At 37.0% G+C, this 64,360-nt stretch overlaps 1 protein-coding gene across 4 annotated transcripts; it reads left to right on the forward strand.

The window, feature by feature from the left end:
* Positions 1-13,929: 13,929 nt before the first annotated feature.
* On the forward strand, positions 13,930-60,328 carry LNPK (lunapark, ER junction formation factor). Of its 4 annotated transcripts, none has more exons than XR_013774803.1 (14): positions 13,930-14,041; positions 17,612-17,693; positions 18,924-18,968; positions 20,115-20,302; positions 23,521-23,579; positions 26,784-26,824; positions 32,925-33,005; positions 33,091-33,142; positions 40,105-40,323; positions 45,201-45,306; positions 46,016-46,086; positions 47,361-47,531; positions 53,676-53,935; positions 59,700-60,328. XR_013774803.1 is itself a non-coding variant. In XM_079310380.1 (13 exons), exons 2-13 carry the CDS (start codon positions 17,667-17,669, stop codon positions 53,870-53,872), a joined length of 1,257 nt encoding a protein of 418 aa, XP_079166506.1. In that variant the 5' UTR covers positions 13,930-14,041; positions 17,612-17,666; the 3' UTR covers positions 53,873-54,633. The 4 variants fall into 4 exon arrangements, 2 of the variants coding, with proteins under 2 accessions (XP_079166506.1, XP_079166507.1); XR_013774804.1 differs by having other exon boundaries at positions 18,927-18,968; XM_079310380.1 differs by lacking the exon at positions 59,700-60,328 and having other exon boundaries at positions 53,676-54,633.
* Positions 60,329-64,360: the final 4,032 nt, after the last annotated feature.

Consider the following 64,360-nt stretch of genomic DNA (forward strand, 5'->3'; position numbering starts at 1 on the left):
TTACATTTTGCTTTGTAATATTTGCTTTATAAGACTAACTGATTATTACTATTTGATTCAGAGTTCTTGAACAATTAATGTATATTAGAAAATTTTGTGGTATCTGCATATAGAACTTGATCCTCACACATATAATGTCTGCAGGTATTTTGCAATATTTGGTCAAAATTCCTTGTTTTGCAAATATTTATAGTAGAACAGGCAAGAGAGAAGCTGGAAGAAAGGATTCAAATGCTGCTGAGGAGAATTTGTCCAAACACTAGAACATCTGAAAGAGACAACCAGATGGCAGTACTTTGTACTGCAGGAAATTTAGGAGTGTTTGATAAAGTTAAAACATTAATTTATTCTCATGTTCAGGGCTCAGTGTTCATTTTCTAATTTCCTCTGGAGAGACAACCATGTCACCAGCTCCATTGGTCTATGGCAAAAGCTATAGCCTAAAATGGTCCTGAAGGTGAATCTTGATTGCAGAAGAGGAAAAACCAATGAAAAAGTGAAAATTACTTAATGACTCCAGGAAAATACCTAAATTTATGCAGTTACAGCCATCAAACTCTCTGCATATGAGTTTTAGTCTTCATTTTGGTACTGCAAATAGTACTTCATAGAGCTAATGTTTCCCACATTTCCTAGAAGATCACACTGTCCCTGATACTCAGACTTACACTGTTCACACCCAGTCACCCTCTATCAGCCTTTGACCAGTGCTTGAAAATTTTAACACCAAAATTTAAGTCCTTGCATTAGTAAAAAATATGTTGTTTTCTCTAAAGTAGAAAAATAAACCCCAATCTTAGAGCCTTTTGTCAGACAAACAAGACTAGCAGAGTCGTCCTCAAATTAGGTATGTGCTTTTTTCCAATTTGACCAATAAACATGCCTCTTATTTCCCACATCCTGAGTGGCAATGGGCAAGGGTTTGGTAAATAATTTCTCTGGAGATCTGTGTGCAGTGAGCACAGTCCACCTCCACATGGCAGAGCTGCTTGCTGCATGCACTGATAGGGTTTTAGAGGTGCTTTGAGTGAACCTTGCCCTTTCACTGCAATTGCTTGTGGCTGTAACTGTGAATCATGTGGATTGGGACTTGGGACTGAGACCTGAGACACTTGAATTTCCAAGCTCCCAGGTTTTGTGCACACAGTATGGGACAGGAAGGATCAGGGTACAGGAATGCCTGTGGAGGACTTTCTGTATGAGTAGACAAGATTGAATGTTATGCCAAGAAATTGCCTTAAAAAAAAAATCTGAAATCTTCATGTCTTCTCTCAAATGGTATCCTGGTAACCTATTCAAATTACAATGCTCAGTTTTTGCCCTTTACTGTTTTCTTTGCCATCTATATCAGATATTCCAAATATAGTCAGAGCAACACTATTGCACATAGCAATCCCTCCTGACTGCATTTCTATGTGTATTCTATTTTTGCTTTATTTTATTGGACTTGAAATGCTTTTAACCTTTTTTAAACCCTCACAAAAAGGATAACCTTTTTATCACTCTTTTACTTGATGAACAAAATCCCTTATATTACTGGTATAATGGAGAAACATCATCAACTTAAAATCTTTTGATGTTATAGGAGAAACAATACAAACCATGTGACCATTCATTTTTTTAATAAATCCCCTTTACATAGTTTCCCAATTCTACAGGAAGCTGCACTCCCTCTAATTCCCCAAGCAAGCAGATTGTATGTTGCAATATCACCTTTTTTTTCAGTGTGTAGCTTCCTTTTCCAGCGTATAATTTCTGTTTTACTTGGCCTAGATACAAAAATGTTCTGATTTGATCTTCTTTCTTTTAATCATTACAGTCCCTACTGTATTGATAAACTGGTCAACTCCTATGAACACTGTAACAGTTTTCAGGCATTTCTAATGCTAGGAAATATTTTCCAGAGTCTGAGGGACACTGAGAAACTTACACCTTCCTTGGTTCCATTTGTGCAATTATCTATCTCTGTCATCACATTTTTCCCTTGCAGTTTAGGCACCATTGGCACAAATACTTTTTCTCTACCTTTTCCTGCATCAAATCCATTACAAGATTTTCCTCATTTAATAGACTTTGTAGTTTCTCATAACTCTTGGTTCTCAGGTTTTGTAAAAAGGAGGAAGAATGCTGAAAGTTGACAATGAATTTAGGGCTGACTTCTAATATGTCTTCCATTATTATTACTTTTAATTGAAGATATTTTCCTCTTCTTAACATCTTATTATATTATGTACATAGAGTGGCCATGAAAAAAAAAAAAGTAATAGACTAAAATTTGCCTGGAAACTTGAAAAGCAATAGACTATACAAGAGAGAGATGTATTATGTAGTGAAAAGTACAAGATTTAATACTAGTAGTATAAAAGAAGCTGCACATAAAGTTGTCTCCTTTCTTATAGAAATATGAGTCTACAAGCAGCTTGTGTGACACCTTAGCAGTAGCAGTTGAAGCAAATGTACAAAGCAGAAAGGCTAAAAACACTTCCAGAAAGACCATGGTTTTCCCAGAGGACATTTTTTGTTGCACTAATGGCTGGCACTTAAAATTAAGGACAGTTTAAGAAATATGTATAAAAACCCGGATTATTTATTTCATTAGGAATATTTGTTTTGTAAACATTGAAAACATACCTGTGATTTTTCCTAGATAACACACACTGAAACTAATAGCTAAGCCTTGATGTGGTATTTTTTCATAGAATAAGAAAAAAAAAAATTTGGCTTAATTTGAGTGGGTATTTCAAAAAGTGTGAGTATTTGCAAATTCAGAAAAAAAAGACCTTTTCATTAATCCATCCTTTTGGAAACAGTCACACTAACCCACAACCACATACAAATACAAAAATCCTAATGGGACTATTTTCTTACTAAGCCTGTAATAGTTTACATTCACCTAATGGCCTGGGGTTATAAGCAAACTACTCAATTAGAGAATTTAGGCTTGTTGCCCACATATTTTAGAGCAAATTATCCCTTCTCAAATGCAGAACCCCCTATATAAAACGCCTAAACAGTATTTCCTGTTAAAAAAAGCAAAAATACTATTCCCTGAATTCCCACCTTGAGTCTACTAAGTATTTCTCTTTATGCTAGTGTAGCCATTTTATGGAGAAATATTTGTTTTTGCCTCACATACCTCAATCTAGACCCTTTAGTTGGAATGTTTTAAAGCTATCAAGCAGCAAAAAAATGCTAATGCAACTTGATTTTTTTTCTTCTCAGATTAAAATTTTAAAGAGCAGCTTCCCACTCTGCTTATTGGTGATACTGGAACACAGAGGTCTTCTGAATGCCTGGCATGATGAAGCTTCCAGGATAAAATCTCCCTCTTCTAAGGGCATTTTGAATTTGAATTATCTTTTAGAAATTACTATTTATTCTACTTCTTTTTTAATTTAAAAGAGACGCTTTTAACCTATAAACACCCACTAAAATTTCTCACCCTATTATGTCAAACTGCTGCTCTTAATTGTATGCAGGTGGGTGGATCACTGAATTCTCATGTCAAAGATTTAAAAAGCACAATTAATTAGATATCAGCTCCTCAAAACATTTCTGACATGTAGATAAGTGGTTTCCCCAGTGTGCTGGGAATTAAAGTCTCCCTTGTAGTGTTTGACCACAGCAGGGCAAGACCAGCTCAGGCCCAAAGTGGGGGACCAGTGTCATGAGTCTGGTTTTGGCACCAGTCTGGGTTTGAGGCTGTGGATGAAGAGTTTCCAACCTCTGTTAATCCTGTTCTTCTGTGTGTTCTCATAGTTAACCAAAATGACTTTCTGGGAGATGTAATATGAGCTGAAGGAACTGTTGGTTGGTGGACGTGTAAGTAGATGAGACACAGATCTTTCTGGAAATGAGAATATTTTATGTACGTGCCATGAGAGCTGCCACAGTTATGAGCACCAGGGAAGTGCCCTTTCTCTTGTTTGAGATCTGGGGTAAAGAATGAGGGTGGCAGCTCTCACTCTAGGATCTCTCTGAAACTTAGAAAGGCTTGTTCTGTGATTTCTGTCAAGAGGGAAGCCTTGTGCTCTACCACAGAGACTGTACATAACCTTGTACAAAATTCTGCTGAAGTCAAAGAGCAGTCTTCAGCTCATCTTAAGACAAAATTTAGTTCAAAATGTAAAAATGTATGCAATGTGATGTAAGTTAATAACTAAAAATATCTTTCAATAAAGCAAGGAGATAGTGAGGGAAGTTATGAATGTACAAAGATGATATTAGTGCAGAGGAGTCTTCAATTTTTGACATGTTTAACATTTTCAGTTCTAAGTGCCTCCATTTAATGCTTCATGTAGTCTACTCCTAAAAGCCAGAATCTCTGGAATTTCTTCATTATGACATCCAGCACAAGCTATTGCTTTGGAAGTCTCAGGTGTTGCAAAATTAGATGGATGGGACAATCTTCTAGACCAATGCAGAGTTCAGATAATGCAGCAGCACAGATAAAAGCATATTCCATCCTTCAACTCTGCTGGTATTCAAACATGCAAGGGACAAGAGTTGAAAGAATCAATTAAAATTGTCAATAATTACAAAGATGCGTGTCACAGAATGAGCAGATCTCAGTCCTGCCTTAGGGATGGATCCCTACCACTGTGTAGAACCCTAACAAGTTCTGGAGAAGTATGCAGATAAAATATCCCACCATGACTGATGAAAGATTAGGGTATAATTTCATGCAACACTCAAAAAAAAAGAGAAAACATAATTCCTGAATTGAGGAAAGCACATGTTAAAGAACAAAAGATGAAGCCAGTGTAATAAAAGCACTTAGGTACAATGTGAAAAAGAAAAGAATTTATAGCTATATCCAAATTATTATGTAGTGTCAATATTATAGATATAAACAAATTAATTAATTAATTAATGCATATAATTTTTCTGCTAAAGAAATGTCTTCAGGAGAGTTTTAAAATCAGTAAGCTGCAGGTGGCTATTCCATGAGCAGGCTGCTCCTTTTCTTAGGGAAACCAACAACAGCTATACCAGTAGGGATTCACACACTCAAGAAAGCTCTTAATATCACCAGAAAAACTATAGGCAAATATACTTAATTTTCTCTAATGGGCTAATTAATTTCTTAAGCAGAATTTATTTATTAAAATAGAATTTTCTTACTAAGAATATGGTAAATTATTTACAAAGCTAAGATTATTATCAAAAGAATATGCAAGTATTTCAGGACTCATGATCAGGCCAGAAATTCTGGAGCAAACTGGGTAAAACCAAAAGGCCCAATCTATTCTTGTGACAGAATTTGATTAAATTTTATGGGCTTTTTACTACAATTTCCAATTTGACAGGCCCTACTAAAGCTAAAATTGAACTTCATATACAAAGCTTATGTGGTTATGTTTGTTATTAGCATTGTCTTCCCTGGAGATATTTGGATTTTGTTTAACTGAAAAATAAACAAGTTAAATGCTGAATTGCCTGGCTAAGACAGTTATATGATGTGGTCTTTTCCTTTCATTATAAAGATTGTGAGTTTTGGGATTCATGTTTAGGAGTTTGTGGTTACTTTACTTTAAATCTAATACCATGGACATATAACTTTTTTGTTCAATGTTCTGCTTTTTTCATATAAAGCTCTGTGTCCTGGCCAATTTATGGCCAGACTTATCCAATAAACAACTTTGTAGGAATGCATTTATAGATTGTTAGAAATATGTGTGGTGCCTGCACTTTTCTCAGCAATAATGTAATGATTTATTTTGGCTGTTAATTTTAAGCTATATTATAACCAAAAAGGAAAATAATTTACATACCTCGGAAGTTATTTTCCTAAAAATTGGGAAAAAATAGGAAGACACATAGGCTGAGTTTAAAAAAATACTTAGCAAGTATGAATGGACTCCTCTGCTCTTTACATTTAAATCCCCTTGACTTTCAAATATTTGTCAAGATAGACAATCAGCACTTGCTGAAAATCAGATCCCTTGCAGCATCCCACCTGAAGCTTTTCTGAAAGTTTTCTTGGTAGATCAAAGAGTAAACAAACAATTCAAATAGAAAAGCCTATTATTTGTTAATGCATATATCAGAGAGGTATCATTTACTATATCATATAATAGGAGAGGGATAATTGTGCTATGGAAGCTCCCAGGAATCCTAGGATCTAATTTGCTAGCCATAAGTCACTCAAGCATAAAACAGAGACAGCACCAAACTGTATATATATCTTATATCTAGGGAAAGAAACAAAAAGCATCAATCAAGAAGACATCAATAAGACAAATCTACTTAATTATCAATGTGTCAAATATAGTTATTTTTCACAGGTCTTCTCAGTGTAGTATGGTGTTAGAACTCCTGTGAAAATGAAGGGAGCTAGTGATGATTTGAAGAACAAGTTGCTAAGACAGGCAGCTACCAATGAGAATAACTAAGTTTTTATTGTACTTTAGGGCTAATAGGTTTGAGATTAGCACCTATCTGTCTTAAAGGGAGGATATAGAAATGTATACTGAATGTGTAAAACTACCATTCTTCATTATGAATTTAGGTCATTGAAAAACCTGAAATATATCACAGCAATTTTTTACTGATTTTCTGGCATAAAATAACTGATCTAGTATTGATAAATGAATATCACTTAATAAAAAAAACACAGGTCGAACAAAAAAATATATTTTGTCCTAAAACAGAAGTCCCAGACTTCATGCTACTTGTATTTTCTAGTAACTCCCTTTATTCTCAATAGGACTCAAATTAATGTGTTGCTTCTGCTGGAAAATCAGCCTTTTCTAATGAATTTTATTCCAGTTTACTTTGCCTAAACCCCTAAAGTTGTATTCCAAATTCTTCTCTTTCCCCACATCTCATCTGCATTTTACCTTTCACTCATTACACCTTTATCATTGGCCTTGTTTTTCACTGGTTGTCAATTTACAACTAGAATGTGGAGAGTACCCTGAAAATCTGCAATGAAACCCCAACATACTGCTCCAAAATGCCAGTTCCCAAGTGTGTTTTTAAAATTCAAGACACATTAATTTTATCTAAGCACCTGCATGTACCTGAAAGAGGCTTGAAATGATTTTGAATACTATAATTTGAAGTTATTTGAGTGATTACAGTAGAGGTTCTGCTTTTTGTCCAACATCTAAATGCATTTAATGAAATAAATTCCATTTATTTTGAGAAAGGGAATATTTTGGACATCCTTCTAATGTAATTAATTCAAGCTCTGTTTCAGATATTTATTAGTATGACATACCATGAGAAAATAATTTTGCTTGGGAGTTTTGCACATGATGGGACTGTAATTTCAGATCTTAAACTATCTAAACTTGAAGCAGTCATAGCTGTAGTAAAGGATACTCAGTAGCTGCAATATGTTCTAAAATTCTGAACACTTGAAAAATCTCACATTCTTTCAAAAGTAATTTGAAAATCACACATGAAAAGACTAGGAGAATTTTTACCATTAAATATGAACACAAAGCAACCGTTCATTGTCCTTCAGCTTTCCAGATATGTATTTGCTTTCAAGGGGAGCCCTAATATTTGTCATCTTTAACTGAATAAAATCACAGATACTTTTACATGTGGATTTTATTATAAGAATTGGTTTATAAGCCTGCTATTTAACATGATTATATGAATTACGAACTGTGATTTTATTTCTTTTATAATCTCTGTAGAGTTTGCCATTACTTTTACATGTCTGTGTCTGGCATTATGCACCTTTGAAATTGTGCCAAAAATATTTATTGTCCTATTTCTGGCATTCTGGGACTCTTGGTTCCGTTTGGTTTCCAACCAGAACGAGGCTTATTAGCAGATCCAGCTCTTCATTCTTTACTGAAAACAATTTTATATGCAAATTTAATACTTCATTAAAGTAAGCTCTTGTAACAATCAAGAGTATGTACGAAATGCATTCAATGTAGGTAATGTTCTATCTACCATTTGAACAGTTATCAAAAGCAAAATATATGTACTAATTAGAACTTTCCTTCTCATTGCCTGTCTCCTCCAGCTTGACTAATAAGAAAGCATTAAAATGCAGTCAGGTTGAGCAGAAATGGGACACTCTTCCTGCACTTGCCTGTGCTCTGCACACACATGCAGAGCCCTGGAAGGAAGGCTTGATGTGGTAACAACACATTCTCACTCAGCCTTGAATCACATTTACTTGGTTCCAATTTCCATTATTCTTAATCAAGTAAAAATCCTTTTAAGGTCAACAGAAGTTTCACTCAAATTGCTTCATAATTTGGCCTGCATTTTGTTGGGGTGGTTTCAACTTTGCCCAGTAGGCAAAACCATATTAAAAAGGCTTTTGCAAAGTATTCTTTATTTTATTTAGCTTCAAGGAAATAGATGTTAATAAAATTTAAGGATGTACTTACATGTTTATTATATAGGAGGAATCTTGTTCAATCAGAACTCTAATATGTTTAAAGAGCAAATTTCTCCAGGAAGGAAAGATGTAACTAACTTAAGTATTGGTACAGCTCAAATACTTCTAGTGAGAATCATGCTTTCATTTGGAAGCTAGGTAAAATTGATTTAGTATATATATATATATTTTCTTTACAGAACATTAAATTGTTGTTTATACAGTAATTTTATAACTATAGACAGAAATTACTCATTGTAGCCATCAAAGGGTCAGAAGCTTGAAGTCATGCCCATCACGGGAGGTACCTACATGTATAAAATAACTGCCTCTAAAATTTCATACATGATCTGAAGCATGACTTAAACAGAGGCAAAACCATCTTTCTCCTTCTTGTGTGACAATTTCACACTTTTTCTTCTCTTTGTATATGAGATCTTAATGGCAGAATATATTAACTTTAGTACTTTATAAGAAATCACTTGCCTAATTCATTGTTCCACAAAAATAATCCAAAGTTTAACCATGTTCCTAAACATGTTGTCAGAGATGTAGAGTACTCTGAATTAAGAAGAGCCTCTCATTTCTACTTTAAGCTTGACTGGCTTCCAAGTATATAAAAGGGTATCAACCAAGAGGTTTAAAACACAATGCATATGTTTAATTAATTAACTAAACCCTTTAAAATGTCTACATTTGTGACAGAACAATAATCAGTAAAATAACCATAGAAATAATAATAGTAACAATTGTAATAATAACTAACCACAGTTATTGTTATGTAACAATACCAAGAGTAAGAGCAACAGTAACAGTTGCCATGGCAATAACAAAAGTAAGTAGTAGTAATAATAATATTATTAACCAAAAGCAAAGATCTTAATCACAACAAGAATACTTTATGGAGTGGAAAAGTTGATCTTGGCTTTTTCAGATGACTGTATGCAACTGCTAAGAGATTTTTATATGAGCCTTTCACTTGATATTACACCTTTTGACCTCATGGATTATATATTTCTTTTTGAGGTAATAATTTTCTGGCAAGAGTTAGATGCAAAGGACTTAATGAAAGTGATGGAGCATTCAAATGCCTTACATGATAAAATACCAAAAGGCTCAAGGAACTGGAGGCAACGGTAAGAATACAGACATCTGAATGCAACAAATAGTGCAGCTGGATCAGAACATCAAAAGAAGCATATACTATTACATATGAAAAATTCAATCACAACTAGGACATCTTTCCCAGTGCTCCTGTTGTAGAACACATTTTTAAAGCACATCTTGTCAAAATATGTCACTGAAGTAACTCCAGCTTAGGAGTTCCACCTTTTTTGTGTGCTCTGAAACTATTTGAATGTCAAAAATTAAGCCAATGTATTTGGTTAATTCAGTTGTAAGCTTTCTTGCAGCTACCAATTTATATCTACCTTGAGGCCTCAACTACTTTCAGCTCAGCAATTCCCTCTACTAGAGTTGTATCTGTCCCTTGTAATACAAACAACTTTATCCTGCTCTTTTCACAGTCCCAGTCCTAACTGAAACTTGCAACAAAACAAGACAAGAAAATATTTTGAAGTCATCATCAGCCATATCAGTTAAGAGCTAAGTAGAGGCTTTTTTTTAGCTACAGATATGCCCCCAAAAAAGTAATGAATTGCATATATATATTTCCTTGCATTGGTGAAAAAGAATTATTTCCTTTATTGCTTTTCCAAATATATTATAAATAAAATATGCATAAACATAATTATATTTTTCCCAAAGCTGAATTACATAGGACATTCAAAAATGTGTTTCAGTTACCGGGTGTGTGTCATTTATGAAATACCAGTAAACACTCCTCTGTTCAAGACACAGAGAAAACAGATTCCAGGCCTTGAGATATGAGGTCCGTTGTTGAACAGATTAAATTTTGGTGTCCACTAACACCACTGGCTGTGGTAATTTTCACTGAGGATGGGATGTCAGGATGCTGCAGCCCCTCAAACCTGGCACCACCTTTATTGCATCAGTGGTGATGGAGTGGCTCTGCAGGTGGAGAGCAGAGCTGAGGAGAGCCTGGATTGTGTCCCTAACAGCTTGGGCTTGCTTTAATCACTGGGGTGCCCACAGGGCACAAGGAAGGAGCCTGGAGTGAAGCTGTGCTCTTGTGGTGTACAGCAATGAGCACAGAAGGGCCAAGGCAGACAGAGTGCCTGGGGCACAGTACCCCAGTTTCAGCCTGAGCAATGCAATGCAATGCAGCACCTAATTCCCATTAACTGGGAAATTGTGAAAAAAAAAGGTGAGATGGCACAGAGTATAGTCCTAGTGGTATGGGTAGTGAAGCTCCTGATCTTTAGGCTATATACATATCTTCGTTTGCTGCAATCACATCTCCATTTCCAGTGTAAACAAAAGTTCTGTTTCCCCATCCAAAATTCCCCAGCATTCATGTGGCCTCACCAGCCAGAGAAGTCCAAAAGGGTCCGTTTTAAATAAAAACCTCAAATAAACACAATTTGGAAACACTAAGTTTCTCTTAACCAGACAGTATTTTCCAAATGATGTACAGATCCATATACTTATTTAGAAAAATAAATTGGACTACTAGGCTACATATATTGATAAAATATGACAATGCTACCAATGTTACCATGGATTTTTTTTTTCTCAATAGCAGTCTTAGGGTGCAAGACCAAAACATTTTAAAAGAAGCTTATTGTCCAACTTTTAAAATAAGTTGCTTGTTCAGTGTTCTGCATATAGGAAGTGCTAAATGCTGCCTGTGATGCTGGGGAAAATTCTGAAGATGTGCTCTACTGCTAGAGTGGTTATGCAAAGTCAGGTTAAACACCAATCCCACTGATAATGAAGGATTTTGAAGGGAATCTATTTAAGAGTTTTAAATACTCTGTAGGGGGCAGTTTTGAACCAGATTAATGAAAATTTTAAGCTGGCTCGTTCAAAGTTATGTTTTTATACTCAGTTTTCTTGTCCTCAGCAGTTACAAGGGCATAATTTCTTTTTTTTTAGGTAGACCTTGGTGTCTAAGCAAACAGGGAGCTGCATGCTATTGTATAACATCACCCAGCTGAGAGGCTCATCTGCATGTAAGGTTCAGTAATGGTAGTTAACAATACTTTTTTTAAAGTATCAGTTATAGGGATCCATAACTGAACAGCAATGATTAGAACTTCATGGCAGTGGCCTGCATAAAAACCACTTCTGCAAAAGACCCCAACGACAGAAGATGAGTTTGGAATCTCCTTCACAATTCTGAAGCCTGAACCAGGAATCAATGTTGCTGTGACTTGAAAGTACTTATGACATTTCTGGAAAAAAGAAAAAATCGAAAAAATGCAGCAGATTCTTGGAGACACTGCAGGAGTATTGCCTGTAGGATTTTCAAATGCCTTTAAATATGGTATCTTCATTATTTGCATTTATCTAAAATGTATATGATGCTAGACTATGGAATGTGTGTCAGCACACTTCAATGTGTTAGCTTGAAAATAAAGATTTAAATAAGCTTCTGTCCAGCAACACACCACTTGGAAGTGTCAAAGTCAGAAGTGGACTATTGATCTGAAATAAAAAAAGATATCCTCTCAGCAAATTGATAATGATTGTTACAAGGATTTCAGTAGAAGTGGCTCTAAAGTGCAACCTGAAGAGTGGGAGAGGCTCAGTCACTGAGTCTTTTTTCCACTGGGAAAGGAAGGAACAGGCCTCAATGAGAAAAATGAAGCTGTCTATGTAAGTGACCTCTGTGCTCAATAGCAGAGTATCTCCAGCAGCCAGTGGCTCTCCACTGACCACCATTATTTTGATATGAATGAAGTGTCTTGGAGACAGTTCTAAACCATGATTCTCAGCTAAAATTATTAGTTATCTGATAATGTAATCATGTAGAGCAGCAAGATTCACACTGAACACTGGCAGGAACTAAAAGGATCAACTTCCCAATGTCCAGACCACAAATGAATGCTTGCAGATGATCAGACTCAGCAGCTCTACTACTTAAAGCTTGAAGGTGATTGTCTTGTCTGGACAGGTGGTGGGATATTTTTTGTCCTCTCCTGGCCTAAAAGCTTTGCCTATTCTATTTGAGTTCATGTACAGGGTCTGGCTGGGATGAAATAATTTTCTTCACAGCAGCCCATACTCTGCTGTGTTTTGTATTCTGTGATTAGAGCAGCTGCTTTGGCCACTGCTCAAGAGGACTTGCACAGCATTGAGGCTTTACCTTTTCTCATGCTCTGGTCCCTTAGAAAAAAGGCTGGGGGCAAACAAGAATTTTGGGAGGAGAAACAGCCAGGACAGCACAGCCAAACTGGCCAACGGGATATTCCACACCACATAATGTCATGCTCAGCAATAAAACTGGGATTGCAGAGTAAGAAGGTGGAAGGTGGGGGTTGTCTTCCAGAATCATCAATTGCTGGGTGACTTGCTGAGCATCAGTGTGTCTGTGGGAGGTGGTTAGTATTTCCCAAGCATCACTATTTTTACCTTTCATTCACTTATCAAAGTTTCCTTTAACCCAACCCATGAGCTCTCTAATTTCCCCTACTACCTCCCCCACCTTCCTGAGGGGGAAGGAGTGGGAGGTTGTGCGTTTACCTCCTGACCAGGGCCAGCCCATCACAATTGGAAAAAACCCAACATTTGTAGGCTGTATTATGATGCACTATAAGATACAACAATTTCAACAATGCAGGGCCAGCTGAAGATGTGCAGCTTTTGTATAGGGATTTTATTGAAGATGCGCAGCTTTTGTATAAGGATTTTTACTACAAGGCACTTTGTTCCACATCTATGCACATGCACTTGTGTTACTGTAGCGGTAAAACTTCTGAACACGTCAGAAAGAGTGCAAACAGCAAGTACTGATTATTGACTCTCTATTCCTGTGTCCTCTCGGCATGAGGCAAGGGATGGATGTCAGCAATGCAAGAAAGCTGATGGAAATACAGCACCAAGGGAGAGGACATTGTTATTACGGTATTTAAAGAAATTCAGAGTTCTGCTTCTCTCCAAAGACATTCAACACATGCCGACTGGAACGGAGGGGACAGTGAGAGCAGCCCTTTGCTGTGCCCCCAGGGGACAAAGCGCCCGCAGAACGCTCACCCTGCGGCGCCTGTGGCAGCACCGCTTCACGGGCTGAACACGAGTGTCAGGAGGCCCGCAAACCTCCACACGACAGTTCGACCTTCACGTTTAATGCGTGTTTTAGCATTAAAACACCTTTATTTGCTGTAACAGGGATCAGCGAGCCGCAGGAAGACGGGCTTTGTGCTCCCGGCCCCGCTGGCGGCGAGCGCCTTCCGACACCCGCCCGCTCCGACTCGGCTGGGCAGAGGCGCCCGGGACACCGCCCGCGCCGGACGGCGGGGTGCGGCGGGAGCGGGGCACGGGCGCGTCACGGCACGAGGGGCACGATCCGGTAGAGCACGGTAGGGCCCGGTCCGGCACCGCTCAGCGCCCAGCGCCCAGCGCTCCCCGCCCCGCCCAACGCCGCCTCAGCCGCCGCCCGCCCGCAGCGCGCCCGGCCCCGCCCCGCTCCAGCGCGCCCCGCGGCAGCGAGCGCTGATTGGCGGCCGCGCCCGCGCGGGGCCTGGTGGGAGCAGCGCCCGCGCGCCGCGCTCCTCCTGCGGCGGCGTTGGCGGCGGGCGGGATGCGCGGCCCGGCCCGCGGCAGGTACGTGATGGCGCGGGATGCGCGGCCCGGCCCCGAGCCCCCCGCGCTGGGAGAGCGCGCCCGGCGCTCCCCATAACAGCGCTCAGATACCGGCCCCGGGGCACGGAACGCAGCGGGGCGGCAGGTGCCCCCTCCTCTCGCGCCTGGCCGCGGTGCGGCCTTGCAGGAGCAGCCCCGCGCTGCGGGAAGCGCGGCGGGCGCCGTGCGGCGGCGGGCGGGCCCGGCTGCGGGGCTGCGCTGAGCTCTGCCAGCGCCCTCCGTGCCGCCGGGCCCCGGCGCTGCCGCCCCGCCGGGGCTGGGTTTCAAAAATGAGCGCCTGACGGAGCACTGCTCGCTCCGTCGCTGTGCAGTCCGTGTGGGAGCCAATTTGCCTTCTTATTTAAGGCTCTACATAGCGTAGGACCTCTGTGGCATGGTTCCAGACGGAAACAGCCGCAAATGAAGTTTAGATGGAGAAAAGTTCAGTGTTTTGTTGTAGCTGAGGCCAGCAGTAGGTGCTGGGTGATGCTCCTGGTTTCGCTTGTTTCTTTGTCCTCGGCACTCAGCTGGAGAAACTTTTCATGTCCCAGTGGAAGTTTGTGAGGTCATTAAATTGTGAGCAGAACTGGAGATTCAAATTGAAAGGTAGAATTTGTGTTCTTTGTAATGGTGCATATCTAAAAATACTTCCATAAAGTGGAATCACTAAGTTTGCAGAAAAGACTTATTTCAAAAGCGTTGCCCGTTCCTGTAGTGGAGAGGTCTGTATGCACGGCCTTGGTTACAAGTTTCTAACTTCCTTTTTCTTGTAGCGTCTTCTCTTGATGTTATTCAGTCTTGAATTTCTGCATGTCAGTTATTAAAATTTACATGGGAGACTGAGTTTTTGGAGAACTTGTAATCTTTAAAACATTAACAAGCCTGAAGAAATTTGAGACTGACTTGATAAAAGTGTAATGAGATCATGAAGCTATTTTCTCCATGTAGGTGGATGGGTGTGGGTGACTTCGTGGATTTATGCCCCTTTCAAAAGAGAAGCTTTTTCTGCTCTGGTCTCTTAGTCTGGCACTTCTGCCTTTTATTAAATAACTTAAATGTTTTGGGAGTAGAGGAGCTGCTATGAATATTTTTTGAGAGAGTCAAGTAATAAAATTGGTAGTAGTGTTTTTCTTAAGCTTCTCTGCTCAGTGTTTTTAATGTTTCTTTTGTCTGATTTAAGCCTAGGACACATTGCAGCTATCTTACTTGTGTATTACATCAGTGATAATGTGTGTGGAAAGGAGTCCAACTGCACTACTGCTTAGTCAGTGAAATGCACAGCTCTGTGCTAGAGTGCAGCCTTCAGAAGGGAAAAGTCCTGTGCAGTAATTTTTTTTTGTTAGAGCATGGGAAGGAAGCAATTTGTGGACTGTCTCTTGCCGTGAATAGCAGGATATTAGTGGTAGGTATGTGGAGTGGCAGGTAAGGAGGAGGGAGGAGAATTAGAAGCAGCTGAAGACAATTTGTGTTGTCATGTCAAGAAGAAGATGGGAGGAAGGAAAACATCTGAGGCATTCCATAGTAATCATAAAAAATTTTCTATCTCCTCACTGAGGATTCAGTGACTAAACCGTAAGTGTGAATCTAGTGGCCTTAATCACTTAATACCTCTTTGGGGAAGAGTTTTAGTAGTATTACAGACTTGCAGAGCAGCATCTGTAATACCTGTCATCATCCTAGCTCCTGTAAAGTCACATGCATAGTGGCACTTGTTGAACCTGTTTCTCCTCCAAGCATTTGCCAGATGTTTAAAAAAATCTTCTGTAGCAATAGCAGTGTGAATGTATTACTGGAGTAAGTTAGTCACAGATAGCTCATGGATAATTTGCTCTCAAATGATCCTCTAATGTTTCTAGAGGTTCTCAAACTATGGTTTGAAGGAAAATGGCACACACAAAGGCCATGTGAGCATGTCTGGGCATCTCTATGTCCACAGCTGAGAGCTGCCATTGCTCCTAATGGCAGTGGCAATGCTAGGGAAACGTTGGGAGTCTTGTACTGCCTTTACAGACTTCTCAATTGGTTATTTGACACAGTATCTTTATTGCAAAACAATATAAAAGCTATACTCTGTCTGTAGAAATATCTGGGAAGAAAATGTAGGCTCAGATCTTCTGCATTACCCATCATGCAAAATCTCTCCTGTATCTGCAAAGTCCCAGTTGTGTAAAATTCTTGGTCTTAGATTGTGTGTTTAAAAAAAAAAAGCTGCTGTTTTACTGAGGCGAGTTGCTGCAGTAGTGATTATTGTGAGAATTTGTTCGAGTCCAAGGGGTAATTGCTTTTTCTATATCTCACCCCTTTGTGCTACTAATTTGGCAGCAGTGGAGCTAATTTGCCCATCTGTTCCAGCTTCATTTTCGTGGCATTTCTGATATGGATTTCCTTATCTTTAAGGATTGGTTTCTGAAACCAGTAGGGCCTATAGTTCTGAAGTCCTTGGCTTTCTTAAAAGGTGTGGAGCTTACCAGACTAAGTAGTGTTTGTACCAGTGAGCTGTGCATATATTATACATCTTAAATTGTTCTAACAGCCTGAGACAATTTGAAACAAATTTGGATTGAAATATATCTATCAGTGTTTGGCCAAAGGAAACTTAATAAGATAATGATCACTTCCATTTCTGTTCAGCTAGGTCAGTTAGTGTTTCATTCCAGAATGAAAAAGGTTTAAGCCTTGGTTGGGACTGAGCATTAGTTTACTGCAAGGGTTGTTTTGAAATGGTTACATTTTTGTTCAATAGGAAAAAAACTTTTATATTAAATGACCAGAGAGAGAATCTGCCATCCTGAGGTTCTGTTGATTCATCTATCTTCTAATGGAGGGTTGCTACAATTTTGGTTCAGGAGCTTAGACCCAGATCATCAAATTAATGTTGTTCATGGGTTCCAGGTTTGTGTGGGGTGAGCTGAGCTGCTCTTGACCCTTTGGAATTTTTTTAGTCATTTGATGTGCTGGTGACTGGGCTGTACATTGTGGGGAAGGTGTACAGGAAAGACCTGCCAATGTGGTGCTTTTGTACAGCAAATGAGATCTTTGAAACTGGTTGCTTGGACTCAAAACTGAGCACACAGCATATTCTTGTTGATGAGAGCATTAAAAGGAAATAGATTTATTTGAGAAATTTTCTCATGAACAGAAGGATGTTAATGCTGAATGCCTAGAGTGACAGCTGGAAAGGAATACTGACTTATGCTTAGGGACAGCAGAATAAAGAACTGGAAATCAGTATCTTAAATAATCCTGCCCAATACTAAGTTTTTAAAATTGTTTTTCTGCTGGAGTATTTTGATGGCTCTTTTTGCTGTTCATTTGTGCCTGTGTTTTTCAGAACTCCCCTCTGGTTAAATATTTCCAAAATAAAAATAACTTTGGCCACATCTGTCTTACAGGATGGCCTATGAATCAGAAAACTGTATTTAAAAATAACAGGTAGATAGCTAGACAATGGCTTTATACAATATTTTGATTTTTTTAAGATGCTGGAATGAATTTGAGAATCTTTGATTATGTTGTTGGATTTCTGCTAAGTGCTTAATGCTTTATTTCCAGCTGTGAATTGTTGTAGAAGATTGATAGCTCTGCCAACATTTGTCCACAGTAGAAGATGGGTGCATTAATTTCACGATGGAGGGTAAGTAACATTGTGTAACAATGTGGTAACCTTTAGTCTAGAAGATGGGAGTACCTAGGACATGTTTACTATTAATACTGGCTGAATGATGGGGCTAAAATTTTCCTGTGAGTATAGGACTTAGTCCAGTAGTGGAATATCATGACCAAAAGCATTCTTTGCTAAATCACTAAGCTGTGAAACTCTGCTGTTGTCCTTCATTTCCTTTCCAGTACTAGCCTGGTACTGGCTTGGTTAACTTAAAAATATGCAGTTTCAACTCTTTTTGTGAATCTAAATTCTTTTGTGATGCATCATTGGGATAGAAATTGCAGCATCTGTGACTAGAATGGCTGGTGACTTAGGCAGAAATTGGTATATGCAGGATACATTTGTATGTTTAAACAATAGTTTGGTAGCTACTTCTGTACAAGTCTGTCTTCCTATCTGCTTTTATTGGTTGTTGAGTGGTGTACTGAATTTGAGGAAGAAAGTGGATGAGGTTTTTGTCTACTTTCCTGGTGGGTGAGAGTTGTTTTGAGTCTGAGTTTGCCTTTGCATATTAGCAATTGACTTCAGAGCCTTCCATACGAAACTCCATTAAAGGTGAATCTTTAGGTGGAATGTCAGTTTTGTATCATTAAATCTCACTTTCAGGGTGATGAAGTATGAGCTGTGGTTTTTTGAATTTGTGGTGTGAAGGGTGGGGAAAGATTGTGGCTTGACAATTCTCAGAAATCAGGAAAGATTCCTAGGAGGTGGATTTCCAGTTGCTCCTATGGGGAATTTTACTGGCTATGACAGCCCTTACTTGCAGTTGCTTATGATTTATTTACACAATGTGTCCTTATACTGGATGAATAGTAATAAAAAGCTGGAGTACTCAGGTTAGGAATTCCTCTCTATGTCCTCTGTATTTTGCCTATTTCTGCCACTCATCAATTCTATTCTTGTTTTACTTTCCACCCACACATTCATTATTGCTGTAGATGCATTATAGGTTTTCATTTTTTGTGATGTAGGAGAGGAGTCTTCAGTTAAGAGTAATGCCAGCTGTAAAATAGTGATTCATTAGAGTCTGTTCTACTTGTCATGCTAAAGTAGGAAAACTTCCTATCTTTATGTAAAATAGATACTTTATTAATCTATTATGAATATATCTTTTTGTTAGGAAACTGTTAATGTGCAGTAATCCTCGTAATACTGAGTTTTTAAAAGTGAGATTAATATCTTTGTTCTTTCCCTTGTAAGCAGGCAAAGCCTTCCACTGTAGAAGTATTAGAAAAATTAGATAAGGTATGTGTTTGCTTTTTGGTGTTTTGTTTGATTTATTGTTTAAAAATATCCTCCTTTTTGCTGGCCATGTATTTCTCTCATATTAGGTAAAATACTCTTGTGAAATTTTAAATTATTTTGGTAATTATTCCAGTAGTAGAGATTCTGCATATCAGAGCAATTATCTTTTTTCCCCTTACTGTTTAGTCATTTAAAAAATACCAATACTGTATAATATATAGTAAGAAACTACAGGGCAAATATTTTGAGAGCCTGAATATGGAGCTGCCTTGATTATACAATTTAGTTATAACTAGTGGTTAAAGTCCCATGTAATGGCAAATGTCACTAATGCAAAGCTCCATTCATCAGGTTGATTAGAAAAGCTTCAATGTATAGTTTTGTATTTACAAGTTGTAACTGTAGTGGAAGTAAGGAAGGTCGGGGCAGAATAACTGGTTAGTTTGTTCAGTAATCAATTGTGATTTTTCACCAGCATTTGTGTCAGATGTCTGTACTCTGGGGAAATTAACTGTTTTGAAATATGCTGTTGATATTTTGTTTTCCTTTTAATGAAAGTGTGAATACTTCTGTTGCCACATGAAATACAGTCAAAATGGTTAATATAGCAGAGCATTGCTAGATCACTTATTAACAGACCAGAAGCAACGTATGTTCAGGATTTCACTCTCAATGTGAGGAAAGTACTGAAAGGAAAACAAGTGAAATGATGGAGAGGATCCAGCAATTTGCCATGTTAGTAGAAAAGTGTTAGAGGCATTTAAAGTTCCACAAGTACCTGATGAAAGCTTTAGAGTGCCAAGTATGGTTAGTAGTGACTTATGTGATAGTAAAGACTGCCATTTGTAAGATACTGGTATTTTTCACTTGTTCCAAATATGCTAATGCATTACAAGTGGGAGAAAGTGCTAATTTTTCACCAATTGCTAATAAGGTGCAAGTGGCCCATAATATAACCTTATTAGTGTGGAGTATTTATATGCTATGAAAATTATCTTTGGGCAAATATTGTAATTTATCAAAAAGCTACTTGACTTTCCTAATCAAGTATCAAACTGATAGGGATGATTTTAGCAAACATTTAAAGGCAGCTTTGTAGAACTACTTACTAATTGCACTAATAAGGCTGAACCTGTTTATTTGCAGGAAATACAGACATTAGAAGAATTTAGAGAAAAAAATCAGAGGCTACAGAAACTATGGGTTGGAAGGCTTCTTCTCTACTCCTCAGTTGTTTATCTTATTACTTGCTTAATTGTATATTTGTGGTGTCTTCCTGACGAATGGACAGCAAGGCTGACAATGACACTTCCATTTTTTGCATTTCCATTGATGTAAGTAAATATGCCTTTTTTATTTTCTAACTGCTGTCTTTTTTGATAAAAGGAGATGGAAAATACGTCTCAGCAGGGGTTTGGGTTTGCCTTGACAATCCTTGAGATGTCATAACTTGCTGAATTTTTTCTTCTAAAATAAATTCAAGTAGTTAAGCAGACACTTTCTTTGAGGGGAATGTCTCTCATGGGTCTGGGTTTAGTATAGAACTAAGTCTTATCATCAAAAGATAATAGCATCTAAAGTTACTTGGCTTATCAAAATTGTACTGGGGCTAGAGAGCTGTGTCTGAGCAGCTGTAAGGTAATGTAGTATAAGCATAAGAGCATTATCTTGGGTTTTATTTTTACTGCAGTTTATAAAGTCATATTATTATGTGGGAGTAACCAAAGGTAAAATGTAAAATAGAGTGTATAAACCTGGGAGAAATACAAGAATGAATGGAGAAACTTACTTTCATGTGTTAGGTGGCTATTAGCACAGAATTGACTTGAAAGGTCACCCTAAGTGTGCTGAAGACTAGTTTTACATAATGAGCTGTTTTTCTGGAAAATCATAGACTGTTTTCTTCAACAAGTAAATATGCAGACTTCATTGTATGTCAAGTGGAGAAAGTATTGCCCACATATTTGTTCCACCGAGCTGATTGGTTGCTTATCCTGATGAGGGGCTTATGTTGTCTAAGAAATCTACTTTTCTAAAAGTACCAGAATGGGCTCCTACCTCACTGAACAGCTGCTGTGCTGCCTCCCCTTCCTCCAGACCATCAGGGAGGTGAGAGCAGCCTGCTGAGTATCTCTCCTGCTGATGGGGAGCACAGTGCTTTTACTAATTTGCTGAAATGATTATAAATGCTTCCATTTGTACAGCACTTTTGTATGAAAGCCTGGTTTATAGATGCCCTATCTTTAGACTTGAAAGGCAAAGTCAAAAGTCAATATTTGAGGCTTTGAAAGTTTGGTGAGGGTGGGTCAGCATAATGTAACACGTGGAAAACCCCCAATTTGAAGATGCTTTTTGAATGTTGTATTGCATTATCCATAATATACTGATGTGCTGCTGTTGTGGACTCCTGTGGAGAAGATACTTGGGCAGCAATATAGTATCTTGACTGGAAAGGATTGGTATAGAAATTGGAGCTCAACTTAATCTTTGCCAGTAATATGAATTAATTTTGTTCTTGAAGACAAGCATTTCAAAGTCTTTGTTGTTAGTATGTGAGGCTTGTTCATGCCAATAGGAAAGGCTTGTAAAAGAGAAAGTATTACAGCCTGCTTTCACATAGGTGTGTTAGAATTAGTGTAGGAATGAAAGCTTTTATTATTGAAGGTGATGGCTTCTAGTGCTGCAGTTTGAATTTACATGTTAGACTTTTATTCTCTAGTTTGTCTTCCAGTTCTGCTTATTTTTCTCAAGATGGCTCTCTGTAAAAATCTGATTCAGATATCAGCTTACTAGTGCTTAGAATCAGACTGTTGTTCTCTTATGACTTGCAACTGTTTATCAGATATTTTTTTCCCTTAAGCTATTCCCCTTCAGCTTTTTTTGGCAGATATGAATGGCAAGCAGCTGCCAACTTATCTTTGTTCTCGGTCAAGAGGTGACTCCATGCTGAATGCCTGGTGCCACCCAGTAATAGCTCTAGAGATTTTTCAGACCTAATCAAACTCTGGAGTATGTCTGCCTTTTCCAGCTTGCAGTCAGTCACCAACTTATTTCTGCCTTAGGTCAGTCCCTCAGGGTCTTGGCCAGTTTTTGATGTTGATAGAGCAAGTTAAGTTATATTCCTAAAACTTCCTTAATTTTAAATATATACTGAAATACCTTAAAAGTTGAAGAAATATGTTAGCATGTTAGAAGGGTGCACTTCTTGAACTGATTTTTATTTGAATTAGTTTTAATTTGCATGTTCTGATTTTTCACAGAAATATGGGCTTTTTAGTAGAATTGGTTGAAAGGGTCTGCTATTAAACTTTTGTCTTGAATTTCCTAAAGAGGAAATGCTTTTTTGTTTCATGATATCTAACTTATTTGAATATTTAGAATACAGCTTTAGGTAGAAGACTGTTAAGCATACATTAAAAGAGAAATAATACTTTTTGCCTGTGTAACAAGATATTTAAAGGCAATTTAAACTGTGTAAACATTTAATTCTTCTGGTACTTTATGAAGACACATTTTGTGTTGTGTAAGCAGATAAATCCACCTGTATTACTAGATCAGTTATTATACACATGTTCTTAGGAATTAAGTCAAAACTCTTAGAGCCTTTTACCTGCTTTCTCATGCATGCTTTTAGTCAGATAACCTTTCTAGCCTTTTTGCTTAAATGAAACATTGCTAATTTAGGCTCTATTATTTAATTACCATTAGGGGGTTTTGGATGCTTGGAATGGCTTGGTGTATGAGCTTTGCCACTTGGCTTAGACTGAATAACTTACCAGGAAAAGTGTCAGCTTAATATTTAGAAGCAATTCTAAGCTGTAAAACAAATGAAGTCCTGATGATTGCAGAGAGACCTTTCAAATGTGAAATGGTCATAGATCAGTTTAACTTCATCTTGACATAAACTGCTCCAGCTAAGTCAGCTGAAACCCTACAGAAACTGAGTAGACTTAGAGCTCTCTGAAATCACCAGGACTCAGGTCAGTTAATTCTGCTTGGGAGAGCATTTGTACAATAGCTCTATCTCATGATTTTCATTGGTATTAGAATTCTTCCCACTAATCTCTTGGGCCTTAATTTTGGGCCTTAACTGGTAAGTTGTGGTTGTTTTTTTTTTTTTTTTTTTTTGTGTTTTTTGTTTTATTTTTTTTTTTTTTTTGTGTTTTTTTTTTTTTTTCCCAATAAAATCCATTATAAATCTATCAAATAGAAAGTGATGACTAAGTGATTTTCAGCTGAACATTTTGTAGCAAGTGATGATATTGCTCCTGGTGCCTTAGTATTTCTGCCTTAAGTAACAGTTAATTTTGATCGAAAAGGTGATATTATTTAGAGCAATATTCATGTCTTGTTGAAAAGATTTAATTTTTGTAAATACTTGTATACTTTTTCTATAAATACTAAAAATTTACTATGTAAATGTTTAAAGGTTTCTGTCCTTTGTATTTGTGAAATAAAATCTCATCTGGTAAGTGTTCTGTTTGCTAAATGACTTCAGAAATGGTTACTGTAATATTTTTAAATTAATATAATTCTACTTTTTCTTCTCAAGAATCTGGTGTATAAGAACACTGCTCATTTTTTTCTTTTCCAAACGGACAGAAAGGAATAGTAAGTACTTTTTCTTTGTTTTGTTTGTTTTTTTTTTTAAGAATATGTAGCTAGCTGAGAATGATGCTTGCTATGATAATGTAAATGCTTTTGATCATTTGTCTTCCAGGAAAACAAGAGTAGCCTTTTAGGTGATACTGAAATGGGTAATATTAGCTAAACTTGTTTTCTACCACATAGTTCATGAAGGGGCAGGAAGGGAGCTGCTTGATCTTTCACTTCACTTATAAAATTGTACTGACTTTCTCCTGTCTTTGCATGTGTCAAATGTGTAATGGATAAAATGTGGTGTAGAAGTAGGAGCAAGAGGAAAGAAATACAAACAATAGTAGTAGTAGTTCCCTTGATACTTGCATCTCACAAGTGTTCCAGCAGTCTTAATCTGTTATCCTTATATAAAAGGGAAGAGATTTATAGCAGATGTGTCTAATTTATTTGTCAAGATATTTTTTCTCTCCCAAGTTCTCCAAAGCATACTTATGTTTTCCTGAGTGGGAAAGGTTTTTTTTTTTTTTTTGCTTTTTTGAGAGCTAAAGAAAATTGGAAGTAGTGTAGCAAAACTGAAAAGTAATGGAGGTGTTCAAATACATATAAAAAGTTGTTAAATTTTGCATTAGAATGAATCTGCATGCTATTTAAAAACAGCATCTGTGGCACTTGTCTGCAGTAGTTAGAATTCATTTGAGACTTTCCTTGAAAGCAGTCCAGCCTGTAACAATATCTCATGGTGATGTGAGCAATAATACAGGAAAACCTCAGTGTTGCTCTGTGTTTTATGACTTGCAGAACAGCATGATATATTTAATTTGTGACAGCTTACAAGTTAAACATCACTTTTAGAATTTTTCTTAAACTTAATGTTTGCATTTGATATGCAAGCACAGAACATACATTTTTATGTAGAAATAAAATTGTCCATATATTCAGTGGTGCTGTGTGATTCATTTCTAAGGTGAAACAAATGATTTGCATTTCATGGCTGAATATGGAGAAAAAAAAAGTATGTTTTTCTAGTTTGCTTAAATGTCCTTATTGCTGTTTTGAGCATACAGGCAAGTCTAGTGCTTTTGTTGAACCTGTGTTTAAAGGGTTTAGTAGATGATAGAACATACCAAAAAGGATTATTTCTGTGTGGTTCCAGAGACTGGATAAAAATGAAGTGTTTTATGTCAGAGATAAGTCTTATATTTGAAAAAGAAAAATCAAATATAGAGTTGAAGCAGTAAAGCAGGATAAAGTGTAGCTGAGAGAGCAAACTGCCAGCCAAGTTGCTCAAGTTTTTATTCTGGGATAAGTTAGTAAAACATACTGAGACACTGGAGGTGGTTATTTAATACAATAAACTCTGTACTGAATAACCAGTATACACCAGATTTGGGAATGATGCTGTGAATGAAGAAAATTTGTAGCTAGACTCGAGGGAAGCTGATGCAGAGAGATGATGGAAATTCAGTTTTTAGCACTGATCAGACAAATGACTGTTAAAGATTTAGGCTGATCTCTCCTGAAGCGTGGAGAAAAGAAATGACGTATATTGCAGGTATTGACTTCTCTAGTATGAATTCTTTTCTTTCTGTGGGCTTAATTCAGATGAGATATGTTGGTTTCTTGAGAGCACTTTGCAGTAATTGCCATTTGGCCACGTGTGAAGGGGCAGGTGTTTCATGAGGTTCTTGTTACATGCAGGAGGTAAAGTGATCAGAAAGAAACACCCACACTTTAAACTGATTGCATTGCTTTGTGGAAGCTATGCTTGAAAGTATTCTAGACATTTCTGTACCAAAAGCACTTGCAGTATCTTGAGTAACCATCAGTAGCTGGCTGTGTTCTGCTGTTTTTTCTTGGTTTCATGATACCACACTGCATTGCAGTACACTCTAAGCTGTGTGGGACAACGTGTGAGACTGTGTTCTAATACAGAGGTAAAATTTGGTGAAAGGAGGTACCTTATAAATTTCAAGATGCACATTTTCAGGAATTGTCTGTCTTCTGTGGTCCCTTCCAGGATTAAATACTATCTTTTTCCATGTCCTAGTAACAAATACGAAGGGTTGTAATTACCCTTTTATTTCATAAATAATCACCTTTTAAATATGTGCGTGCAAGTTTTTGTGTTTTGCACATTTAATAAGGAGGTTTATTTGATCAAAATGGATTTCTGCATTCTGGAAAAGAACAAAAAAGTAATTATTTGTTCCCTTATTTTTAAGTAACAGTTTTCCTGAAGTAACTTTGAATGGTATGGAATACTTCTTTATGAATAACAAAATAAAAAAGGTGTGTTTGGTTGGTTTTGGTTTTGTGTCTTGTAATTCTATGAAGTTTTTTGTTTAAGATCTGAAAAATGGGTAAGAATAGATATGTTTTTACAGGAAGTAAGCTGCCAGTGTTCAGTAGAACACTGAGGGTAAAAAGTTGTACAGCTTATTGTTAAAATCTTGCTGTGAACAGAGCTAGTAGAAAGCTAATTTAAGAGAGTATCTTCTGCATTAGGTGATGGTTTATTACAGTGAGTTTTCCATGAGTGTCAAGCTCCAAATATTGATTTTCAGGAAAAACCCACATGTGTTTGGCCTTTCTTCTTTCTCTTCCTCTTAGGTTAGGTGTTGTGCCTACCTGTTGTAACAGTCTCTTAACATTTAGTAGTAAAATGACCACTTGTTCTTACAAAACTGGGGACTTTGCTGTAGTCTGAGAGTATAGAAAGGAGGAAATAATTTGAACTTTGAAGCCTGGAATTGACATGGCATTTGAAACTAGTATGTGTTAAGAGGTTTATGTGAAATGCTGAAGCCAGTAAATCTGGTACTCAGATATAATAATGCTTCAGCCTCAAGCTTTTTTCTGTATTTTGACTCATGAGATTAAATGTATTTGGTGCATTGTCGTACCTGTTTTAATGTAGGTCAAGGCAGGGCACTGGCTAGAATTGGTTTGCTTAATGAGGAAATGGTGCATAAAAATTTTTAATAGTTATAACTGTAAAGTGATAATAGTGGGCTATAATTTATAAGCAGATTCAGCATTTTAAATGATTTATTTTCACATGAAAAACTATTTTGTACCGAGTTTACTGTTGTCTAGAGTTGGTAGTGGTCAGTGCATAATTTTTTTCTGATTTCATAAGGTGAAGTCAATGTTTAGTGTGTGCTGAAATTACCTTAATTTATATTTGAAAACTAAAGTATAATGTCTTTCTTTTAGATGATGCACTGGAAGACTTAAAATCCCAAAAGAAAAAAATAGTAAGTAAAACTTCAAGACAAAATGGTTGTTATGGTTCACTAAAACTGGTATATGCCAGATATTTGCACCAAACTTGACCAACAGTTTATCTCAGTAAGAAAAATTCAGGATGGAAAAGGTTCCAAGTCTTGGGTAACTTGCCCTCTTTATGAAGTTTGTAACACTGAAAAAACTGTTTCCTCTCTGTTTAATCAGTCCATAAGGAAGCTTGTTGAGAGAGGAACATGGTTCCTCCTTACATGGTTGGCTTTACCTGCCTTGGAAGGCAAAGCATAAAAACTGCCACAACCCAAACACTCTCCACCCTCCAATCCTACCCTGCTAAAGCAAGTCCTCCTCCCTCCAAAACTCCAAAAATTCTGTTATGAGGCTTTGTTATTAATGAGTTTCCCAAAGTGTTTACCTCATGCCTGCTGGATTTTGCCATGGTAGCTGAACTAATAAAAACCCCGCAACAAGGGTATCAAAATGAGTTGGGTAAGAGTTTGGTATTATGTCATGATCTGTGTTTTATCACTTCTAAAATTAAAAAAAGGATAACCTGTAGCCTAATTATGTCATTGTCCTGTGGTAAAGAGGATTTGCTGATATTTAAATGGATGTGTTCTTTGGTTGTAGTAGTGATATAAAGGAATTCGAGAGCTTTACATTTTCTAGGAAAGAAAGAAATGAGCATGACAACTACATTAAGTTTATCTTGTGAAAACTGCTTAACTGAAATTAGTTAATGTTTCAAATGAACATAGTCATTTGGTAGCCTTAAAGGAAAAGTTCTTGAAGCAGGAAAAGCACAGTAGAGAACAAAAGAACTTCTGGAATCTTAAATGTAAAGTCTTCATTTCAGTTGAAGTTTAGTTTTCTGTAATCATGAAAGTCTTTTTTACAGAAGCACTTGTAATACTGAATTTGTGTGTGTGCGATGCAATTAGGACAAAAGACATTGAATTAAAAATCAGTTAGGAAAAACCTAAATGTGTATTTTGCATGTGCAAAACATCAAAATGACATACTGTAGAAGAATCAGGATGAAACAATACACAATACAAAAATGAAACAACTGCATAAATATTTTGTAGCCAATAAGGAAATGATAGTGTAACTGGTGAATTTAAATCTGGAAGTATAAATTGCTGTGAGTATATATTCAAGTCAAGCTTTAATCATTAAAGACAAACTTTTAAATAGGATTAGTGAAACTGAGTTCTGGGAAGTTCAATAATGTATAACTCAGCTATTTTTCAGAGTCTGTGATTATCATGTGATCTTGTGGGTTCCTGCTTCCTAGCAAGGAACCAGAAACAGAGGGCTTATTGCAACCTCTTGAACCAGTGTGGTGTTAGCATTTTATACTCAGAAAATGGACTTGGGAGGTTCATAATAATTTAAGATACTCAATTACGCATTAAAATTAGATAATTATACATGAAACAGAACATGTTGAAATGAGCTGGAAGGGGATGCAGATAAGAAGACAGAATAGAATTTGTTGTTTAGATAAAAATACTGAGTAAATTGCATTCTGTAAAAATTTTGGTAATACTCAGATTTGTTTTTGTTTTGTTTGATTAACTTCCTTAGGAATGCCTTTGGCTATGAATAACCTACTTTATAGCAAAACAAAAATGAAGTGAAACAATGGGAGGAAGAGGATTTTTTTTCCCTGTTAAATTCTGATTTGCTGCTGCATTTGCAATTAGGGTTAGTTGCTAAGAAATTTACATTGTGATCCTCCCAAGTATTTAGGATAAGTAAATTACGTGTTTCCTGTTTATTTGTAATGCAAATTGTTGTCTAGCCACCTAGCCTGCTGCAACAGCTGTGCTGTTTCACTTGGTTGCAGCTCAGCTACCTAGTTGCTGGATAAATCTTATATTGAAGACAATTGTCCTGAAAAATGTTACAGTGCTTGTGTTTTACAGTCATGTTCACCTTTTCCCTACAGACATTACTTGTGTGCTGAAGGGACATAAGGTTGTTATAGGGCTTACCTGTAAATGATGTAAGCTCCTCATCTGCTATAATGCCCTGGTGGGTTTGCAGTGACTGCTCAGTAGAAATTACTTTCTGTTTAACTTCTCTTCTGGCTTTGGTTACATGTCATGTAACCAAGGATACCCATGTGGGTAAAATATTTGATAAATACAGATACTTGATCTGGAAATTACCATTAATACTGTCTATCCTGTACTTTGACTCAAAGTTTGTGTAATAGCTCTCACAGAACTGACTAAACTGGTTTTTTTTGCTAGTGAATACTTTAAAACTTATTGAGTTATTAACTAGGGGTAAGGGTTAAGTTACTTAGCTGCAATTAAGACACTACTTCAAGATACAACTTCATTTCCTTCCTTGATCATAAGGGATGCTGTGGTTGTCTGTGACTGTTTGGCTGTGGTTTTGGCCCCAGAGTTTGTCAGTTAACAAGGATGTCAGCCCTTAAGCCTGCACATGGGGAGATGAGCAAGTTCAGAGGGTTAAGCATATTAAAGCAAGGATGCAGGACAGGTATTAAGCTGATGGAGCTGGGAATTAGTGGAGAGTTTACCTGGAACAGCCATCTTAAAGATGGGATAATTATTAGCCTGAGGACAAAGTTGTGAAGCTAGTATAGTAGTTACTTTGCTAATTTTATAATTAAACTTTGCTGAAGCTTGCTCAGCTACTCTGAATCCTAGGCTAAATGTAATATTAGACTTTGACAGACTTCCAAGTCATTTCAGGTAAGAGTTTAGAAATTGCATCTGTTAATCTGTGAAAAAATACCCGACTAATCTGATTTCAAGGCTGTCTTGAGTTACATTAGTAATGGTGAAAAAAAAAAGCAGCATACGAGTTCTGTTACTTAAATTAATTATTCTTCAATCAACTTTGTCTTTGGCCTTCTAGGTGTAGACAGCCTTGATAATTTGATAACTTTCAATATGTGATAAAAACTGCTAGGAGTTGGTTCTTGTATAAACCCAGTTTTGTCTAACCAGTGAATGCTAGACTACTGCAAATATGCAACTGGAAACTCAAAATACAGTTAAAAATCATATTTACTGATGAAGGGTCATTTAGCTTGGTGGTTTTAATGTTGGCATGGATCTGGTCAGAGTATACTTGATTACTGTGATTTAAATGGTTTATTTCCAGTTTTCATGAAATTTTTGCTACGTGTCCTGGTATATCTTACATGGTAGACCAAAATGAGTTTCATGGCTTTCTATGAACATAAAGAAAGACCTCCTTGTAGTTGGGTTTGGCATAGCAAGTAATTCTCAATTTATGAACTCACAAAGTAGTATGGTGGTTAATGAGTGGTTTACACTGTGCCAGCACTTAAGTTTTGGTTGCTAAATTACCTTTACAAGAAGCTGAAAATACATTGCTCGTGCTCTTCAATTTAGGCAGCTGATGTTGTTCCTACAGGAATTCTGTTTGGTTGCCTGTTGGGAAGGAGTTCATCCATACAATTGTTCATAGGGAGGAATGTGGTACCATGCTTCTTTATTAAGATCTGATTAATTCCATAAAAAATTCATACTTAGGCTGATCTTAGCTTTCTTAGAGAGTTCACTTGTGATTTGGGTTGCTCAGCATTATAGTTTTATTGATAAGGATAGACTATGAGTTAGCCCTTGACAGGAAGCAGAAAATGATTTTGTAGGAAAAGTTTTGGATCTCAGGGAAGACTCTATTATAGAAAACCAACAAGAGGTGTTGAGCAATTTGCTGTGTTAGTGCTCAGTGTTAAGTCAACCTTTCCAAGATTATGCTGCAGGATGTTGAATGTTCCAGAAGTCAGTGTGTTGGTTTGTGTTGATTCATAAATGAGCTTCCTCTGTTGGCACAAAAGCCAGTTTCCTCTGCTATGCAACACAGAACTAGTATTTAAATTTTACATGGGCTCTTACTTTCTTCTGGTATTAACACTGATTTGCTCACAGTAAATAAACTTGGACCTTTTTGATTCTTTATTTGGTATTGTCTGCCAAATTTCAATTTACTTTAGAAAAATATACTCTAGAAGTAAAAGAATGAGAAATATGAATATGCTTGTAGAAGTCCTAGCAATTTCTGTGTGTTTTCAAGAAATTCTTAGAGTCAGTTGTGATAGTGAATTCTTGTTCAGATTCAGCTTTACTAGAATTTTAAAGCTATATATGAATTTCAAAATATAAAGACTAACTCACGAATTATCCAGAAACTATGTAATGTGGAGGATAACTTTGAGGCCTGAATCTTGTGGTGAGAGTTGGAATTATGTTTCAAAATAATGTTACTGTTTTTGCAAAACTTATGTATCTACAAATAGCTACTGTACTATCTAATACTGCTGTGGCGAGAAGTGCTTTAGATAAAGAAAGTGTCAGATGATGGTGGAACATTCTGGATTTCCTCTCCCTAAAGGTCACTTTGTCCTGCAGAAAGTTATATCTCATTTTTCTTTTTGGCTATACCGACAATAGCATGTATTTTATGTTCATTGATGTGAAGTGAATTCAGTTTTTAAAATTTTGATTTGGCAGCCAAATATTAGCACTGTTATTGCTTCCCCACTTTGCAGCTTCACCTCACTAGCCTTACCCCTTTGTAGAAAAGTCTGTCTTGCAGTTTTTACTTTTATAAGCAATAAATAGTTTATTTTTCCTATTAGGTCATTAATTCTGCTCTTATTGCACTGTGTGGCATATGTTTTACGAAGTCAGTGGGTTAACTCCAAAGTGCTGCTGAAATACAAGTTTAGGAAATTGATTTTTACTTCCTTCTTCACTCCCTTTTGTTTCAACAGTCCTTAATTAATAGCCTGGGTAGTATTCCTTGCCTCAAACTTCAAGAAATGTGTGGAGGAGTGAGTGCTAAATGAATACACAGCAGCCATTAAATGGAGTGAATTTTTCTTTAGCTTCTGAGGTTTGTTTGTAATCCTGGAGTCTGTCTAAATGCAAAATTCCTGCACAGTCTGTATATGGAGAATGGCTGAAACTTTAGTTTCTCACTAGCTAAATAATGGCATAAAATTCGTGTTAACCTGCACCATTTGTTATTTTTGCAGTGATAAATGAGTTTGAGAGAATTTAATTTTTTGACCACTGACCTTTTCAGTTTTGCAGTTTATGCCAACAGCAAACTTCAGAACAAACAAAGTCCCCACTTTTAGCTGAACATGGCCATTAGTCAGCATATCTAGGAAGAAAGGTCTGCTTAAGATACTGTAAAATGTATTATAATTTCTAGACATATTGGGTATTTGTCATAACTTCAACTCTCTGTTTTAAAGTTAAGCTGCTTCTGATGTTGGCTGTTAACCACTAAAATGATACTTTGCTGGTGATTACATTTTTTAATTAAGCCCATGTATTAGCTATAAAGCCACTTGAGTGCATTGTAAATAAAACGCTGTAATAATGAAGTGCTTTAATTACACTCCCTAAAGTATGCATAGTTCTCAGTAAATTTTTTATTTAAATTCTTAACGTGTTCCTTTTTCTGAAAAGCAGTTTGAATTGCTGTAAAGATGTAGATCCAGGCTTTAAAGTCATTTGAGCAAATTCCATGGCTGTTCTCTAGTTAGTGAGTTTTCACAGCATTTGCAGCAAGCTAATTGCTTCTGCTAATAAATAATCTAAAATCGATGCTGACAGCAGTTAATTGGCACAGGGACTTTATTCTGTAAAGCACTTGGCTAACGACCTTCCTTAAATTAATAGCATTAAGTGCTATGAGGAAATAAATCTAAGGAATTGCCTGTCATTTGCTTGTCATGTCTAATAACTTCCAATAATGATGGCTGATAGATTTTTGCACATTCCATTATTGAAGTTGGTGCTTGTAATTATTCTCCTCATTATATGTAAACAATTAGCAATATTTGGTGTTTCCTTGCAATAAAGCTGTTAAGTACAAGTAGTCCATTAGAGTTTAGAAACTATTTTTGAAAGCAAAATTTATTTTCCATTGAATACAGCAAATCCTCAGGTATCTGAAAATGCATCTAGTTCATGGATGAGCTTCATCTTTTGGTAACATTGATATGATGCTTGTGAATGGGAGGGCATGGTGGGGGAAATACTTTGAAAAGTTATCTATTGATGTGTGAAATCTTTCTGTTTCCAGCTTGAGGAAGTAATGGAAAAGGAAACCTACAAGACTGCTAAACTAATCCTTGAAAGGTTTGATCCAGCATCAAGTGCAAAGGTGAGTCTTGTTATTGATATTGATGTAATATGGAGGTGCTGTGGAGCTGAGCGTTCAGATAATGTTATTTATAATTAATTGGCAGGAGACTGAACTACCATCTGCTGGAACATCTGCAACCCCAAGACCTGGACAAGGTAATAGCCCTGTAAAATGGGTGCTCTTTAGCATAGATGCTCATCTTTCACAGCAATTTCCATTCTAGAAGTCTGTCTATGATAAAATTTGTTGATCAATTGACCTTTATTTAGGGTTAATAGACTGTTCATTAGGCTAGGCCCATTACTGTTCCGTATTTTTCAGGCAAGGGATCTATTACTAAAGCCTAATGTTCTAGACAGCAAGATATTCACTGCTGCTTGATGTTAAAGCTGAGAAAAAATTAACTTCTTGTGGCATACTTGCAACTTTTCTAGAATGCTAAGGGGTTTTCAAATGTTGTGTAAGATTCATTGACTTAACTTTTCAATTGTGTTTCTATTTATGGCTGGTTAGATCTTTCCTAATGCAGTGCTTAAACTACTTCTATTTGGTGCCCAAAGAGGAAAAAGAAGCTTGTGCATAATTCAACTACTTTCTAGTTACAAAGAGTGGACAGTTCTGTACTGGTTTAAAATGTTCCATTTAAAGGTACTATTGAATAAAATAAAATAGAAAAAAACTTAAACATGTTTCAAGGAAGCCTTGTTACTAGATTGCCCACACAAGTGTCAAAACTTGACAGATCTAATAGTAAAATGCTTACATTAAAAATGTGCTATTTATGCAGACTAGTGTTTAGTTTTTGTTAAGGTTGATTGTAATATGCTGTGGTTAAACTGAAAATGCTTGCATGAACACAATGTAAAGGCTGCTTTGTAAAGGCTGCTGAGGATTGTACTCACCCTTTAAGACCAATCTTTGTTGTTATCTTGCTGTTGTAACCTGAAAGGGCTGATGCTCAGAATGAACTGCAGGATCTGATATGTATAGCTTTTCATAAAATAGACAGACTGCTTTAGAATTTAATATTACAGTTGTCAACTTTGCATTTAACTCTTGTGAGTAATGAAACTTCTATTTTTCCCATTTCTCACTCTTGGAGTACTTGTTTTGTTCAGTGCAGAGCACCTGGATTTACTAACAGAGGTGTAAGCTGCATCCTCAAATCTGCTGTTTTGTTCTTCCTGCTTACTTCAAATTGCCATGAGAACATTTTAAAACTGTCCTTACTTGTCGACATTGACAGTGAATAGTTGCAATGCAGTACCTCAACAGTGAAGCTTTAATCTCTTCTCAAGTCTTAGACACAACAGCTTTTTTCAAGTTTTCTCCTTTCCTGTCTCTCCCATGCTCCATTTCTGCAGCATTCATAGTTTTGTTCAGGCTGAAGGGCCGTTCTGACACCCTGTTCTTTTCTCTGCCTTAATACAGCTCATGGGTGGTTGCCAAGAATGTTCTATTATAGTTGTAATGTGTACGTAGTCTGTTGGCTTTTTAAAAACTCTTTATGAAATTCATTTTTCTTGAGCTATGTTAGAAGTCACTCCAGTAGTCCAGTAGTAGGCTGACAGATCTGTTTGTAGAGTGCAAGTAACATTGACCAGGGTTGAAAACTACCTGGAAATGGGTATTTCTGTATAGAAATCTACACATAATTGGCTATAAATTAGACTATGCCAAGTTTTTAGTCACTCTGTCTTTAATAAGAGAGCAGCAGCAGTTTTGAAACTCCTTGAGAGGTACATGACTGATCTCTTCCCCTCTACCCAGGCTGTGTAAGGAGCAGTGCTGGGAAGTGACTTAGTGTCTATTAATTAGTCTTGTGTAAGTTTAGGTTTTCTAGTAAAAAAATGTAGTGCCCCTGTTTTTGATCCAGGCAGACAAAAGCAGATCAGTTGGATCCAGCATATGCTGTGTTGTGTTGATTGTGTCATGACTGTTAATGGAAGGGCTTGGAGGGAGAGGTTCTGAGAGAGTTAGAATTATTTCTGAGCCAGTCACTGTAGGCTGTGGTCTACCTTATCAAGTGTGGTATGAATAGATATGTGAAACAGTTATTACTGAAGAGTTTGCATGTGCTAAGCCTATCTATGCTTAGAACTTTTTATTTAGAGCCAGCTGTAAACTGGTCTTATGGGCTTGGTGGAAGGAATCTTTTAGTACAGTTTCATTTGCAAAGGATGCTCTCTGACACTGCCATGGCATTATCCAGTAACCTCCAAGTGGGGTCACAACTGAGAAAATATACCATTCTCTTTCAAACAGATTTGAAGTGCATAGACATTCTTGCTTGATCTTGAATAAAAGTGCAGTTAAGCTGTGGAAAGGATTTTGAAAAATGAATTTTGTAAATTCTCATGGCTTATAGTTGGATTTTATTATCTTAAGGGTCTTTTCCAAACTTAATGATTCTATGAGTCAATGTAACTTTGTTCATATACAGCACAATTTTATTTTCTTTTTTTCTGATCTGTTCTTGACACATTGAATTTGGAATTAGTGCAGCTTTTTGTCCCTGTGTGAGTGGTTAGACTATTCTCTTTTGTAGGTTTGTTATAGTTCAAGAGGGACATGCTGTGTTTGGCTTTGGCTTCTGAAATTATGGACACTTAATTTCCAAATAACTTGTTATATGCAGTAACTATTTCAGTTTTTAGCTATCAAAAAACCTACTAGCTTATTGCTGTTCACACTAAGTATCTGCCCAAAATGAGTATTAGCTTCTGTTCTGTGCAGTATATAATTTATTGTAATTAGATTGCACCTTTTTGTGGTTGTGGTATCATTTGGTGCATGTAGTATGAGGTAGAATTAGAGTGGTTTGGAATAATACAATATTTATTATTAAGTTAAGATTAAAGCTTCCTTGACTTTCTGTGCTCACTTTGGACACAAGCTGGCCAAGTTGCAGAACTCATTTCCTTGAGCTCTGTAATTGAGTCTTTGATAAACGATAACTGATACATAATCAAGTTGGACAGTGTTGTGAATGAGACAGCTGATTAAAGGTTAGTTTGTATGTGTGGCTTACTGGTTGGAATGAAAGCTTGCACATCATACTAATTGGTACAAAGGTTTAACCAATATTGCATAATAGCTGGTTCTCAGAAAAGCAACTGGTAGTGCCCCAGTTTTCCTCTGTGTTCAGCTCTTCTTGCAGTTTTTGTGATTTTTGACATGTACTGCTGAAATAAGTAATGCTAGTTTTAACATGATTTAGGTTGATCTTGTGTTTGGCATAAAAAAACCCCACAAAATTCAGAAGGGAAGGAATTTGAAAATTTAAGTGCAATTTTATCTGTTCAGAAATGTTCTGAGTGGTACAGTTAATGAATATATATTTATTGTGTATATATATACTTATTTAGTACTTTGACCATAGAGAAAAATAGTTCAAGTATACATTTACAGTGAAATATTTGTCAGCAGTATCCTGTTGTTGGTACCTGATCCTTTCATTTTGCTAATATGTTTGCAGGGGTGTTTTCTAAATGAGATCACTCTGTGACCTGAATTAAAAGTAATGCAATAAAAGATGGTTGCAGGCTGTGGATGGACATGGGCATGAGGAGAAAGAAAGAAGATACTTTGTTGGTCTTTGATACTGCAGCCAACAAGTAATGTAAACTGTTTATTGACCTGCAGTGCACTGTAACTCTGTGGAAAAAAAAAAATTCTCTACAAAAATCAAGGTGTTTTGAAGTGAGGAAAAAATAAAATAATTCTGCTTGTAAACATGAAACATGTCACTACCTCACCACCAGCAGCAGTGTAATTAGTCTTTAAGAGCTCCTACTGAATCATCAGTTGAGTAGATGCCTCTTGAGTGGTATGTCTGCTTGTATCTGAAGTGTCCAGTGCTGGTAACTGCAGAATTTGAACAGCAGTGTGTTTAAGCTATTGGTCTGTCTTCATGCTGTTGACTTTTGGATGCACAAATATTGTTGCTGAAGAAAATACTTGGAAAATTGCAAAACTTCATTAAAACTGCATCAGCAGTAAGCTGTAAATTGTGCTAGTGCTGTAATCAGTGGATGTGTTTCTTAGCTAAGTTGTGCAATTTGAAATTATGGAAATCTGGAACTTTGCAGGAGGCTCATTTTGAATACATTGCATCTTCAAGCAATTTGACAAGTATGTAGATCATATTCAGTTACTTCAAGTGAATATTAGGGCTGTTACTGTGGAAATGCAGAGGAAATTTAGAAGGAATTATGGCAGTTCATGGGTAAAGGGTCCTCGTGTGATACTAAAATGATGAGACAGGGCTATACTCTCAATGTCTGTGACAATGTGGATCCTGGGGATGGTATCAGGAATATAAGTATCAGAAATCCAGCTTTGTGTGTTGTCACTGAATAACATCTACAGTCACTCTATGAAAGGAAATACTGGAATGGCTGGACTGTTGGTTGTGCCAAGGAGAGCATTTCTCACTTTCTTATAATGCAGATTGTAATGACTTCTATTACTTGGGGAGTAGCAGAGTTGAGGTAGTTCTCAAGTATGAGTCACAAAATAGAGTGAAAGCCAAGTGAACTTCCAAGTGAAGGGGGGAAAAAAGGCAGTGTGAATAACCTAATATTTTGTGGAAACTAGCAATGAGTCTTGCATTCTTAACTCTGTAATGAGCTAAAACTACTGAAGCACATCTTTCTAACATTGGCTGTAAAATACTGGTTCAGCATCTTTATGGGAACAGAAATATGGGGAAAGAGTCATTAAAGTAGCAGTATCTTTTTAATTGAAAGTCATTTAAAGAATACTTGCCAAGAATGACCTCTCAGAAGGAATGGGCAGAAGGGGCAAAGCTCTTGCAGGTGGCATGGAAATTGCTTTGAAATGGTGTTTTGTGGGCTCAGAATAAATGTGAATATAGCCATGACCTATTGCAACAGACTCAGTGCACTTAAACTAGTATGCTTAAACCACATCATCTAGAAGGACAGCCTTCAAAATGTAAAAGTAACATCCATTTGTAGAAATTACAGTCATGGTCTTCAACATTTTTCTATGTGAAACAACAGTAAAGAGGGTTTTGTAATGAAAAAATAATGGATTAAGATATCTTTATAGATGTTTAAAATGATCTTGAAGTAAGGGGAATTAGGCTTTATATTTCACTCATTTTTTGTACATATGTGGAAGACTTGAGAAATTGCATACCTTTTAGCTTAATTTTTGAAGCTAACACGACCAGAAACTATAACTTAAACTTGGCTATAATGGTTAAATAAATCATGGGTTTCAATTGCTATTTTTTATTTGGAGATGGGGCCATGCCTGTTGGTCAGATGACATGGAGAGAATGCAGTTGTCCTAGTGTAGTAAAACTTGAAAGGTTACTGCTAATGTCTCTCACAAAAAGATCTTGAAAACATGTTAATGGGGAGGTTCATCATAAATGAATTTTTACTTCAGATAAAACTCTCAGCACAGGAGCAGTTTTCAAACCAGAAACAAGTCACTGAGGAAAAGCTGATGGAATTTCTGCAACGACTTCACCAATTAATCCTGGTTTCCAGATTCTGAACACCTTAAATAGTGAGAGGACAAACAGACTTGTTAAAATACAGAACCTTCAGACTCATTGGGTGATGTAATTTGGACAGTGCAGTTGTGTGAAGTAATGCAGCCATGCACATGGTGTGGCAAGGGAAAAGTAATTGCTTTGTAGGAAACTGAACTAGGTGGATTTTTAGTAAGAATGTTGATTTTAGCTGGTACTTTTCCAAGTGGTGATACCAAAGAATTTTTCATCCTTTCTTCTGCTGTGTATTAATCCTATTTATAGGCACTGATAAGTAGACCATACCCTGGGTATGTTGCAATTTTCATGGCACTAGATTGGCAGTTTTCCCACAGGCCTGTTATGTTTGACCTAGTACTTCAGTGATAGCAGCTCTTTCTTAGCTAGTGCCAGCTGAGTTAGTGTGCTCACCTCCTCCACCAAAGCAGGAGCCTGGCATGGTAGAATTGTGCTTTTGGGGACAGGGATCATTCCTTCAGACTCAGCACACCAGTTTGCCAGTGGCTGGTAGCCAGTGGAGTTGTAAACTGCCTGCTAAGCATTTAAACTCTTCCAGCCTGACACAAAGTCAGCAGATAAAATCCCGCTAATCTTGGGACTGGTGGAAATGATTTTAAAGTCCAAATGTAGTGTTAAATTCCATTTGTTGTGAAGGAAGACATGCAAGCTGGTTTAAAGTGATGTGGATGTGATACACTTAACTGTAGGGTGTTGTAACTTTAGGTGTGGGTGTTACTGGGGTGTCCCTTTTAGAGACTAACCTGCTACTTGTTAACCATATAAAACAGTGGTTACATTTCTGTTTGATTTGTTGCAATAGTGTGTGAACGTCAGGCTTGCCTGACTATTACAACATTCAAACCGTGGTATATTACTGGTGATATTTGGCTTCAGAAGACCAGCTGGGGAAAGTATATTAAGTTCTTCATGGTAGTGATTTAATAGTAACTGATAGTGGTGTGAGAAGAGGTAAAAGTTGGAAGGTGTTCTGGCAGAGCCTCTTCCTGCTTTGTGAGAATCCATGCACATGGTTTGATGGTAGGGTTACTGAAATGAGTGAAGCTATATCACCTGCATGAAGCATTACCTTTTCTTCTGTTTTTAGAATGGTTTCATTTATCCAATCTAATTTTTTTTTTAAATAACTCTGGACACTTAGCCTGGGCATATTAGACACTGAATGAATAGTTGTTAGGAAAGCTAAATACTTGGAAGCATTTTTAAGCCATGGAGTAAAAAGTGGTCAGTTCTGTGCATTATGGTTTGAGTCTAGGTGTTCATCTGTCCAATGTTCTGCCTTAACAAATACTTTATGATGCTGTGCTCTGATTTGGTTCTAGAAGAATTTTGCCCAGAGTGTTTAACAGTTATGATAATTGTTATTAAAATACAGTATTCTACGTGGTATTTACTTCTGCGTGGTATTTACTTCTGTGACATGCTCAGCTGATGAAACTTAGTTTTAGACCTTCCTGGTTTTGTTAGATTCTGTAATTTGCTAATTGATATAACAATATTAATGTACTTTTACTAATATCTTGCTTATAATGCTAGATATTAAATTCAGTATGTACCTGTTCTTGTCAGAAATTCGTCAGAGGACTGCAGCTCAAAGAAATGCTGCTATGCCCTCACCTGCAAGTCCTAAGCCAGGCTCTCCCAAGTCCTCAGTTGCAGCATCTCCCAATCTGCAGAGAGAGACGGCGGCTGTGAGCGCGCTCCCGGAGAGAGCGGCTGTGCCATCCTTGCAATCAAATGTTTTACCAAGACGCCCTGGATCCCCTGCTACTTCAGTGCCTGGAATGGGTAAACACAGCACTTAATGTTATTTACAGTTTATACTGTTTTCTCTGGTTACCAATAAAACAGACCATTTTCAGACAGTATGGAAATGGCATTTCATTTGGAAATAGCAGAGCAGTTATCTGATTAAGCAGGAGTTCCATATTCAATTAGCCATAACTCTTTACAGCTGGCACCTTTTGATGCTGAAACCTATTGCCTGAGCTCATTTAACTGTTATGGCTTCTTTGTTTAAATGGCAATAAAACTTTGCAGTATTCTGTAGTCAACAATATAGCATACCTTTTTATGTTCTTAGTTTAAAAGAGCTCTATGCTTGTATAAATCAGGTACAGAGAAGAACACTTTCAGAATACATTGATGCTTCTCACTAAACCCTGCACATATTTTTTTTAACATGCATCTTGACATTTATTTAAATTTTTACTCTAGAAGGTATAGTCATGCAGCCTATACTCATAGATTAAAGTGTGAAATACCAAATACAACAGAAAAGTTGTCTGTGTTGAAGCTGAATATTAAAATGGCACTATTGTTTTGTTGTGGGAGTTCAAAGTTTAGCAGCAAGTCGAAATCTGGTAGGAATGAGTAGTCCTTGAAATTTGGTTTCATATCCTCAAAGTGTTTTTCCCTTGATTTCTTACTTGGTGTTTAGATAAAATGAACTTTCAATAAATAGAATATTAATTCAATTGCATGGGAAGGATTGCAAAATTTCAGAGTTTTGTGTGGGAAGCACCATTGTCATTTTCCTCGTAGATGGTAAAGCTGTGAGTGGGTTTGTGCCAGGCCTTTCATTCTTTGTGGGACATTTGACAAGTTGGATCACAAGGCAAGAAAGGAGATGAAATGCTGTCTTGAAAATAGAAGGGGCATGACTTGCCAAGAATCCCATGAGCATCAGTGTAATGTAGGGAAGTTCTTTGCTCTGTTTACAAGGATCAAGAGTATTTTTCTCTGCCCTGTGTTCCAGATTTTTACTTGAAGCTACTTAAGTCTTACCCACTCTGTGCTCTTCCTTACTGACTTCCATGATACAATCCAAAATTAGAGCTGTAGACATATATTGGCACCTGCTCTCTAACATCTTGAGAAGCTGAATGTTAAAAGCCCTTTTCCTGCTGTTTAATGCAGTGGAATAAACTTGACATGGAAAGTTGTGATCTCCATTCTCTGTAGAGTCCATTAAATCTTATTTGTTGTTAGTGATTCTTTACCTGTATTATGAAACAGCTACATTTGTTTTTATCCCTGAAGTGAACTGTAAAGGCAAGCTATTAGTAAGTCTTGATTACCTTGAAGTACCAGAAATTAGCTCATTGCACCAGGAAATTGGTCATTTGTTTGCAAAACACATTACCTGATATCTGATTACCAAAAATTCCATAATGAGTTTAAAATTGCATACTTCTTTTTAAGGAAGCTGACTGTAGAATAAAGTATTAGCTGTATAATAGCTTTATTCTTAGGGGAAGATTCAGGCACATTGAATAAGCTGGATGAAGTTCAACCTTTACTACATAAGTGTTCTAGATGAGGAAGGAAAATAAAGTAGCTGACTTGTTTGAAAGGACAGTTGCCAAGCTTTAAAATTTCTAAACTTTAAAATTTCTAATGTAGTTTTTGTGAAAATGACTGACAGGCACTTTTCCCCCAGCTCAATAATTGGTATTTTGACCAAATATTACTTTGCCAAAGAAAACAATGGGAGGCACTGCAACTGTCTGTTAATATGGAAGCCTCTTTTTTCTTGAATTTCCCCAAATCTTATAGGCATATAAAATCTGTCATGTGGCTGTAGTGAAAAGTGCATAAATTCAGTGTTTCTAAGAATAATATGACATCTAAGTTTCTGCATGGCCTGCAACAAATATGAATAGCCTTAATTATCTCTATTTTACAGAAGACTAATAATTCATTTTCATTATGCTATATTTTGTAGGGGAGAATCAATTTAACGTGTATTACCACAGAGCTCCCATATGTTTGAAAATTAATAACCAGCAGGTATTTGAGAGTTTGCCAGGCTTTGCAAAAATGACCAGTCTTTCTACAATGATTGCTTTTGATGTTTATATTAATTACTGATGTCCATAACAGCATGAGAACCAAGGTGGTTGGTTTGAGTTATTAGTAGGCAGATAATTGAACCTGTTGTTGGAATGTGCTGTGATGTTTCATTCTAGGTAACTTTTATTCAATTTTCACTTTGTTTATTGACTTTTAGAAACTTTACATGTTGGTGATTTACAAGTCATATGAAAACTTGGTCTTCTGAATAAAGGCCTAAGTACACATTTGTGTGCAAACCAGGTATTCACAAAGTTCTTCTCGAGCTTTAGTTTTATTGTAGATTGTATCAATGCCTTTTTTTGATGGAAGTATTGGGTTTTTCAGGTTTTTGTAAAGCTCTGGGAAATGAATTTTGCTTGACCTCTGCTTCCGACAAAATATTAACAGAATACAGTTTATTTGCTCTGAATTTGTTCTGTCTTGCTGCTGTAATGATTTTCTTGGTCTAGGTTCCTGCTTGAGAATACAGGGATAACTTGGAAATGCATTCACTGATTGTTATCTCCTGAATTAATTTCTGTTGTTTGTGAAAATAGGGCCTATTTTAAAAGCATTTGTGTTGAGTATGGAACTTTTTTGTACTTTACTGATGGGCTGTAATGGCAGTATTTTCTGAATGAGTTTTCTTGTGCTCGTAAAGATTCGGACAGTCCATTTAGGTCAAATATCCAATATTGACAAGATGTGTCTTGAAGGATGTGCTGTTAGAAATAGTGCAGCCTTAATGTCAAGATTAGTCTTGTTCTAGTGTGGCACTACAAGAGGGCACTGCTGAAAGTATTTGATTCCTACAATGTTTAATGCCTGCCATGGAGGATGGAAGTTAGCTGTGTGTGGCACTGAGTGTGAGGTTTACCACAGTGTAGTACATTCTGCCCTTAGTTACTTTTTCCTTTTTTGCTTCTATCTGTGATGATTAAAAGTTAGGAGGCTTGAAATGGCAATTTACTGAGTTACTTTTGGTGCTATTTTGGATCAGATTATTGAATAATAAGTCTTGCTGTGTTGTCTTTGCCTCCTGGTCTGGAGGTGAAGATTTATGAGGAGTGACTGAGATACTTGATTTGTTCAGCCTGAAGAAGAGGAGACTGAGGGGAGACCTCACTGTGGTCTTCAGCATCTTCATGAGGGGAAGCAGAGGGGCAGGCACTGATCTCTGCAGTCTGGTGACCAGTGGCAGGGCCCAAAGAAATGGCACAAAGCTGAGTCAGGGAGGTTTAGATTGGGTATCAGGGAAAGGTTTGTCTCCCAGAGCACTGGCATGGGCTCCCCAGGGAAGTGGTCCCAGCACCCAGCCTGACAGAGTTCAGGAAGCATTTGGACAGCACTCTCAGGTACATGGTGTGTGTACTTGGTTTTGGGATGTCCTGTGCAGGGCCAGGAGTTGGACTCAATGATTGAAATGGGTCCCTTCCAACTCAGCATGTTCTGTGAATACTCTGCTTAGGAGGTACATGTTTATCAAAGTGCTGGAAGCTATGATGCATGTCCTGATGCTGTCCCTGGCTAAGATGCTGTGAGAAAACTAAATCTGAACAATCCTGAATAGCTTGAAGTCAGCTGTTTTTAAAACAATATCTGACACTTAAATGTCCTTCTGAATTAGTTCAACATACTAACAAACTATACTCTCTTAATTGTCCTTTGTTTGGATTTTTAGAAAATCCTATTTTGCATTTTTAGACAGTGCATTTCATTTGTTTACTTTTATTTTTGGTCATTATGGGGGATTCTGTGAAACATACTTTGAGAAAAACACTGAAAACAAAGCAAATTGGAAAGAGAATTGTTGCCTGACTTCTGTAGTCACCAAAGTCCTTTCTTTTAAGCCATGCTGTTTCTATATTTTTTTTTTACTGGATGGAGTGAGAATAGTTACAAGCTAGAGCTCTTCTCAGTGAAAACACTGGTCTCTTTTTGCACCTTCAGTATTTCATTTCCATGAATTACATAGATTATTTCAGACAGGGCTTTAGATTGCCATATGCTCATCTCAGTATGAAGCCTGCTAAAATTCACTGATTTTTATTTTTTAAGCCTACTTAGCTATCTTGAGCTTGCATAGAACTTTGGCATTTTTAAAAGTAATTTTGTCAAAGGTTTAAACCAAGTCTTATTTTTAAGTTATCACAATTTTGTCTGGCTTCTTTGACTAAGCATAAATCTGAAAGTATCCAACTTGTCATTAAATATGGGATAACCAAAATGACAAACAGCTGAGCAGGTTTAATGTATAGTATCAGTGAACACTGAGGGCATGCTCATGTAGTATTGTAATTACACAGAAACCAGGGGGTGTTTCTGTGGTGACACCTTCATAAAATCATAGAATAGTTTGGATTTTAAGGAATCTTAAAGATAATGTCTTTGAGACTCCCATGCCATGGACAGGACCTTCCAGTAGACCAGGTTGCCCTGATCTCTAGTTCTTCTTCTGTTGTCATTGGTTTTGGCAGATTTATTGTGTCAACTACAAGTATAAATTTGCAAAGAAGTGAACTTATTAAATAAGTTGTTCTTTCTTAAAAGGCCTTTATTTGTTAATAATTGAATACTATTGGTACATTAAGTTCTTTAGAAATTATAAATTTAATTACCTGTCCAAGGTGTAAAAATGGAGTGATTTAACAAATTTGTAAGCTAAGGGAGCAGAAGAGGGATTTTGAACTATAATGGGTTGAAGAGTCTTACAGCTTTCCTAGTGGACTAAGAAATATGCCTATGTACATTAAGCGGATGCAATTATTTTGCTACACTGGCATACACAATTTTAGTGGAAAATAATTTTGATATAATTCATGTTCTAGGTCTTCATCCTCCAGGCCCTCCTTTGGCAAGACCTGTTCTTCCTCGAGAAAGAGGAGTTGTGGATAGAGTTATTGAATATTTGGTTGGTGATGGTCCTCAGAACAGGTAACATGTTCTTTAAGAAATACCTGAATACTTAGGAGAAAGGAAGCTTCTTAACCTTTTTGTTGAAGCCATATCAAGGTTAAAAGAATTGTAAATGTAATTGTAAATTGTAAATGAACTTGTCCAAAATTTTCCTAATTGAAAAATGGCTCTTTTTCAGTGCTTCACTTATCTTTGCAGGGAAGCTGGTAATATTTGGGCAAAACTAATCTCTGGTCTGAGTAGTATTAGCTATGTGATACAAAGAAAGGTCTGTGCTCAACTGGGTGAACAACTTGTATTTTGAGCTAAAAAAAAAAGAAATAATTTGCCTCAGTACTTCAGTTTTATATTTGTTATAAATGCCTTTCACATTGACTTCAGAAGTGTTTAAACAAATCAGAACTTAACACTTTTACTATGGCTGCTTTTCATGTTAACTGTATTCTAGTGAAATAAAGTCTTAATTTGGATGTTATTTTCTGACACTGATGATATTAAAAATATGCTGAACCATAGTTTGAAGTGTAGCTTCACTGTGGTTAAACCAACTTCAAAAATTATCTACATATTTAGTTTGCTTTCGAAGTTAATAATTTTATTGTGGAAATCACAATGAGATTGTGTGGAAGAAAAGATCTAGGATATTAGTCAATATATAAGGTAAAATACATCTCCCTTCAGTGTGCTATTACTTAAAGGCATGTAATCATGTATTCATATTTTCTAGGTATGCTCTTATATGTCAGCAATGTTTTTCTCACAATGGTATGGCTTTGAAGGAGGAGTTTGAATACATAGGTAAGAGCTAATCTTTTTTAGACTCATATTACTTGGCTTATGTATCATAACAAACATGCATCATACTTCATTTTGGTTGCAGCTTAGTACTTAGCTGACATTGTGAAGTACCACTTCATGTGGGAACATTTTTTGGTAACATATTACTCTGTATCTTAAGATTTACTTCAAGACTTAGAGAAGTAGTTTATTGCGACCTTCAGGTTATGGATTTTATGTGTAGAAAACTATTCAGTAGAAATAAGCTTCCTCCAATACATCCCTGAACGTTGCTACTGGCTATGAATGGTTCTCAGAAGGGTTTTATGTTGAGAAACTATCTGACATTAAAGTGTGCCTCTTTTACCAGAACTTAAACTAAATTTTCCTTTGGCAAGAAGATCTTGGGGACGTGTTGGAAAAAGAGTGGGAACAAGCCCTGGGGGTCTATATGTGAATTTATGGCTGACAATAACTTAAGACAGACACAGCTCTTTATTGAACACAGATGTTGTATTCTGCCTGCTTTCTACCACAAGTGTATGCCTGATGCTTAAGAAACCAGGGGTTCCTAGATAAATCTTCTATTTAATTTTGTTTTGTTTGTTTTTATGACTAAATATACTGCATTGTAAGAATAAGCTAAATGTTTCCTATGAAACTGAAGATTTGTAGTCTTTGTTATCTTGGCTCTTATGAGTTCACAACTCAACTGCACCAGAAACTGCTGCTTCCCCCCTTGTCTTGGTGAGAGTGGGGAGAACAGAGAGTTATTTAAGTATTAAATGATATCCAGTTTTTCTACAAAACAAAACTGCTTTTTCTTAATTAAGCATCACTGAAGCAGAATGCTTCTCAAAAAACAGAGTGACACATGCCTTGTGTAATTGCTAACATCTTACTCAGAGTGCAAGGAAAATGGTATCTTAAAGAGAGGGGGAAAAAATCATCTGCCAACTTAATTATTTTGGAGGAAAGAATACAACAACCCCATGTGGCAGCACCTGGTGCTGCTGAATTGCATTATTTTATTCACTGTGGTCAGATCTTTCTCAGTGTTGGGCAGTACTCAGTTCAGCAGTGCTGAAAGCAAGCAGATGTGTTAAAAACAAGTACCTGCTGAATTTAAAAAAGGACCTATATAGAACAGCTTATAAATTTGGTGGAGGTACTCTCTGGTACTGATAGTCAGTTAACTCTGAAGTATTTTGAATCATCAGAACATAGTGTAGGAATAAAGATGAAATGTGAAGTTCATTAGTGAGGCTGCTTACTGGCTTTGTTTTGTGCTGTAGCATTTAGGTGTGCCTACTGCTTCTTCCTGAATCCTGCAAGAAAAACCAGACCTCAAGCTCCACGACTTCCAGACTTCAGTTTTGAAAAAAAGCAATCGGCACAATTGCGTTCTGAACCTGAGCCTCCAGAGCCTAGAGAGAGAGAGCCCCAGGAGACTCAACAGACAAAAGGTAAGTACTAATCTCATGAAGTCTGCTCTCTTTTAAATGTCTAATGAAGTTCACCATCACCCTGCTCTCTGAGCTAAGTTTCTCATAAGAATGACAACAGCTGAAATACTCAGCCACTGCTCAAACAGGGTTCCTGGTGAGGTGCTCAGTGACCAAAGTCCATCACTGTTAAAGGCATTTGGTCAATACCCCTAATGTGCTTTAGCTTTTGATCAACCCCCAGCTGGGTAGGCAGTTGGTCTAGATGATTGTTGTTGCTCCATTCCAATTGAAATAATGCAGTTTATTCTGACTTCATAGTAAGTGCAGTTGATATGTTTTTTTTCAGTTCTTGTCTCTGCTCCTAGCTTAGGTTGTTGATAGTAGCACCTTCTTTCCTGTACCCTAAAATTTCTTCATGTTTGTCATTATCTTGTGCAAATAATGGCATAACCATTTTCTTATTCTAATGTTACTGACAGACTGATAGAAAAAGGCCCTGTAAATTGCAGAAATAGTTAAGGAGGGAGTATGTCCCAAAGTAGTTAACTTTCACTGTGTTTGGCAGGTCATTTGGTTGAGGTGTGTTGGAATTTCTGCCTTTGTTCCTTTTGCTCTTTTCCTCAGGGCAGGAAAATCTAGTAAAACTGCCTTGTTTAATTTCAGGTAGTTCAAAGACAAATTGTCAATTTTAATTTAACATAGTTCCTTTTGAGACATTTTATAGTCTACAGATACAGTAGGCATCTGGTGTACAGCCAACAGGAAGATGCAGTGTTTAAAATAGTCCAGAAATGATAATTTCAAACCAGAGGATCTCCAGTTAGATGTGCTGTTAAGTGCTTGATGAGACTTTGGTAAGATTAAGCAAAGATCCTGGGGGAAAACTATCAGTGTGCAGCCCTGAGGTTCAGGCTAGAAACACCAACTCTGGGAAACTGTCAGACTGTAATAGAGTGCTTCTGCTTGATTATTTTTAACAGGGAGTACAAAGTAGCACTAAGCTTTACTTTCTGGCATGAGAAAGGTGCACAAAACCAGGAGGGAAGTCATATTTAATGGTGGCAGTCTCTGGCCGTGGCCTCATGAGGGTGCATTGTAGTGAAAGCTTGGTTTCTTTTCCTGTGCCATAGTGCACTCTTACCTCAGTAAAAGTGGTGTTACTGGCATGAAAGTAAGATTGAAATCAGATGGATGAAACTGAAACAATAAAAATGTCTCATTTGCCCTTTAATCAGAGTCATCTTTTTAGCAAGGGGAGAGTAGATTAGGAGCTCATTGGACTTTTGGACTTTGAAGATTCTTACAGATCAAGTCATACTTTGTTACTAGGATCTTTAAAAGCATGCTTGTTTCCTTCCAACTCAAATAGAGAGATCCTTAAAGAAGGATACTGTACTCTTAGAGGCATGTGGCTCATGAGCTTTTGAATATTATCCATTACTACAGGCTTTTAGAGAGGTAAGGAGAGGTGCTTGCTAATTAATCTGGTATTTCATTGAAAGAAATTATAATGAAACTATGCCTGTAATGGGTCTGAGCTGCTGAGTCAGTCTATAGTGTTGTAAAAATGTAAAATCTGAAGACTTACTGAGATTGCCATTAAGCATTTCTGATGTAGGGATGAAAACTGTGAGCTAAGTTGCTTTTACCAATTTACCTTTAGTAATGGAAATTACTTGTTTTTTTGTGATGCTGTCTTGTATTGCTGTGCTGCTTTATTTAAAAACAGCAGGAAAAGAAACAACTGTGAGCCTCATTGCCCAGTTCTCTTTTCCTGATAGGAAATTTTGCAGAGGAGGCATAAGAAATAAGTATACAGACTTTTGGTTTTCCATGTTTAATAGCTGATCTTTTCTGAATATTTGTTCTCCAAGATGATACAAACCATTCTGTTTTGATAATTACTAAGCAGCCAGAAATAGAGTAATTTTAGTATTTTACATAACTCTAAGAAATGTCTTGTTGATTTAGAGGAGGCCTGCCTATGACTTGCCACAAAGGAATCTCTTCTGAATGAGAAAATATTTTCAGTAAATCAGTTTTTCTACTGGAACCGTAATATGAAACATAACTGCTTACATGCAGTTGGGTTTTATTAATAAATGAACACATTCCTTGATTTTAAGTTTAAGGTATGAAGCTATTGTTGAGGTAGAGCTCTGGGGAGGGTTTTTGTTCACCACAGAAAAATAGCTGCTGTCATAGCAAGAATAGAGAATATCTTCACTTACAGATGTAGACAAACATTAACATCAGGAAACCAACTTCACCACAATGCTGACAGCACAGGGGAGTATAACTGTTATCTGTAATTCATTTATATCATAGCTGTATAGCTCAAAAAACCAGCAAAATAATGTGATAAAGAAATGCTATAAATACTTTTTACCAGTCAGCTACTTTGGCTGATGGGTAGAGCATGAAGCTGGATCTTTTTTCAGTTGTGTGCTCATGTAGTGATGCTACTTGCATGGTACATGCAACTCCTGTGGAAAAGAGGTCTGAAGAATGCTTTTGGGGAGTGCTATTGGCAACTTTGGAATTGTGTTTTAAACCTCTGGAAAAAGGAGCTGTCAATCTGGTGCAGATCACTGGCACAAACATCATGCTTCCTTATTCAGCAGATTAATTTAGGAATTTTTAATACCAGAGTGAAGCAATAAACTTGGGCTCTTTTCTTACCTTGCCCATAAACGGCTTGATTTTGATCCCCTCCCTCCCCATCAAAGGCTAGTTGGTTCTCTTATGTCCTTATATTAAACAAATATGTTAAGATCATGTGGGTGAAGTTACATTCTTTGGTTAAGTGATGGATTAAGTATTTCTCATCAGGGACACTTAAATTTTCTTTTGTCATCTTTTTAAGTTTACAGTCAGAGCTTTCACATGTTGGCTGCTGCTCTTACAATGACTTTATTCATGCAGTATTTAAATCAGGTTGACTTTAGGCAAGCTTTCCATTAATTGCTGTGTTTAAAGTGGAATTGTTATGTATTTTTAATGAAGACTAATCATGTTTATGGTTGGAGTTAACATCACTTACTCTGAGTGCCCTGGCTACTCCTTTAAAGGACCTACTCTTTAGTTTCATGTCAGTTTCTCAGACTGAATTATAAGACCAAAATTTTCCATGTAAGTTTGTATTACTGTATCTTCTGGAGAGCTTCAAGAGTTTCAATAAGTTTAACCAAGGACATAGTGAAGGGACAAGTCGTAAAATACCTGACAATTTTTTAAAAAGTAAGCAGTGTCTCCATAGCTTTTAGTAGAATATAAAAATGAAATCACCGTCTTGTTCCTTCTAGTATAGTTAGAATATGCATTTCAGCAGGTTTTCTCCTTTCCATTAGAAGCTTCTGCTGGTGGCTGTGATTGTGACTGAGTCCTACATTAAATATGGTATCAATGCTTGGCATCTTTCTGATCACACTGAGCAAACAATCTCTTTACCTCTGTCAAGACTAAGAACAAGTCACTGCTGCAGAGTGCTAAGCATGATTCAGTTGAGGACTGCAGGACTGAGACTCTGTAAATAGGGAATGGTTGGGCTATGCTACAAATGAGTTGAGGGCATAGAGCTGCCTCTTCCTTGCATTCCATACCTTCTGTGACTTAGCCTGAAGTGCAGCAATAAAGGAGTGTAACTCAAGTGTGGAGGAGTTGGAGCAGGAAAATGCACAAACTTATTCATAGAATTCGAGGCTGAAGAAAAAATGCAGAGATGAGACAGAAAGAAAACTGTCAGTAGGGAGATAAAGATTGAGCACAGAGATGGGATCAAGATGGAAACTGAAGAGCAGGAAGGCCTGGGAAGAAACTGGGAGCATTAATTTGCTTGGGCAGAAACAGGAGGGTTGAAAAATTTTGGAACAAGAAGCCAGGCAGGTGTTGAGCAGCCTGTGGCTGAGAGAGCAGGGAAGGAATTAGGAGGTAAGTCAGGTGCAGACTTGGTAAAATGAAAGATCAAGTCTGAGAAAAAGTGGGCTGCTCTGAGCAGTCTGAAATGAAGCCTGGAACTAGCTAGGTAGAGCTTTGGGTGAAAAGATAGGGTCTTAAATTCTTAATACCAGATGGCATTTGTACAGGGTGTGCTGGACAGGGATGTGCAGCAGCTCCTCTACTCAGTCATGGGCCGAGAAGCCAGAGCAATGGTTCTAAAACTTTCAGCTCTGTTTGAATTCTGTATCAGCCTGAAGCAATCTGATTGCTTCGGACACTCAACATGTTTTGATCAATATGAACTCGTTGCACTTGACTGACACTTTTCCTGGGAGGTTGGTGTTGGGACCAGCACTGCTTGGTGTCTTAGGAAGATGGACAGTGGGCTTGAGCACACCTTCAGTAGGTTTGGTGCTGTGTGGTGCAGGGAAGGGATTCCATCCAAAAGGACCTTGGGAGGTGGGACAGTGAACCTCATGAAGTTCAGCTAGGCCATGTCTTAGGTTCTGCATCTGGATCAAGGCATCACAAGCACAAGTACAGGCTGAGCAGGGAAAGAATTGAGAGCAGCCCTGAGGAGAAAGGATGTTGGAGATGTTGATTGGCAAGAATCTTAACATGGCCTGGCAATGTGATTGCAGCCTAGAAAGCCAACCATGTCCTGACATTTTATTTGGCATCATGTACGTTGATTATTTTTTTTTTTTTCTCTTCCCCCTTGCTTAACTAAAAAAAAAAAAAAAAATTCTATCTGTTAGTTACTTAATTTGTTGAATTATTAAGCTGTTCTAATTTTAAACCAGGGGTTTAACTTTTTTTGTGATTCTCCTTCCCATCCTGCCAGGATGGCAGGAGAGTGGGTGGGGAGCAAGTGTCTGGTCTGCAGCCCAGTTGCAGGCTGAGTTAAACCACAACTGGCCCCTGGCCTAAGAAGGACATTCTCCTTTTGGAGCAGATCTGGAGGAAAGCCAGAAATGTGATCAGAGGGCTGGAGCACCTGTCCTGTGATGACAGGCTGAGAGAGTTGGAGCTGTACAGCCTGGAGAAGAGAAGGCTTTGGGGAGACCACAGAGCACCTTCTGGTTTCAAAGGGGCCTCAGGAAAGCTGGAGAAGAGGGGCATTATACAAGGGCATGTAGTGACAGGAGAGGGCAGAATGGGGATGAACTGAAAGAGTGGGCTTAGGTTAGGTACTGGGGAGAGGGATGAGACACTGTAACAGGCTGCCCAGAGAAGCTGTGGCTGCCCCATCCCTGGAAATTTTCAAGGTCCAGTTGGATGAGGATTTTAGCAGCTTGGAGAAGACTGGAACTAGACTGACCTTGACTAGAAATATTTGATAAGGCTAACATTTTTGAGCTGTAACTCTGCATCAATTTTGCACACTGTTTGCCTTCACAGTATACATTAGTACTATATAGTATTGAGTAATACTAGTCAATAAATCAACTGCCATCAGCAATACTATTCTACAGTACCTTTGTGTCATTTAGTGCAATACATGTTCAATTTTCCAGTGCTTATGCTTACTTCAAAATACAACTCTTCTCATATGTAGTGAAGCTAGAATTTACTACTTTAGAGGCAGTACTTTCAATAAATGTTTGATCTTGAAAGTATGTATGTCATTAAAGAAACTCCCATCCTAGATGAAGAGTAAGTATACTCATGTGTAGGCAACTGTCCTACATTACCCCTGGGAAGAAAGAATATGTAATAGTTTTCATTGGATGGTTTGATATATTTGTTTGGGTTTTTATTTTTTTTCCTGATTATTAGATTCCTTATGTTTAAAGTAGTTTTCATCAAGTAGAATATTTTAGTTTGTGTCCAGAATGAGACATTATAAACAGTTAAACAGTTTGTGAAACTGACTTTACTAAACACAAAGAAACTGAATTGCCATCATGTGTTTCTAAGGTCTCACTTTAGTAAACAAGCTTAGAAAGCTTCTGTTGAGGATGAACGTATGCAAATAATACATAGTGCTTTCTTAGTGGGAGCTAAGCTCTTTTCCATAGTATTTTATTTTTTTCCCCCTTGAATTTTAATTGTTTTACCTATAACCATCATAGAAAAATCAAGCTTTTTATAAGTTGAGAACATCATGCAGTTACTAGTCAAAACCTGTATGCGATTGCAGAATGTTTCATTTGCTTTTTAAGAATATTAGCTACATCTTAATTTCTGGAAATGGCTATTTTGTCATTTTTCTTTTCACAGAATCTGAAGATGATGTGGACCAGCTCGTTGAGACAAATGACACAGATGATAAAGCACCAAGTTCTGAACATCTAAATGATAAGCTAGCTGAAGAAGTTGAAAAAGAAGACGCAGAAAACATTTCGGCAACTGAAGAGGCTACTTCAGAGTCTACTTCAGCTGAACAAAGTGAAGAACCTTTAATAAAAGCAGAATAAAATACTTCAAGTGCCTTCTGTAGCTAGTTTTTAGCTTTGTTCATGCCTGTTGTTACTATTCAGGTGAGCTTTTTTTTAATGGTACAACTTAAAAATCTTGCTTGGGCTTAAACTGCCTCAACTGCCACAGTGTGTCAAAGCTATATGTAAAAGTGGGTGTTGTAAATGAAGCATGTCTCTCAGTTAACACATAGAATGTGTAATTGGTTGAAGTCTAACAGATGTAGCCCTTGTTTAGTTTGCGTATTTAAAAACTTAAAAGTACAAGCTTTGCTAAGGGTGACTTACAGTTTGATGTCTCTTTAGCTGTCACACATAAAGAGCAATTCCTGATGGCATCTGACCTAGTAAGTTTGGTCTAGTGAACTTAAGATGCTTTTTAATGCTGCCCAGTTGAAATGGATTGAGTACATGTTTAATACACAGATGTTTACAAGCTGAAGTGTCATCCGACATTTGACTGAAGCATATGGAAGTGTTATTGCAGTAGTGTTAATATTATTCATTGTCTAACTTTTGGACAGAATTGAGTTATATGGCACTTGGATAAATGGCATCTCCTTTGGTGTTTGCTTTGCAGATGAACCAGAGGCACCTACATGCAAAACTGTTTTGTGTTTACATAAAATATAAGAAGTCTCTGCACTTGATTGTACTTGAATACAAAGCACTATTTATACCTGTACAATAATGACAAGATATAAGTGAATTTTGTGCCTTTGTGTATTTTGTTAAAGGAAAATAAAGACGTCTAGCAGCAATACTTGATTTGTGATTCCTAAAACTGAAGAGAATGAATTCATGTTCTACTGTGTGCAGCAATTCTACAGTTACTTTATGCCAATTTAGAAGGAATGTGCCACATTTAAAGGAACATGTCAATTTGTAGCTAAGGTGGCTTTGACAGGATAGAAATAGATCCCTGATGAAAAGGGGAAGGGCATGTGCATTTGCCAGAAGACTTTTCTAACTGTACCTAAAGCTTGTTGATACTATTTAATATTACAATTACAATGAATATTTGCTGCTGGATTACTGAAAATGTATTTTTTTTTCCTATTGCGTTGCTTTTTAAGCTAAGGACGCTTGTTACACATTTCCTGTTAAATATAACAGCTGGGATCCTGGATTAGAAGTTTTCTGGTGTCTGAGGTACCTAAGTCAATCAGATTTTTTTAGAAATAAATGCTGAACATATATGTGACTTGGTTGCTTTAGTAATACTTCTGATAAATGATATTTTGTGTGGTGTTATGTACCTCACTACAGGGAGAGGGGAAATTTCAAAGCCATTTTTAATCTAATGTTTTGGTTCTGAAAGGAAATGATTTTTACTCAGTAAAGGCAGCAAAACTCTTCCATCTTAGTAGTTTGATCTTCTACCAGAAAAGCACATTTCTAAACGTGACCTCAGTATCAATGTCTTTATACAAGACATCATTATTACATGAACAACAATGATTAATTTTCTTTTTCATATACAATCTTTATTTTCTGATTGTTTGGGCATAGTTTAGAAGGTCAGCCTTCTCAGAATCAAGTGTGGTCTGTATTTAGATTAAAGAAGAATTTTTTTTCCACTTCACTATGTAAATTACAATAAATATTTTAATTAGTAGTCTTAATAGACAGAATGTAGGCATATGATTAAAGGAGTACTCATAGGTGTTTGTCTATACTTACATGAACAATTAGCAAATAAGCATTTTGTGTGTGTCTGTCTTAATTGGGAATGCAAAGAAAACAGCCTCTTTTCAGAACATGTATTACAGTGAGAGAAAAGTACAAGTACAAAGTGGTAGGGGAATTAATTTTTCAATACTTTTAGGGAGTATTTAAAATATTTATATTATAGTTTATTTAAAAAGGAAATAATTTTGCCTGAAAGGTGGCAAAACTTACTAGTTATTTTGTAAGTTACTAATTTCTGCATTTTGTCCCTCACTGATTTATTTGCTTAAAGGCTTATTTCTTTGGAGAGGAAAAAAAATCACAGGCCATGTGAGTAATTCAGCACAGTAAATTGTTGGATGTACTTGCATTCTAAGCACTAAAAACAAGTAAAGTTTGATATCCTGATCCATCATATGGGAGATGAAGGCATGAATTACTGTCAGCTCAGAACTTTAAGGTTACTCTAGGCACAGATATTACTTCCTTTTAAAAATGTGCATCTGAAGTGTCTGGTCCTTTGTAGAGTAATTTCAGGTCCTTTCCATGACAAGCAGTGGCTGAGGTGTAGTGCATGTAATATTTATAGAATTGACCGAGAATGTTGGACCTATGTATTAAAAATGTTTTCATTAGCCTGGGACGTGTATTTTCACGTGTCCTGTTTTTGTCAGAGAAGTTGATGTTTCTTAGGATTTTAGGAATATGAACATTTTTATGAAAAAAGAGACTAAATATTTGGAGGGGGGGTGTATTTTTCTCCTAAGAGTCTTAAATGTGACATGAGCAACTTTCCACAGAAGTGATTGGTACTTTCTGTTTAATATATCACTCAAGGATCAGGTAGAGACAGTCAATCTGATGTGGAAACAAATGTTTTTTAGAATATCAAAACCTGCTTTGTACCTAAAAATACCTATAACTTTTGAGCACAGGAAGATATTTAGGTCTGTTCCAAATGCATGATAGAATTGTCTGGAAAGACTTTAATACTTAAAAAGTGTCTGAGCATTCATTTCCATTAATTTCTTCAGAAGACTTGAAGATTATGTTAAGGATGTCCTATAATTTTGGTAGAGAAAAATCTATTTTTAACTTCCTAATTTTTCAGGGTTTTAAAGCAGCTCTGGTAACTGAGAGCACAGGGTTAATCTGTGGGTGAATTCAGGCTCATGATGATACATATAACTGTTGTGGACTGAGCTTTTCTCATTTTACAGTAAGCATTCACATGTTACTCCTGCCAAGTGTGGGTGCCCCAGTCCTGATATGAATATGGGAAGAGGATTCTGTTTCTGCAGCAGTTGCTTCTTGGCTTCTGTGCACTATAAGTGTGGCAGTAGTAAAAGGCACCTGTCCAGCAGGAATTGAATCCAAAAGTAGGATAGGAAGTAGGAGAATGTAGACAAAAAAAATACAGCAATTGTTGTATTTAATCCAATTGCAGTTTGACTCTTAAGAATGAGGAAATGGAAGAAAGTAGAGGGAAAAGATACAGAAATACTGTGGTTCCGTGTTTTGTTGTCTTCTGACTTCTTGGCATGTACTTGAATCTCAATTTTTCAAAAGTACTGAGATTTCTTTCAGAATTAGGCTTCTACCATGTCATAGGAGCCCCCTTTCTTTCTATGACTGGGATGAAAAGCAAAATTGAGTGGGGTAGTGAAGTAATACTGAGCAAGCTTGTTGGTGCAGTGTTTTGATTGACTCTGGAATGTTGTGACTAACTGCAGATATGTCCTTTATTCTCTTAATTTATAAATTAGGGAGAAGTTATCTGTGTAAAAACTCTGCCATGAAAGTCTAATGAGTGTTCTAGTTCAAAATAAATTGAAGTGAGGCAGTCAGATTTAAATTTTAAGTGAGTTTAAAGAGGCAATAGGATTTCAAATTCTAATACTTCTAGAAGAGAACATAATTGATTGCCCTTGGACATTTTAAATTAAAACATTTAGTGGAATCTTGGTATGATGATTTCTCAAGAAGTCTGTTTAGCCTCTATGCAGGAAAGAGAGGCTCCCAAGGAATGGCAAATGAAGATAATGCAATAGCTGATGGTTTAGGAATGCCTAGAAATTATCAAAAGCAAGTAACTAAGGGTGGGTATGGATGCTTTGAAGCCAAGAAGGTTGAACCCCATGTGGTACATGAGTAGAAGCCAATGGAAGGAGTTAATGATAGAGTGAAACAGCTGGGGGATGAAAGGGATAATGGTTTTTTTTCTTTTAGAACAAAGACAAATAAAGAGATAGAAAAGGTGAGTTTGAAGAGATTTTTTTTCAGAAAATGTAGTAGGATTTGGCTGTTACCACATGGCAGTACGTAACTCAGGTTAATATCATGTTCTTACCTCAGAAATAATAAGAATGCAGTTAACAAGGAATAATTTTGGAGATGTTTGTTTGCTTTTTAGAGTTAATTCCAGAATAAGCATATAACAATAACTTGGTAAAAAAAGCCATCTAGCTATTGTGAGATACTTACAAACTTTTTTCACCTTCAAAGGCTGGGAAAACATTTCTTTATTGGTACATGGTTCTGAATTTAGCAATCTTTGTGCACTTGTGGATTTGTGGTGCTGGAGGAGTGAGTAGGCTAGAGGAAACTTTCATTATTCAATAGCTAAGTCTGCTATTAAAAAATTTGTATTTAATTTTTGTGAAGTCTAACCACATTCAACACGAGAATACTGGATGTAAAGAAAGTTTTAAATAAGCTGCTTCTCCTTATTTGTTCTGCTTCTGGAGTGAGGTTTGGTTAGGTATCCTACAATTGGAAAAACTTCATGGAGTAAGGGATGTCCTGTCTGTGAATGTTGCACTAGGACAATAACCTTGAAGATTCATTTTGGGTCTTGGGCAAATAATCATTTGACCAGTTTTTGGTGGTTGTCAGAGAGTTTTGATTCACTGACAGGAAAATGTATGTGAAATGATTACTGGTCTTTGGCAGTGCTCCTCTATTCCATGGTGTGGTCTTGAAGTGGAATTCATGTCTCAGGTTTGTGGAAGGTGATGAAGGCATGGAATTACAGCTGATGGGGTTGACTGGCATAGGGTTGTTGGCTCCAGGTCCTGGTGTGTAATAATGCACCAAAGTTTGTCAGAGGACAAACTGCAAACTTCAGTCAGAAATGTGTCCTAGTTGAGATGGTGTGGTAGTCTGAAATTCAGTGTATTCCTAGTTTGGATTCTCAGTGTTGGGAGGAAAAGAATGGCATCTTGTGTAGGGATGGGGATGGGAATTTCTTAGACTTGAGTTTTTGCTAGAGGTTTGTTTATACAACAAATATAATGAGCTCCAATAGTGTTTAACAATAGGAGCTGCTACCCTCCAGCATTTAAAAAAATAAGAAATTGAGTTGTCCCTTAAGGTGATGAGTCTCAAGGAATTTGACTTCACCGTTGCTTTTGATTTGTGGACCTCTCTGGGGTCTTGTCAGGTCACACTCAATCTTTTCTCTGAAAGAATAACGATTCTGTGATTCTATGAAGAATAAGACCTAGAGAGGTGTATGATAGGCAGGATAGTGAGAAGGGCTTTAAAATGAAATGTATTGATTATACAATAATTTGTTCCCAAAGCATGGGGTTCTGAGATTAAAGCAAGCACTTCAAAGATTCTCAATAGATTATTTAACTTTGCCTCAGTATAAAATCTAAAGCACTGTGTCATAATATAACTTTCAAGGTTGCATAAAATCAATTTGATCATGACTTAAATTTTTGGTTAGAAGGGGATGTCCTGACCAAGTCTTGTAATACTGGTTATTTCTCACAGTAGTCACTGTGGGAATAAGCCTATTTCAGGTACTGTGTGTACCTAGCATTGTGCTGCTAGGATTTTCAGTGAACTACTACTAATGTTTTTCAGGAGGGCTTTATAAGCCTTTGCTACTGTGAAATCATGTATTCTCTTTTTCTTGAGTGACAAAAATAATTTGCAAAAGGGAGATTGCAACTGCCAGAGAGGAACGCATTCAGCAAAATCCTGAGATAATCAGATATGGAGAAAACAAGGGGTGCAGATACTGGAGAGCTGACAATTTTGGGTGTTCAATTTGTAAATTCACAGTCATCTCTGAATTTGTAATTTATGTTGAAATAATAATTCTTTCTCTCTTTCTTTCCCCATTTTGCTGCCTCAATGAAAATAGAGAAGCTGGATTTGTAGAAAACTCAAGCAACAAAGACCTTCCAGCTCTTCTCAAGTGGTCTGCCCTCTAATTCCTTGCATCACTTCAAGGAGTTCTGCTCAGTTGATGAAACTTAATTTTGACTTGTTCAGCACTCAAAAACACTTTCCAAAACCACCAAGAAAATTCATTTTAAGAAAACTATTTTGAATGAAGTTTTAAAGGAAATGTGAAGCTTGTTATTTCTTTAGGAATGTTTGTACTTGTATTTTTTGTATATTGAGCTTTTATTTAAACAGGAGATCCTGTATATTTATAGATGCTGTTGTTGTAATAGCCTTGTTGCATTAGTAAAGGGTATGTGTGTTTATGTACTATAAATATTATCTTTAATCAGAAGTATCATTTTAATCCTAGCTTTAGCCTTGACTATACATCACCTGCAGTAGAAATTCCATTAAAATCAATGGCAAACACATTAATTAGTGTGAATTCTTAGGCTCTAATAGACTTCCTGAAATATGTCTTAGCTTTTTTGCTTGTAATTGAGAAAATATTTGAACTTGTTCTCCCCTTTTGAAACTTACTATTTTACCAAATGAAGCAAATTTTAAAGCATATGAAATTAAATTGCATAGCTTGTTATTTGACTATATGCTGTCTTTGGTGTGTAACTTCTCGAGGAAAAAGCTGATTATGAAAAAGTTATTTATTTATGTGAGCTTAATTGATGATTTAAGGTGATAATTCTGTTTAATAGTTCCTTCTGTGCTGGTTGTACTCTATCAACTTGAGTTTTGTAGTTATTTGGATGTTTTTAAGGACCCCATGTGTTACCAAACAAGAGTGAGATCTGCCTCTTTAGAGCAGTCCCTGCCCCCCAGTTGGACTGGCATATGTAGGAGAAGAAAGTTGTTCAAGGTTGAGTAGTTTCTGATAAGACCCATTTGTCTGTGCTACAACCAATTGTGAGAGCTCCTGGCTCATGGCATGAGCAGCCAGCTCTCCACCCTCAAAGGTCAGGCTGGCACAGGGCTGCAAAATGTTGTGTGTGCTGAAGCAGAGGCAGGGAAAACCTGCCTTGACTCAGGATTGAAAATATGTGGCAGCTTCAGAGAGAATTGTGGAGTTGTGCAGATGCTGACTTTGGCCCACGATTCCATAGATGTTTCAGGGTGGGTATTGCAGGTTTTATTGCATCTAAATGGTGATTTATGTCCTTATTCCTCCATCATTGTCCACAAGGTACTGCCCTGTGTCACAGGCCTGTATTACCTAATTTTTTCAGACGGTTTCATTTTCATTAGCACAGCTGCTTTAGCTTGTGATCAGTGTACTGCACCTCATTGATAATCTAAGAGGGTCTTAGATGCACAGAAGTGACACGTAACCCTGTCAGTCTGGCTTGATTGACCCCTCAGCTTCCAAAACATGGGTTCATTTTTTTTTTTTTCTTTTTTAAATCCAAGTTAGCCACATCCATTTTCACACAGATTCCGGGCAGTTTAAAGGTTGGTCGGATTCGAATATTGCTCTTTCAAATTTGATAATGTATGAGTACAGAACTGTGACCTTTGATACATAGTAATACATCAACATGACATGAACAGTAAGTGCAGCAATTACCTTTACTACACTTCAGATTGTGTTTTAGTTCTCATCTTGCAAGCAATTATTTCAGGAAAAAAGGGATGCCTTTAAGTTAAATATTTTTTGCAAATAGCATAAGTGCAGAAATTAATCTCTGGGGACTTTCTGATTTACAGGTGAATGTTTTCATATGAGTCATGGCTTTTAAATTAACATTGTTTCAGTGGCAGAAGGGAGTCTGGTGCCATTGGCTTTTGCAATACTATTTTTCTGAGAGAATTTCTTCAAACATTTTTGTTGTGTTCTAATGTAATCCAAATTTCATATTTTAATTTATGGCCAAAGCCTGAACCTGCAGGCAGTTGACATGTCACTGTGTTCATGTTGCTCCCATGATAATACTCATGAGTTGGTTATGTGCATGGTAATAATGCAAGTTCACATGCTTTTAAGTACCTTTCAGAACATCACATACTGATTTAAGAGGCTGTTTTTAGATACCCCAGCAATGTTTCATCTTTTTCCTGAGCAGATCAAGATGCATTTGGTTTATTTCCAGATGTTCTTTCTCACTTGTTATAAATTATTTGGATTATGATAGTGCACAACCACTACCTGGTAGTGCAATAAAAACACAAATCAATACTCCTTGCCAAAGAGCATAAGGCCTTGAGAGGACTGACAGCAGTTGTGGTTTCTGTTCTGTGGACAAAGAATCAGAATAAAATTACTGTGTCATTCTGAGCAAACAATTGAGTAACCACTGAATGGTGACTGTCTGTGTTGTCTGTCACAACCCAAACTTGAAGGAATAATTTGAAGTACAACTTCATGTTCTTGTAAAATACTTGCCTTCTCAGCAGCCAGGCACTGAGCAGTGTTGGTGTGCCAGAGTTGGGCACTGAGCTTTAATTCAGGAGCTGGGGAAGTGCTTACTTTGTTCTATACTGAGGTGAAATCACCTTTTGGAATGGCTTTCTTTAAGCTCTCAGAAATGTAAACCTCTAGTATCCAGAACCATTTGGCCATTCTGGGGCACAGGAGGCAGCTGACCCCAGTGGCTGATGAGGAATAGGGACTTCCAAACCTACCATGAGCAGAGGGATGCTTTTGCTAGGCTGACTTTGTCTTTTAATTCCTGCCTGTGGAGGTTGATCACTTGCTGCACATATGCACTTGTTACAGATGGATAAAACTAAAAGCTTTTCTAATGCAATGGAAGGATGTCTTTTTTTGTTCACTATTTTCTAGCAAGTACCTATTGTGGTGTTGTTTGTCCCTGGGGAGTAAAATCAAAATAAATTTATTGCATCACCATATGACTTGCTCCTAAGCAAGCTCTTGACCATACAAATTGTTTTGCAAAGCCACAAGGAAGGTGCTACCTGGGGACAATGTGCAGTGTATGTTTTTATTTTGTTTCTTGCTGTTTTTGGCCTGCACCACTTAAGGGCACTTGGGTACTAACTCCTTTAAAATAGGCAAAAAAGTAGAGTGGTTGGGATTTTTTAATGTCATTAAATTTTAAATGTTAATAACCAGTGGTAACTTTGGAAAAACACCCAACCCAGTTTTTTGCAGTGTTTTCCATTAAAAAATGTGAATACTGTATGTATGGAAGTCTTGAGTCTGTGCTGCTGACTTAGCAGGTGATGACAGCTCAGCAGGGAAGTTTGTTTTCAGCTGGGGCTCCCTGTTCATTGTAAGTTCCTTAGGCTGAAAGGCTGTCCTTGTGCAGGTAGGTGACTGGGTAGAGAAGTGCATTTGTTTTTTGACTACAAGTAATAAGAGGATAACAATGGCAACTGCTTCTTGTGTCTCAGTATTTGTTGATTGTTATTTGCTTATGCTGAATTTATTACTTCTGGTAACAACTTTGGCCTGTGTAGTTTTCTGTATTGTATATTATTAACCACTTCTTAAAAAGAGCTGACAACACTGGTATTCCCCAACAGTAGGATCCTTTTTATAGTATCTATCAAATATATCCTTTCATATTTTGTAGAAAGGGGTGAAGTAATATTTTTTCCCATGATTCATACTATAGCAGTATGACTAAAAGTATTTATTTTTCAGAAATGCTGGGATTTTTGTTTGCTTCAGCTATTTGCCTACATCTGTGTGATTCTGGGGCTTTTTAAAAAATGGTGAATGATGGCCTGGTTGCAGAATAGATTTTCTTTTTAAGGCTTATCTTAAAAGAAAGGACCAAGCAGTTTGCAATAGTAAAATCCTCCTGGAAGGAATTGGCTGAATTATTGAAGAAATGGTAAGCAGCTGAAGTTATGGACACTTAATGGAAAGTACTTGGCTAAGACTGTGCACAACATCTTGTGAATGCTCCTGATGCATCATTATAAGGTGTTATGTTTGTCTAGTCATGAAGTCTGATCTATTTGATTTTTAAATCTCAGATTGTGAGATTAATCTCAGATTCTGAGTAAGTGTAATGATTCTGGGAGCTGGAATGTTGTTTGCCATTGTGAACAGTGCTGAAGGAGTCTCAGAATGTATAACATAATAGATGCAATTTTGTTTGATTTTTTTTTTTCCAAGGCCAATTTAATTTTGATTTATTTGCCTCATTAACCCAAGGATTCAGAAAATTGAATGCTACCTGAGTGAGGTATTATTAACACTAGTGAAATATCTTCAAAATCACTTCATGCTTATAAATTAGTCTTTTGAAAGCATTTTAAAGGCATAATGATGCTGTAGTGAAAATGTACAGCATCATTTAAAAACTGCAAAATGCTTATTTGATTTCAGAAATAAGACTTGGTCACCTGACTTAAATATATACTGATCTATTATTTATGCTTTGAAAATAGAGCTGATAAAAAGCATAAGTGTTCTTGATATTGTATTTTGTCATATCTAGCTAAAAAGATTGAAATCCAGAGAAACAATTTTCTGAAGAAATGAAATAGTATGCCCTCCTGAACCCCTGGGGAAAATAGCCTCTCTGTTTGCTCAGAATACGAAGCAGTAAAATGGTATAAGTAAAATAGACAGCCCGTGTCACATTCCTATTTGTACAGTCTGGAATGATGTTTTAAAAACATTTTCTAGTTATTTTTGATAAATAAACA

Source organism: Erithacus rubecula, assembly GCF_903797595.1.
Source record: "Erithacus rubecula genome assembly, chromosome: 8".
Lineage (NCBI taxonomy): Eukaryota > Metazoa > Chordata > Aves > Passeriformes > Muscicapidae > Erithacus > Erithacus rubecula.

Coding starts and splice junctions, on each gene's coding strand:
- LNPK (XM_079310380.1), top strand. CDS start 17,667: ATGGGTGCATTAATTTCACGATGGAGG. Junction 33,006..33,090: donor ATCCAGCATCAAGTGCAAAG/GTGAGTCTTGTT, acceptor ATTAATTGGCAG/GAGACTGAACTACCATCTGC. Junction 40,324..45,200: donor TACTTCAGTGCCTGGAATGG/GTAAACACAGCA, acceptor TTCATGTTCTAG/GTCTTCATCCTCCAGGCCCT.